At 45.1% G+C, this 71668-nt stretch overlaps 5 protein-coding genes across 5 annotated transcripts; 4 read left to right on the top strand and 1 right to left on the bottom strand.

The window, feature by feature from the left end:
• The first annotated feature begins 28225 nt into the window (after nucleotides 1-28225).
• Nucleotides 28226-29164, top strand: LOC146341519 (olfactory receptor 6N1-like). The gene has a single exon (XM_084807510.1). The coding sequence runs from the start codon at nucleotides 28226-28228 to the stop codon at nucleotides 29162-29164; it is 939 nt and encodes a 312-aa protein (XP_084663636.1).
• A 10589-nt stretch (nucleotides 29165-39753) lies between these two features.
• On the top strand, nucleotides 39754-40692 carry LOC146341518 (olfactory receptor 6N1-like). Its single transcript, XM_084807509.1, has one exon. It carries the CDS (start codon nucleotides 39754-39756, stop codon nucleotides 40690-40692), a length of 939 nt encoding a protein of 312 aa, XP_084663635.1.
• Nucleotides 40693-44522: 3830 nt separating this feature from the next.
• On the bottom strand, nucleotides 44523-45461 carry LOC146341517 (olfactory receptor 11L1-like). Its single transcript, XM_084807508.1, has one exon. It carries the CDS (start codon nucleotides 45459-45461, stop codon nucleotides 44523-44525), a length of 939 nt encoding a protein of 312 aa, XP_084663634.1.
• A 10977-nt stretch (nucleotides 45462-56438) lies between these two features.
• LOC146341516 (olfactory receptor 5V1-like) lies at nucleotides 56439-57377 on the top strand. Its single transcript, XM_084807507.1, has one exon. It carries the CDS (start codon nucleotides 56439-56441, stop codon nucleotides 57375-57377), a length of 939 nt encoding a protein of 312 aa, XP_084663633.1.
• A 13307-nt stretch (nucleotides 57378-70684) lies between these two features.
• On the top strand, nucleotides 70685-71620 carry LOC146341515 (olfactory receptor 5V1-like). Its single transcript, XM_084807506.1, has one exon. It carries the CDS (start codon nucleotides 70685-70687, stop codon nucleotides 71618-71620), a length of 936 nt encoding a protein of 311 aa, XP_084663632.1.
• The last annotated feature ends 48 nt before the right edge of the window (nucleotides 71621-71668 follow it).

The following is a 71668-nucleotide window of genomic DNA, read 5'->3' as shown; positions in this document are numbered from 1 at the left end:
GGATCGGGACTCCCAGATCATGACTGCCTTGAAGTACTAGACCTAGACACCAAAGGCCGACCGGACCTTGAGGATGAACCAATAGAGGGAGCCAGAGATCTGTTTGTAGATGGATCTAGCTATATGCTGGATGGAAGGCGCTACACAGGAGCGGCCGTCGTTACTCAAGATGAGAGTGGGCGCAAGGAAAGGCTGCCTCCTCATTTCTCCGCCCAATCCGCTGAACTAGTAGCCCTGACAAGAGCCTTGCAAGCCAGCAAGGGAAAGTGAGTAAATATTTATACCGATAGCAAAAATGCCTTCGCCGTTGTGCATGCTCATGGGCAACTGTGGAAAGAGAGGGGATTCCTTACAGCAAACGGATCTCCAGTGGCTAATGGTGGCCTAATAGTGGATCTTCTGGATGCCCTCCAGCTACCCTCACAAGTAGCTGTTGTCCACGTCCGAGCCCATGAGAAAGAAAAAGAGGAAAAATGGAGACAGGGAAACCAGAAGGCAGATGAGGCCGCAAAAAGAGCAGCCAGAGAGGGAATCCAAGGAACATTCCTCATTCTACCCAAAAGAAAAGAGCGCCCCATATACTCCCCTGCTGAGTTACAGATGGCACAAGAACACGGAATAAGTCCCTGCGATGACGGATGGATCAAGATGACAGATGGAAGACTGCTTCTTCCACAGGTCCTGCAGAGGGTTGTTCTAGAGCAAGTTCACCATTCTCTTGGACACCCTGGAGCATCAGCCATGATCGACTATTGCAAGAGGCTGTTTGTCTCCCCTGGCTTAACTGTATGCGCCCATCGACTAGCCGCAACCTGTGAAGTCTGCCAGAAAACCAACCCTCCCAGGGCACCCCCTCCTCCAAAAGGAGGGCGACCATGGGCCTACTATCCTTTCCAGAGGGCGCAGATTGATTTTGCTGAGATGCCACCATGTAGGGGTTACAGGTATTTGCTTGTAATAGTATGTCAAATGACGGGGTGGGTAGAGGCATTTCCATGTAGGAACTGCCAAGCTAAAACTGTTGTTGCTAATTTATTACAGGAGGTAGCGCTCCGGTTCTCCCTGCCCAAAGTTATAGAGTCTGATCAGGGCTCACATTTCACCTCAGTTATTACACGGGGGCTGGCACAAGCTCTGGGAGTAGAGTGGCATTTACATTGCCCCTGGAGGCCCCAGGCAAGTGGACAAGTTGAAAGAATCAATCGGAGCCTCAAGGAGACTATAACCAAACTCCAACGAGGGGTGAAGCTCACTTGGGTTGAGGCTCTGCCAATAGCTTTAACGAAGCTTCAAAGGATGCCAAGAAAGGACATAAAATTGTCCCCCTTCGAACTGATGTTTGGGTTCCCGCCTCGGGTACACTGCGGAAGGAGGGAGGAAGTCAAGTGGGAGGTGGGTGATCAGATGCTAAGGGATCAGTTGACTTCTCTACAGTCTGTTCTTTCACAGCTATGAGCTTATTCCGTTCCGTTTCAGAGACTGCCGTTAGATGCACCTATCCATCTCTTCCAGACGGGAGACGAGGTGTTGCTGAAAAAGTGGAATAAAGAAGCTTTAAAGGAAGGGTGGGAGGGGCCTTATTTGGTGGGACCAACCAGCCACTCGTGTGTAAAGCTTGTGGGTTCTAGTAAATGGACACATTGCAGCCAGATAAAGCCATCTAAGTGACCCTTGCTTCCTTCTGTCACCTGGAAAGAACAGGAGGACACGGGCAACGGTCCTTTGCTCCCTGGCACCCCTCCGGAAGCTGCCAGGGACACAGGTGAAGAAGCCATCCAGGAGCCACAATCGCCTGTAATATACAAGTCACAACATCTGGGAAAAGCTCGGGTTCGAATTACAAAAAACTGGTAATATGAAGCAAGTATTGTGGGTGGTGTTGGTAATGTTAGTTAAAGAAATATTAATGTGGATGGTGATACCTCAAGGACTTGGGCTTGACAGCTTTAAGATAAAACCCCGAAATGTCACACCAACACCCCTCAAACCACTTCTGGTACAGATCCCTGAGAAAGAGAGGAGTCCCTGGAGAACCAGATTAGGAATCCCAATAACAGAGGAAACTGATAATGTGTGGTTAGAGTGGATAAAGTATACAGCCAAGTCCTTAAATAAGTCTGACTGTTTTGTTTGTGCCACAGGAAGTTCAGTAGCAAAGGTGCTGCCCTTTCCACTGGGGTGGGACACTCCTTCCCTCCTCACCTGGGTGATCCGTTTGTTACAACACCCTGATGCATGGGGAGAGGAGGAATGCCAAACCCTCAATAAATTATACTCCCCACTCAAATTAAAGGATCGCGTCAGACCTTCCATAGTCTTCTTGCAAAGAAGAAACCATACCGGATGCATACACCAAAACCTTGCAGACACAGAGGGGCATATAGGGAACCTGACGAGTAAAGTAAATGTGTTAATTCCACCCATTTTAGGAATAATTCCCTTTCAATCCCATGAGCTGATCTCTGGTGTTATTATGGTGGTCTAGAGTTGTATGAGGTATTGCCCTCCAATTGGTCCGGAGCTTGTGGGTTAGTTCAGTTGGCAGTCCCCTTTTCAATTGCATACCATCCAGCAGAGAAGACTGGCCAACCCCGGCAGAAACGATCAGTAACCCCTTTTGATGATCAAATATATATTGACTCCATAGGAGTACCAAGGGGAGTGCCAGACGAGTTCAAAGGAAGAAATCAAATTGCTGCAGGATTTGAATCTACCCTGTTTTGGTGGGTGACCATTAACAAAAATGTAGATTGGATCAATTATGTTTATTATAATCAACAGAGGTTTATAAACTATACTCGAGATGCTGTAAAAGGATTGGCTGAGCAGCTAGATGCCACCAGCCAAATGGCTTGGGAAAATCGGCGTGTTCTTGATATGATGTTAGCAGAAAAAGGAGGGGTTTGTGTCATGCTAGGTGGATGGTCTTGCACCTTCATCCCTAACAACACTGCCCCAGATGGCACGGTAACAAGGGCTTTGCAGGGCCTCACTGCCTTGTCTGAAGAATTAGCCGATAATTCAGGGATTAACAACCCCGTGACTGCCTGGTTAGAGAGATGGTTTGGAAAATGGAAACACCTAGCAGCCTCAATCCTTATTTTGCTTGTAGTGATGATAGGAGTTTTAGTGTTATTTGGTTGTTGCATTATCCCCAGTGCTAGAGGCTTATCCCAGCGGTTAATTGAAACCGCTCTGTCAAAACAGATGCTCTTGCTTTATTGTGCTGATGAAGAAACTCCGTTTTAAATGCTTTAAGACGTGAATAAAGACTTAAAGGAGGGAATTGTTAGAAAAAAAGGAGACTCCATAACCGTTGGCGTCTCAAGTTACGTAAGAGCCCGAGTGGCAGGAAAATATAGGCGGAGCAAAAAGGGAATCATACTGATGCGCTCATGACTAACAGCTTGGTAAGCTGATAGTGACTGTTTATTGGCTATTGACTTAGTGAGCCGATGTACTAACTGTTTCATTGGTTACTGGTAAGAACAATAGAAGCGATATGATATAAAGGGCTTTTGCACACGTGTCTCAGGGTCCAGACTGCTCTGCACCCGTTTTGCAAAACGTTCAATAAAATAGTGTTGGATCCACTGCTGCCTGCCTGGCATCCTTTTCTTCTAAACCGAAAGCAAGGACTTTTTATCTAACAAAGCCAAGCCAAAAAAAAAAAAAACAGCATACGCAAATGGCAGCAGCTACAGCAGCCACCATTTGCGTTCCCTATGTTTCGCCATTTTAGTCCACTTAAATATTTATGTAGGCTATTACAGCGAAAAAAAGGGGGAACACAAATAGGGTAGTGGGCGCTATTTGCATTCCTTTTTTCCCACCATTTTAGCCTACGTAAATATTTATGTAAGCTAAAACGGCAAAAAATAGGGAACGCAAATGGCAGCTGCCGTAGCCGCCGCCATTTGTGTACGCTGGTGTGTGTTTTTTTGCCTAGCCGTGATAGGCTACGTAAATACTTACATAGCCTATCAAGGCTGCCTGGCTGGATGCAAATGGTGGCCACTACAGCGGCCGCCATTTGCATCTACAGCAGCCTGTCCACGGCCGGAACTCTGCCTGCGGAGCGGAGCTGGCCGGGCAGGATTCCAGAGTGGAGGACCGGATCACCTCCCCCCCGTCGAGGATTCCAGGGGAAGGGACGGAGCGCCGTGAACACAATCTGCAAAAAGGTAAGCTGACAGGATGGAACTCAGAAACAGAAACACACCCTCTTCCCAGAAGTGGTGGGTGGAGGTGATAGGCCTGCTTCTCACAGGAAATGAAATCTATCTCTGCTCAAGCAGAATGAGATCAAAACATTTTCAAGGTGAAAGCTGTATTGCAGGCCTATATGAAAAAAAAGCTTCTTAATTAACTATTAAGCTGCCAGTTAAGCCAAATTACACAGGTCTTCTACCAGCATGTAGGAACTCTATGAAGTCCACTTTTTTGCTCACTAACGAGCTCACTACAGGATCATTTGTAGCTTATTCACTCATGAGAGAAAAGTTTTCTGCTTGCATGAGGTTTCAAAATATGAAATATAAAAATGCAGGGGGTTCTTCTTAGCATCTTATCTTAGCCCTCTGTGTTGAATGTTTACCCCTAGGGTTGGGGTGGGGGATGTCTTCCAGTCCTCTGTTGTCCTTTGTCATTTACTTAGGGATGTACAAAAATTCTGCCACAGATGTTGGGGAGGCGGAATGCCAATGCATTCGGCCCCCTGAAATAGGTGGCGATACGGCCCCCCCGCCCCCCCCCAGGGACGAGACTTACCTTGGGCGGATCTTCCTGGCGGCGGAGGTTCCGGCGGCGGCTCCGGCAGCAGTGCGGCGGCGGCGGCAGCTGCAGTGGCTGGTCTTCCAACAGGCTGCCGCCACCGCCATTTCCAGTTTTAAAAACAAAACAAAACAAAAAAACGTGATAGGCTACGTAAAGATTTATGTAGCCTATCATGGCTAGGTTTTTCAAAAAAACCGTGATAGGCTACGTAAATGTTTACATAGCCTATCATGGCTGACTTAAAAAACAACAACAACAACACGCGTGTATGCAAATGGCGGTGGCCATGGCCGCCGCCATTTGCGTTCCTTATTTTGACACATCTTAGTCTACGTAAACATTTACGTAGATTAAGACAGCGAAAATAAGGGGAACGCAAATAGCGTAGAGTCTATTTGCGAGTGTTTTTTTTATGTCAGCTGTGATAGGCTACGTAAATCATCACGTAGCCTATCACGGGTGACTTAAAAAAAAAAAAAGTGCGTACGGATAATGGCGGCCCCCATAGGGAGCCGCCATTCCCGTTCCTTATTTGGTCGCTGTAGTCTACCTAAATCTTTACGTAGACTACAGCAACCAAATAAGGAACGCGAATGGTGGCTCCCTATGGGGGCCGCCATTTGCGTACGCGCTTTTTTTTTTTTAAAGTCACCCATGATAGGCTACGTGACGATTAACGTAGCCTATCACGGCTGACTTTGCAGATCTAGCCGTGATAGGCTACGTTAATCGTCACGTAGCCTATCACGGGGGCATTTTTTTTTAACTTTTGAGTTCGTGGCCAGGCGAGGCGAGGCGCCTCCTCCCCGGCCTGAATTTCGGCCGGGCGAGGCGGGAAGCCTCCCCCCTGGCCTGAATTTCGGCCGGGCGAGGCGGGAAGCCTCCCCCCCCCAGCCTGAACTTCGTGGGGGGAGCAGCGAAGTGCCTTCCCCCCACCGCGAACAAGCTTCAAGGACAGGTAAGTGACTTTCGTCCACCCCTACGGAAGACTGGCCCCGCCGCCACCGAAATGCCAGTGAACTGCCGCTGGGACCCACCGCCACGAGGGACATTCACCACAGTAAGTCCCATCCGGGGGGGGCAAGGGGGTGTCAGAGAATTTCTCCACCAATTTCGGGCCCACGAATGCGTTGGCATTCAGCCTTCCGGAGATTCGTGGAGAAATTCTCCAACATCCCTATTAAACATTGAGATAAAAACTGGGACTCTGTTTTTAACCTCCAGTGAGTAAGGGCCAGGCACAGGTTATTCTAAAACGATCTGATAGCTGGATACAAAAAGGAAAACAGACTATGGAAGGACAGGACTCTCCAGTGGCGGTGACCTGCTAGGTGTGTGCAATGTTTGTTTTCTTGCCTAAGAACAACATGGCCTACACATGCAACAAGTGCAAGCTGATCACACTGCTGGAAGAAAAAAGTAAGGGGACTGGAAAGGCAAGTGCTGACGCTTCAGGGAATAAGAGAACACGAAGAGTTTTTGGACAGAAAGGTGGAACTACAGCAGCAAAGTGAAGTACAGGAGCTAGAAGAGCAATAGTAAGCTAAAGCAGAAGAGGGAAATGCTTAGGCCAGGAAAAATGAAGTAGAGGATACTCCATGGAAAAGGATGACAGGAGCAGAACTACAAGCCACTTTGCACCAGTGGAGGCAGTGGAACTAGGGAACCATTTCCAGGTACTTGAGGATGAGACTGGAGGATAGCCTGCAAAGGAAAAATTACAGGGGAACCTGCATGAGAGCGAGCAAGAGGCTGAAGGTCAGTCAAGCAGAGGCGATGAAACCTAGGGAAGTCAGAGAATTCCGCCACGGATCTCAGGGAGGCCAAATGGCAGCACATTCACCCCCCCGAAATCGGTGGCAGAATGGCCCACCACCCCCCTGCCACCCCCCGGGATGGGACTTACCTTGGGCGGATCTTCCTGGCGGCGGCGGCTCCGGAGGCAGCTCTGGCAGCAGTTTGGCGGCGGCGGCTGCGGCGGCCGGTCTTCTGACTGGCTGCCGCCGCCGCCGCCATTTCCAGCTAAAAAAACCAAAAAAAAAAAAAAAACGTGATAGGCTACGTAAAGATTTACGTAGCCTATCATGGCTAGATTTTAAAAAAACACCGTGATAGGCTACGTAAATGTTTACGTAGCCTATCACGGCTGACTTTAAAAAAAAAACAAAAAAAACGCGCGTACGCAAATGGCAGCGGCCATGACCGCCGCCATTTGCGTTCCTTATTTTGGCACATCTTAGTCTACATAAACTTTTACGTAGACTAATACGGCGAAAATAAGGGGAACGCAAATAGTGTAGCGTCTATGCTATTTGCGTTCCCCTTATTTTCGCCGCCTTAGTCTACATAAATGTTTACGTAGACTAAGACGTGCCAAAATAAAGAACGAAATGGCGGCAGCCATGGCCGCTGCCATTTGCGTATGCGCGTGTTTTTGTTTGTTTTTTAAATCAGCCGTGATAGGCTACATAAACATTTATGTAGCCTATCACAGCTGACTGCAGGGACGCAAACAGCGGCGGCTATAGCCGCCGCCGTTTGCATCCCTGCTAGCCAGCGGCCGGATGTCCGGCTGCTGGTGGAGCCGGCCGGCGGCTCCACAGAATCGCTGCGGAGCACAGCCGGCCGGCCAGGATTCTGGGGGGGAGGAACAGAGCGCCTCCCCCCCCGGCCAGGATTCCGGGGGGAGGGACGGAACACCTCACCCCCAGCATCAATATAATCCGCGAAAGTCACTTTCATACATCCCTAAGAAACCCAGGCCTACAACAAGAAGAAGAGGAGAGGAGTAGTAGTGGGAGACTCCTTGCTGTGTGGGATAGAAACCCAAGTATGTTGCAAAGACCCGTGGACTCACCAAGTATGCTGTCTCCCGGGAGGACGGATTAGATATGTGACTGAAGGGTTGCCTGCACTCCTAAAACCCATTGAGAGGTATGCCTTTCTTCTTATCCATGTGGGAACAAATGATACCACCAAGCAGAGCTATGAAGAAATCACATCAGTAGGGATGTCAGAGAAATCCACTGTGGATTCAAATGAGGACGGATTCTTTGGAATCCGGCCTCAGGAATCTGCAGCGGATTGGGACCACTTACCTCTGCTCCAGGAGGACTGGAGGCGGAACGGCACTCAGCTGCTTCTTCCAGCCAGAGCTGTTCGCCTCCTCCCTGTCCCTGCAGATTGTCTTTAAAAAAAATGTCTTAAAAAAAAAGGCGATCGGGAGGATGTGCCCACAGACTTATACGCAAAATAGAGTGGTGAATCTTGCATATAAGCCTATGGACACATAGACTTATATGCAAGATTCATGACTTTATTTGCGTATAAGTATATGGGCACATCCTCCTGATCGCCATTTAAAACAAAATATATATATATATTTTTTAAAGGCAATCGGCAGGGACAGGGAGGAGGCAAATGGCTGTGGCTGGCAGGAGGGAAGGTCCCCTGGCCCCAAGCCAGTTCCCCCCCTGAAATCCAAGTGGAGCAGAACCACTCTGGAGGATTCCGGGAGGAAGGAATGGATCACCCCCCCACCCACAGATTCCCCACCGGAACAGACAGTGGGGAATCCATACACCCCCTACGCATCAGACTTTGAAGCTTTGGGAAGGAAACTCAAGAACTTTGGGGCCTGGATGGTTTTCTCATCCATCCTTCCAGTAGTCAGAAGAGAGATAGAAAGGGAAAGAAAAATACTCTTAGGTAGAATAGGCAGGTAGCACAGAATTGCAGGGATGGCATCAGGAAGGCTAAAGCTGAGAATGAGCTGAGGTTTGTAGAGGATGCTAAAAGCAACAAAAAAGCTTTCTTCAGCTACGTGCATAGCAAAAGACAGAGGAAAGAAATGGTGGTTCAGCTATTAAATAAGGATGGCAAAATGATAACAGATGACAAAAAAAAAGGCAGAAGTGCTCAATTCCTACTTTGGCTCAGTCTTCTCTCAAAAGAGGGTCTACGACCCCCCTGGCAAAGGCGAAGTACAGGCTGAAGGGGCAGGATTGCAGCTTGAGATTGATAGGCATATGGTCAGTGAACACCTAATTACTTTGCATGAGTTCAAATCTCCAGGGCCAGATGAACTGCATCCCAGAGTAATAAAGGAACTGGCAGAAGAACTCTCAGAACCACTGTCTATAATCTTTGAGAAATCATGGAGGACGAGTGAAGTGCCAGATGACTGGAGGAGGGCTAACGTTGTCCCTATCTTCAGAAAGGGTAAAAAGGAGGAACCTGGGAACTACAGACCAGTCGGTCTGACATCAATCAATCCATGGGAAAATTCTGGAGCAGATCATAAAGCAATCCATCTGTAAGCATGTAGAAAACAATGCAGTGATTACTCAAAGCCAACATGGATTTGTCAAGAACAAATACTGCCAGATGAATCTGATCTCATTTTTTGATCAAGTAACCTCCCTTGTGGACTGTGGGAATGCTGTGGACATAATATAGCTCAACTTCAGCTAAGCTTTTGACAAAGTGCCTCATGATATCCTGAAGAGCAAACTAGCTCGAAGTAGATGAAACAACCATCAGGTGGATCCACTGTTGGCTACAGAATCAGACCCAAATAGTGCTTATGAATGGGATCTGCTCAAACTGGGGAGAGGTAATGAGCAGGGTACCACAGGGCTCAGTCCTGGGCCCAGTGCTCTTCAACATTGTTATTAATGACTTGGAGGAGGTGGTGCAGGGAATGCTGATGAACCCAATGCTGATGGGTTGGACTCGATGGTCTTGTAGGCCCTTTCCAACTCTACTATTCTATAATTCTATGATTCCATGATTAAATATTTTAGAAAATAAGTATGTGAAGTTCAAAAATCCAGGCAGAAGGGGGGACCTCATTATACTGTTATTATCATGATTATGATTTAATAGCTTAGCTCTGGAACTCAGCTTGCTTCAAAGTTTGTAAGATTCCAAGGAAGAACTTCTGGAGAAGGCATTTAAGGCTAATCCAAAGTGTGAATGCAACATTGAATCTGAAGAGATACCATCTGTCTGTTAGACATGGTGCAACACTTCTGTGAAAAAGCTAACTCAAAGACCCTCCAAGTTCTGGCAAGGGATGGGTGAAAATTTTGTTTTAGTTTGGTTTCGGTAACAAGTTACCAAAATGTGCCAAGTTCTCCATATGCAGGGCTAAAAGAACGGGGTGTGTGTGTTAAATTAATGTGGGAGAAACTGAAACTAATAGATTCATCCATCCAGCCCCAGGGTTTTGGACGTTTTAATTTTAAAAGACTAGTTATGGATTATGGTTTCCCCAAATCTGCCCAGCCCTAGTTCTGGCCAACCCATGGATATGTAAAGGGGATCGCCGTTCTTAGACTGCAGTAGAATTGTGAATGCAAAAGAACAAAAGAAATCACACAATCCAACCACATATATCTGTAGGAGGTGTGGAGGAGGAGCAGCAGACATCGACTTTACAACTCTGCTGGTGGGTCCTTCGTCTGCACCAATCAGATCAGCACCAGACACCAGGAGTTCTATACAGTCTCTGGGATCTGTGGGCGTTACATGTATGGTTTGCCAATGAACGCATTCCACAGTAGGTCAGTTGCAAGGATCAACAGATACAATGGCATGGTGCAGGGTGGAAGACAAATGGCTTGAGAGTGGCAGTCCTGCCACATAGAGGGTAATATAGGGATGGAAGCCCCTGGGATATCATCCTCCACAAGTAATGCTAGGGCAGCACCTGTGCCCTTAGCTGACAGATGGTATCAGCTGGTAGATAAATTTAGAGATGCATGGACATCTGGATATTCAACTCAGAAATAGCTGAGCTTTTTGTCCAAGTACACACACAAATATTGTTGTTCAGTCGTTAAGTCGTGTCTGACTCTTCGTGACCCCATGGACCATAGCACGCGAGGCCTTCCTGTCCTCCGCTCTCTCCCGGAGTGTGATCAAGTTCATATTCATTGCATCGGTGATGCTATCTAGCCAGCTCATTCTCTGCCGTCCCCTTCTCCTTTTGCCTTCAATCTTTCCCAACATCAGGATCTTTTCCAGTGACTTTTTTCTTCGCATAAGGTGGCCAAAATATTTGAGCTTCAGCTTCAGTATCTGCCCTTCCAATGAACACTCAGGGTTGATTTGCTTTCAGATTGAATGATTTGACTAGTGGGACAACCATAGCTTTGATTATGCGGACCTTTGTCGGCAAGGTGATGTCTCTGCTTCTTACTATGCTGTCTAGGTTTGCCATAGCTTTCCTCCCAAGGAGCAAGCGTCTTTTAATTTCATGGCTACAGTCACTGTTTGTGATGATCTTGGAGCCCAAGAAAATAAAATCTGTCACTGCTTCCATTTCTTCCCCTTCTATATGCCAGGAAGGGATGGGGCCAGATGCCATGATCTTAGTTTTTGTAATGTTGAGTTTCAAACCAGCTTTTGCACTCTCCTCTTTCACCCTCAACAAGAGGCTCTTTAGATCCTCTTCGCTTTCTGCCATTAGGGTGGTATCGTCTGCGTATCTGAGGTTGTTGATAATTCTCCTGGCAATCTTAATTCCGACCTGTGATTCATCCAACCCGGTGTTTCTCATGATGTACTCTGCATATAAGTTAAATAAGCAAGGCAACAATATGCAGCCTTGTCGTACTCCTTTCCGATTTTTGAACCAATCGATTGTTCCATGTCTGTTTCTTACTGTTGCTTCTTGACCCTCGTACAGGTTTCTCAGGAGACAGGTAAGGTGGTCTGGTACTTCCATCTCTTTAAGAATTTGCCACAGTTTGTTGTGATTCACACAATCAAAGGGTTTAGCATAGTCAATGAAGCAGAAATAGATGTTTTTCTAGAATTCTCTTGCTTTCTCCATGATCCAGCGAATGTTGGCGATTTGATCTCTAGTTCCTCTGCCTCTTCGAAACCCAGCTTGTACTTCCGGTCGTTCTCAGTTCACATACTGCTGAAGCCTAGCTTGTAGGATTTCGAGCATCACCTTGCTGGCATGTGAAATGAGCGCAATTGTATGGTAGTTTGAAAACTCTTTGGCATTGCCCTTCTTTGGAATTGGAATGTAAACTGACCTTTTCCAGTCTTGTGGCCACTGTTGAGTGTCCCAAATTTGTTGGCATATTGGGTGCAGCACTTTATTAGCATCATATTTTAGGATTTTAAATAGCTCAGCTGGAATACTGTTATCTCCGCTAGCTTTATTGTTAGTAATGCTTCCTAAGGCCCACTTGACTTCACTCTCTAGGATGTCCGGCTCAAGCTCAGTGACCGCACTATCATAGGGATATCAGAGAATTTCGCCATGAATCTCGGGGAGGCTGAATGACAGTGCATTTGGGCCCCTGAAATCGGTGGTGAAACGGTCTGCCCCCCCGCCCCCCCCAGGATGGGACTTACCTTGGGCGAATCTTCCTGGTGATGGCGGCTCCGGTGGCGGTTCGGTGGCGGCGGCTGTGGCGGCCAGTCTTCCGACCGTCTGCCGCCGCCGCCATTTCCAGTAAAAAAAAAAAGTGATAGGCTACGTAAAGATTTACGTAGCCTATCACAGCTAGATTTTTAAAAAATACAGTGATAGGCTACGTAAATGTTTACGTAGCCTATCACAGCTGCTCTAAAAGAAGAAAAAGAACGCGCATATGCAAATGGCGGCGCCCATGGGCACTGACATTTGTGTTCCTTATTTTGGCACGTCTTAGTCTATGTAAACATTTACATAGACTAAGATGGCGAAAGTAAGGGGAACGCAAATAGCGTAGTGTCTACACTATTTGCCTTCCCCTTATTTTCGCCGTCTTAGTCTATGTTTACGTAGACTAAGACGGCAAAAATAAGGAACGCAAATGGCGGTGCCAATGGGCGCCGCCATTTGCGTACATGCGTTTTTTCTTTTCTTTTAAAGCAGCCGTGATAGGCTACGTAAACATTTACATAGCCTATCATGGCTCACTGCAGGGACGCAAACGGCAGCGGCTACGGCCTCCACCATTTGCGGAGCCAGCCGGCCAGGATTCGGGGGGGGGGAGGGAAGGAGTGCCCCCCCAGGCTAGAATTTTGGGGGGAGGGATAGAGCGCCTCCCCCCTACTGTGAATCAATTCGCGAAAAGGTAAGTGACTTTCGTACATCCCTACCTCAGACAGCCACTTTGCTTTCTTGCATTGCTTTTTCTTTGGGATGGATTGAGTTGCTGCCTCCTGAACAATGTTACAGACCTCCGTCCATAGTTCCTCAGGCACTCTGTCTATCAGGTCTAATCCCTGAAATCTATTCCTCACCTTCACTGTATATTCATAAGGGATATGATTTAGGTCATACCTGAATGGTTTAGTGGTTTTCCCTACGTTCTTCAATTTAAGCCAAAATTTTGCAACAAGAAGCTCATGATCTGAGCCACAGTCAGCTCCAGGTCTTGTTTTTACTAACTGTATAGAGCTTCTCCATCTTTGGCTGCAAAGTACATAATCAATCTGATTTCGATATAGGGATGTCAGAGAATTCTGCCACGGATCCCGGTGAGGCCAAATGCCAGTGCATTCGGCCCCCTGAACTCCGTGGCGGAACGGCCTGCCCCCCCGCCCCCCCGCAGATCCCCCCTGGGACGAGACTTACTTGGGGCGGATCTTCCGGCCAGCGGCGGCTCCAGTGGCAGCTGCAGCAGCTGTGGCTGTGGTGGCTGGTCTTCCGACCGGCTGCTGCCACTGACATTTCCAGGCTTGTAAAAAAAAAAAAAAAAGGACGTGATAGGCTACGTAAAGATTTACGTAGCCTATCATGGCTAGGTTTAAAAACAAAACATTACATGATAGGCTACGTAAATCTTTTCGTAGCCTATCATGGTTGGGTGGGTTTAAAAACAACAACAACCGTGTACGTAAATGGCAGTGGCTACGGCCGCCGCTATTTGCGTTCCTTATTTTTGCCGTCTTAATCTACATAAATATTTACGTAGACTATGACGGCGAAAATAAAGGGGAATGCAAATAGAGTTGTTGTTGTTGTTGTTCAGTCGTTCAGTCGTGTCCGACTCTTCGTGACCCCATGGACCATAGCACGCCAGGCCTTCCTGTCCTGCGCTCTCTCCCGGAGCGTGCTCAAGTTCATATTCATTGCATCCGTGATGCTATCTAGCCATCTCATCCTCTGCCGTCCCCTTCTCCTTTTGCCTTCAGTCTTTCCCAGCATCAGGGTCTTTTCCAGGGAGTTTTCTCTTTGCATTAGGTGGCCAAAATATTGGATCTTCAGCTTCATTATCTGTCCTTCCAATGAGCACTCAGGGTTGATTTCCTTTAGGATGGACTGATTTGACCTCCTTGCAGTCCAGGGGACTCGTAAGAGTCTTCTCCAGCACCACAGTTCGAAAGCATTGATTCTTCGGCGCTCAGCCTTCCTTATAGTCCAGCTCTCACAGCCATACATTACTACTGGGAAAACCATAGCTTTGATTAGACGGACCTTTGTCGGCAAGGTGATGTCTCTGCTTCTTACTATGCTGTCTAGGTTTGCCATAGCTTTCCTCCCAAGGAGCAAGCGTCTTTTAATTTCATGGCTACAGTCACCGTCTGCGGTGATCTTGGAGCCCAAGAAAGTAAAATCTGTCACTGCTTCCATTTCTTCCCCTTCTATATGCCAGGAAGTGATGGGGCCAGATGCCATGATCTTAGTTTTTTTAATGTTGAGTTTCAAACCAGCTTTTGCACTCTCCTCTTTCACCCTCAACAAGAGGGCCCTTTTTGATTCCCCGTTTTAGCTTACGTAAATATTTATGTTTTGTTTGTTTTTTTACCCAGAGCCCTCCACGGCCGCAAATCCGGCGGCGGATGGCTCTGGCCTGGCTGGGCCTGGCCGGCTTTGCTCCGCGGAGCTGCCGTGGAGCACAGATGGCCACGGAGGATTCCGGGGAGGAGGAATGGGGTTCCTCCCCCCCGGCGAGGATTCCGGGGTGATGGACGGAACACCTCCCCCACCACCATCAACATAATCCGCGAAAGGTAAGTGACTTTCATACATCCCTAAATATTGACCATCTGGTGATGTCCATGTGTAGAGTCGCCTCTTGTGCTGTTGGAAAAGAGTGTTTGCTTTGAGCAGCGTGTTCTCTTGACAGAACTTTATTAGCCCTTGTCCTGCTTCATGTTGTACACCAAGGCCATGCTTGCCTGTTATCCCAGTGATTTCTTGACTTCCTACTTTAGCATTCCAATCCTCCATGATGAAGAGGACATTTTTTTTGGTGTTACTTTTAGAAGGTGTTGTAGGTCTTCATAGAACTGATCTACCTCAGCTTCTTCAGCCTCAGTGGTTGGGGCATAGATTTGAATTACTGTGATGTTGAATGGTTTGCCTTGGATTCGTACTGATATCATTCTGTCATTTTTGAAATTGTACCCCAGTACTGCTTTTCCCACCCTTTTATTGACTATGAGTGCTCCATTTCTTCTAAGGGATTCTTGCCCACAGTAGTAGATATAATGGTCACCTAAATTAAATTTGCCTATGCCTGTCCATTTTAGTTCGCTGATTCCCAAGATGTCAATGTTCAATCTTGCCATCTCATGTTTGACCACCTCCAGCTTACCTTGATTCATTGATCTTACATTCCAGGTTATACACAAATATAACGCTCACAAAACCTCAGTGTTGGCCTCACCAACCATTTTAAAAGCTTCAGGGTCTTTAACTACACTGAATTCAAGTCCAGCAGAGACATATTTCCTGCCTTTCCATTGCTCTGCACAGGCAGGCAAATCTAAAAATACTGCAGCTCTGAAAATATCTGGAATGGGGCATAGCCTGTCTCCCTTTGCCTATATGTGGTCACTGAATGCACAGTCTGAATCCCCGAATAGAACTTTTTCTTTTCTTTTCTTTTTTACCACTGAGGAAGTTCATCGGCAAAACACACAGGGCATGCTTTGTGTTGCTGTTTCCCACCTCCCAGCTGAGCAGAGCAGAGCAGAGCAGAGCAAGCTGCTCCAGCTGGTCCAGGGACTACAGAAGCAGGCAAGCTCCCAGAGAGCGAGCGAACAGAGCGAGCGCACAGGGGGAGCAAACAGGAGTTGGCCAGGGGAGTTCGGCAGGGGAGGTCAAGGGGGAGGCCCCTAACATTTTTTTTTATTTTTTTACTAACTTTTTTTCATTTATTTGTCTTGTAACACACACTTCCACACCAGTGGGACTCTGCTTTTAACCTCTATTGAGTAGAGGAGCAGGCACAGGCTAGTCTAGAACAATCACAAAGCTAGACACAAAAAGGGAAAAGAGGCTATGGAAGGACAAGACTCTCCAGTGGTGGTGACCTGCAAGGTGTGTGCAATGTTTGTTTTCTTGCCTGAGAACAACATGGCCTACACCTGCAACAAGTGCAAGTTGATCATGCTGCTGGAGGAAAAAGTAAGTTGACTGGAGCGGCGACTGTCGACCCTCCGGGGAATAAGAGAACACGAAGAGTTCTTGGACAGAATGGGGGAACTACAGCAGCAAAGGGCAGACCAGAAGCTTGAAGAGCAACAGCAAGATGAGGCAGTGGGAAATGCTGAGATGAAGAAAAATGGAATAGAGGATACTCCTTGGAAAACGGTGACAGTTAGGAGAAGAAGAACTAGACGCCACTCTGCATCAGTGGAAGCAGTGGAGCTGTGGAACCGATTCCAGGTACTTGCAGATGAGACTGGAGGACAGCCTGCAGAGGAAGAATCACAGGGGAACCTGCATGAGAGTGAGCAAGAGGCTAAAGGTCAGTCAAACAGAGGCGATGAAACCCAGGCCTACAAGAAGAAGAAGAGAAGAGTGGTAGTAGTGGGAGACTCCTTGCTGCGTGGGATTGAGACCCAAGTATGTCGCGAAGACCCATGGACTCGCCAGGTATGTTGTCTCCCGGGAGGACAGATTAGAGACGTGACTGAAAGGTTGCCTGCACTCATAAAGCCCACTGACAGGTATCCCTTTCTTCTCATCCATGTGGGAACAAATGATACCGCCAAGCGGAGCTACGAAGAGATCACGTCAGACTTTGAAGCTTTGGGAAGGAAACTCAAGAACTTTGGGGCCCAGATAGTTTTCTCATCCATCCTTCCAGTAGTTAGAAGAGGGATAGAAAGGGAACGAAAAATACTCCGGGTGAATGACTGGCTACGAAGGTGGTGCCGACGAGAGAGATTTGGATTCTGGGACAACGGCCTATACTTCCTGGAAGAAGGGCTGTTGGCTAGGGATGGGTTGCTCCTCACAAAGGCTGGGAAGAATGTGTTTGGCCACAGCATGAAGAACTTCATCAGGAGGGCTTTAAACTGAATCCTACGGGGAAGGGAGATGTAATGTTGGGGGTAACGATGGACATAGGTGCATGCACTGCAATGGAGAGAACAGCTCTGATAGCACCCAATAATAGTCTTCAGACACATGTAGGAAGAAAGCCAGACTATGAAGCACATGGTCTTCGATGTCTATATACTAATGCCCAGAGTATGGGAAACAAACAGAACGAACTTGAACTCTTAATACAGGAGGGAAATTATGACTTGATAAGTATAACTGAGACTTGGTGGGATGACTCTCATGACTGGAATACAGCAGTTGAAGGATATAACTTGTTCAAAAAGAACAGGAGGAACAGAAAGGGAGGTGGGGTTGCACTGTATGTGAAAAATACATATCTCTGCACAGAAATACAGGAGGAGGAGCTTGGTAGCCCCATCGAGAGCATCTGGGTTGAAATAAATGGAGCAAAGAATAAAAGGAACCTGGTGGTCGGATTCTACAACCGGCCACCCAATCAAGGAGAAGACAAGGATGAAACTTTTGAAAAGCAAATAGCCAATGTTTTAAGGAAGCATGATGTAGTAGTAATGGGGGACTTCAATTTCCCCGATATTTGTTGGGAGACAAATTCTGCCAAACATGGCCCCTCCAGGAAATTCCTGACTTGTGTGGTGGATAACTTCCTCCTACAGAAAGTAGAGGAAGGAACTAGAGGATCGGCTATCCTTGACTTGATCCTAACCAACAGAGATGACTTAGTGGATAAAGTAGCAGTTACAGGAACTCTGGGGGAAAGCGACCATGTTGTACTTGAGTTCTTGGTTCTAAGGGAAGCAAAAGCCGAGTGTAGTCAAATGCGTACCCTGGATTTTAGGAAAGCTGATTTTCATAAACTCAGAACAATGATCAGTAAGGTCCCATGGCAAGCAACACTAATGAGAAAAGGAGTCCAAGATGGGTGGGAACTTTTAAAAAAGGAAATTCTCAAGGCACAATCACAAACAATTCCAACAAGAAGAAAAGGTGGAAGACAACAGAAGAAGCCAATGTGGCTTCACAAAAAGCTTAGGGATGACCTGAAAACAAAAAAGGACACATATAGGAAGTGGAAAGAAGGCCAAGTAACAAAGGAAGAGTACAGGCAGGTAGCACAGAATTGCAGGGATGGCGTCAGGAAGGCTAAAGCGGAGAACGAGCTGAGGTTAGCGAGGGATGCTAAAAACAACCAAAAGGCTTTCTTCAGCTACGTGCATAGTAAAAGGCAGAGGAAAGAAATGGTTGTTCAGCTATTAAATAAGGATGGCAAAATGATAACAGATGACAAAGAAAAGGCAGAGGTGCTCAATTCCTACTTTGGCTCAGTCTTCTCCCAAAAGAGGGTCTATGACCCACCCTGGCAAAGGCGAAGTACAGGCTGAAGGGGCAGGATTGCAGTTTGAGATCGACAGGCATATGGTCAAGGAACACCTCATTACTTTGAATGAGTTCAAATCTCCAGGGCCAGATGAACTGCATCCTAGAGTCATAAAGGAACTGGCAGAAGAACTCTCAGAACCGCTGTCTATTCTCTTTGAGAAATCATGGAGGACGGGGGAAGTGCCAGATGACTGGAGGAGGGCTAACGTTGTCCCTATCTTCAAAAAGGGTAAAAAGGAGGAACCTGGGAACTACAGACCAGTCAGTCTGACATCAATCCCTGTGAAAATTCTGGAGCAGATCATAAAGCAATCCATCTGGAAGCACCTTGACAACAATGCCGTGATTACTCGAAGCCAACATGGATTTGTCAAAAACAAGTCCTGCCAGACAAATCTGATCTCATTTTTTGATCAAGTCACCTCCCTTGTAGACCGTGGGAATGCTGTAGACATCATATACCTCGACTTCAGCAAAGCTTTCAACAAAGTGCCCCATGATATCCTGATGAGCAAACTAGCTCGAAGTGGGCTAGATGAAACAACGATCCGGTGGATCCACAGTTGGCTGCAGAATCGGACTCAAAGAGTGCTTATCAATGGGACCTTCTCAAGCTGGGGAGAGGTAACGAGTGGGGTACCACAGGGCTCAGTCCTGGGCCCAGTGCTCTTCAACATTTTTATTAATGACTTGGAGGAGGAGGTGCAGGGAATGCTGATCAAATTTGCAGATGACACAAAATTGGGCGGGATAGCTAATACTTTGGAAGACAGAAACAAAATTCAAAGTGATCTGGATAGACTGGAGTGCTGGGCAGAAAACAACAGAATGGCATTTAATAGGGACAAATGCCAAGTTCTGCACCTAGGAAAAAGAAACCAAATGCACAGTTACAAGATGGGGGATACGTGGTTCAACCACACTACGAGCAAGAAGGATCTTGGAATTGTTGTCGATCACAAGCTGAATATGAGCCAACAATGTGATGTGGCTGCAAAAAAGGCAAATGCTATTTTGGGCTGCATTCATAGAAGCATAGCTTCCAAATCCCGGGAAGTACTAGTTCCCCTCTACTCAGCACTGGTTAGGCCTCATCTGGAGTACTGTGTCCAGTTCTGGGCACCACACTTTAAGAAGGATGCAGACAAACTGGAGAGGGTTCAAAGGAGGGCAACAAAGATGATCAGGGGACTGGAAACAAAGCCCTATGAAGAGAGACTGAAAGAACTGGGCATGTTTAGCCTTGAGAAGAGAAGACTGAGGGGAGATATGATAGCACTCTTCAAGTACTTGAAAGGTTGTCACAGAGAAGAAGGCCAGGATCTCTTGATCATCCCAGAGTGCAGGACACGGAATAATGGGCTCAAGTTACAGGAAGCCAGATTCCGGCTGAACATCAGGAAAAACTTCCTGAGTGTCAGAGCAATATGACAATGGAACCAATTACCTGGGGAGGTGGTGGGCTCTCCCACACTGGAGGCCTTCAAGACGAGGCTGGACAGCCATTTGTCTGGGATGCTCTGACTTGGATTCCTGCATTGAGCAGGGGGTTGGACTCAGTGGTCTTGTAGGCCCCTTCCAACCCTACTATTCTATGATTCTATGATTCTATGATTCTATGATTCTCTATTTCTGAGCAACTCTGAAGATCTACTCTCTTTTTTATTATTTTTGAGGGGGAAAGCCATTGGGTTTGCATGGATCTGTTAAAAAAAATAGCATGTAGGTGGGGCAGATGACATCATCCAATCCTGCTGTACTTCCTGCTCAATTATTGCGCCAACATGGATGTATGTCACAAGAACCCAAACTAGGGATGTTGTGAATGCCCAATATGGGGGGTGCAGTCTGACTGACTCCCCCCTGCTCGGCCCCCTGGACTCCTGTTTGTGGACTGCATAGCACTTACCAAACCCATTCGTCAGCTGCCTGCTCCTTTCCTGAGCCACCATTGTTATGCAAAATGGTGTCTCGGATCTTTCTGGAAAACTAATGTTGCATAGACTGTGGCTGTAAAGGGGCCATCTAGGCAACATTACAGTCATAAAGGGGCCATTTACACCTGCAAGGTTGCGTAGATGGCCCCTTTCCGGCCCCAATCTATGAAACATTAGTTTTCTGGAAAGATCTGAGACAGCATTTTGCATAATATTGGAAGCTCAGGGAAGGAGCAGGTGGACCCACAGTGCTTGCTGATCACTTGCTGAGCTGTCTAGGGGCTCATGCAACATAACAATGGGGTGCGGGTAGCGGCAACAGCTCGACAAGCAACTGGCATCCCGGGACAGAGGTGAGCCTGTCCATCCTTAACCCAAACTGATGAGATAAGCAGTAAGTAAATGTCACAGCATCTGTAATAGAAGTTTCACAGCAGTGTTCATGTGGGTGTCCACATCTGAACTGGGTATAAGAATGTATACAGCTTTAAGATTACAATTCCAATCGCATAGTAAAATCCTGAGCATAAATGCACATAGACAAACATTCAGGGCCTAGAGCATGGATGAGAACCTCTGACCCATGGATTGAATTCAGCTCACAGGCTTCCCCATCCAGCTTACAAAGGTCTTCTGTAAGGCCCCTCCCCATCCCTCAAGCCCACCCCTCAGAGAAAGGGCTGAGGGTGGTTGAACATCTCCCAACTGAGCCACAGCCTTGAGTCTGGTTGGGAAAGGCAAGAATGGAGCAAATTTAGCTCCAGACTGAACCTCCAGTGGAGAACTCAACCTGGTAGCTTAGTCCTCCTTGCACCCCCAGAGCTGTCCAGACCCAGACCTAATAAAAAATGCTTCCCTACTCCTGGCGAGATTCAGTTATATTCTACAAACTGCTTTAACCTGAACCAAAAATGTGTCACTTGGAGTTGGAGAGGCCAAGATAATAGAACAAGTGACAGAATTATTCCTCTGGATATTTTCCCATGAATAAATGGTTAATCTCTAGATGATGAATCAGATTAATTATGGCATGTATTTATTCTGCAACCAGAAGTAGGTATTTTGTTGTGATGTGGGTCATGTGACCTCCAGAGAAATCAAAGATTCCCAAAGTAATGAAGTTTCTTCCTTCTAACAACAGTACCAAGCAAACAACAACAACAACAACAACAACAAAACATATTGAATATATTTTCCATGGGTGTCTCATAAATTGGATCCCAGGAGCTAAAGATGGATCTCTATGGAAATCTAAAATATTAAAACAAAATCTACTGAGAGAAAGCACATGATAGATTAGGTGGGAAAACATCATCGACAACGTATTTGACTCTATTGCATTAGGGTGCCAGTGTTAATAGTCACCTTGCAACATTTCTTTAGACTTGTTCAAGATGATCATGATCACACGATACTGATGGATCCTCTAACTATAGACAATCTTTACTTCTTCTGTCTTTCTTCAGTTTGGGAATAATTGTATTTCTTTTATACTTCAGAATTATATCATGTTAATTTTTTTTTTTTTTTACAGGGGTCAGATTTTATTTGTCTTGCACATGCTGCAGATATTTTATATCATTGTTGTTGTTGTTCAGTCGTTCAGTCATGTCCGACTCTTCGTGACCCCATGGACCATAGCACGCCAGGCCTTCCTGTCCTGCGCTCTCTCCCGGAGCGTGCTCAAGTTCATATTCATTGCATTGGTGATGCTATCCAGCCATCTCATCCTCTGCCGTCCCCTTCTCCTTTTGCCTTCAGTCTTTCCCAGCATCAGGGTCTTTTCCAGGGAGTTTTCTCTTCGCATTAGGTGGCCAAAATATTGGAGCTTCAGCTTCATTATCTGTCCTTCCAATGAGCACTCAGGGTTGATTTCCTTTAGGATGGACTGATTTGACCTCCTTGCAGTCCAGGGGACTCGTAAGAGTCTTCTCCAGCACCACAGTTCGAAAGCATCAATTCTTCGGCGCTCAGCCTTCCTTATAGTCCAGCTCTCACAGCCATACATTACTACTGGGAAAACCATAGCTTTGATTAGACGGACCTTTGTCGGCAAGGTGATGTCTCTGCTTCTTACTATGCTGTCTAGGTTTGCCATAGCTTTCCTCCCAAGGAGCAAGCGTCTTTTAATTTCATGGCTACAGTCACCGTCTGCGGTGATCTTGGAGCCCAAGAAAGTAAAACCTGTCACTGCTTCCATTTCTTCCCCTTCTATATGCCAGGAAGTGATAGGGCCAGATGCCATGATCTTCGTTTTTTTAATGTTGAGTTTCAAACCAGCTTTTGCACTCTCCTCTTTCACCCTCAACAAGAGGCTCTTTAGATCCTCTTCGCTTTCTGCCATTAGGGTGGTATCGTCTGCATATTGGAGGTTGTTGATAATTCTCCCGGCAATCTTAATTCCGACCTCTGATTCATCCAACCCGGCATTTCTCATGATGTACTCTGCATATAAGTTAAATAAGCAGGGTGACAATATGCAGCCTTGTCGTACTCCTTTCCCAATTTTGAACCAATCGGTTGTTCCATCTCTGGTTCTTACTGTTGCTTCTTGACCCTCGTACAGGTTTCTCAGGAGACAGGTTAGGTGGTCTGGTACTCCCATCACTTTAAGAATTTGCCACAGTTTGTTGTGATCCACACAATCAAAGGCTTTAGCGTAGTCAATGAAGCAGAAATAGACGTTTTTCTGGAATTCTCTTGCTTTCTCCATGATGCAGCGAATGTTGGCGATTTGATCTCCAGTTCCTCTGCCTCTTCGAAGCCCAGCTTGTACTTCCGGTAGTTCTCGGTTCGCATACTGCTGAAGCCTAGCTTGTAGGATTTTGAGCATCACCTTGCTGGCATGCGAAATGAGCGCAATTGTGCGGTAGTTTGAACACTCCTTGGCGTTGCCCTTCTTTGGAATTGGAATGTAAACTGACCTTTTCCAGTCTTGTGGCCACTGTTGAGTGTTCCAGATTTGTTGGCATATTGAATGCAGCACTTTAACAGCATCATCTTTGAGGATTTTAAATAGCTCGGCTGGAATACTGTCATCTCCGCTAGCCTTGTTGTTACTAATGCTTCCTAAGGCCCACTTGACTTCACTCTCTAAGATGTCCGGCTCAAGTTCAGTGACCGCACTATCATGGCTATCAGGGACATTCAGATCTTTCCTGTATAGTTCTTCTGTGTATTCTTGCCACCTCTTCTTAATCTCATCTGCTTCTGTTAGGTCCCTGCCTTCTTTGTCCTTTATCATGCCCGTCTTTGCACAAAACGTTCCCTTGAGATCTCCAATTTTCTTGAAGAGATCTCTAGTCTTTCCCATTCTGTTGTTTTCCTCGATTTCTTTGCATTGTTCATTTAAGAAGGCCTTCTTGTCTCTCCTTGCTATTCTCTGGAACTCTGCATTCAATTGGGTATATCTTCCCCTTTCTCCCTTGCTTTTCGCTTCCCTTCTTTCGTGAGCTACTTGTAAAGCCTCATCAGACAGCCACTTGGCTTTCTTGCATTTCTTTTTCTTTGGGACGGATTTCATTGCTGCCTCCTGAACAATGTGACGGACCTCCATCCATAGTTCCTCAGGCACTCTGTCTATCAGGTCTAATCCCTGAAATCTATTCCTCACCTCCACTGTATATTCATCAGGGATATGATTTAGGTCATACCTGAAAGGTTTAGTGGTTTACGTTCTTCAATTTAAGCCGAAATTTTGCAAGAAGCAGCTCATGATCTGAGCCACAGTCAGCTCCAGGTCTTGTTTTTACTGACTGTATAGAGCTTCTCCATCTTTGGCTGCAAAGGACATAATCAATCTGATTTCGATATTGACCATCTGGTGACGTCCATGTGTAGAGTCGCCTCTTGTGCTGTTGGAAAAGAGTGTTTGCTATGATCAGCATGTTCTCTTGGCAAAACTCTATTAGCTTTTGTCCTGCTTCATTTTGTACACCAAGGCCATGCCTGCCTGTTATCCCGGTGATTTCTTGACTTTCTACTTTAGCATTCCAATCCCCTATGATGAAGAGGACATCTTTTTTTGGTGTTAGTTCTAGAAGGTGTTGTAGGTCTTCATAGAACCGATCAACCTCAGCTTCTTCGGCCTCAGTGGTTGGGGCATAGACTTGAATTACTGTGATGTTGAATGGTTTGCCTTGGATTCGTACTGAGATCATTCTATCATTTTTAAGATTGTACCCCAGTACTGCTTTTCCCACCCTTTTGTTGACTATGAGTGCTACTCCATTTCTTCTAAGGGATTCTTGCCCACAATAGTAGATATGATGGTCACCTGAATTAAATTCGCCCATGCCTGTCCATTTGAGTTCGCTGATTCCCAAGATGTCGATGTTCAATCTTGCCATCTCATGTTTGACCACCTCCAGCTTACCTTGATTCATTGATCTGACATTCCAGGTTCCTAAACAATATTGTTCTTTACAGCATCGGATTTTCTTTTCACCGCCAGACACATCCACAGCTGAGTGTCCTTTCGGGTTTGGCCCAGCCACTTCACTCTTTCTGGCGCTACTTGGAAATACCCTCTGCTCTTCCCCAGTAGCATATTGGACACCTTCCGACCTGAGGGGCTCATCTTCCGGCGTCATCTCTTTTAGCCTTGTGATACGTTCCATGGGGTTTTCTTGGCAAGAATACTGGAGTGGGTTGCCATTTCCTTCTCCAGTGGACCACATTTTGTCAGAACTCTCTGCCATGACCTGTCCGTCTTGGGTGGCCCTGCACGGCATAGCTTATGGCTTCACTGAGTTACGCAAGCCCCTTCGCCACAACAAGGCAGTGATCCATGAAGGGGTTTTATATCATTGGCAGAAATTAAATGCACCTTCAGATATCTGCACTGGATAGGAGGTGTATGCATACACACAGATTATTCATCTGGCAGCTGAGGAATTCATGTAGATGACCGTCCTAAGGTCCTAATTATTATGATGTTCAAGTAGGTAGGACCTCTCTTGGTATTTTTATCTCTGAGAAATAAACAATGGCAAACTTTGGGGGAAAGTTCAGTTCGCCACACTGAGAAAAACGTAAGATCAGCAACATTGTGTCTCAATGGACCACTTCTCATAATTGCTCACTGCACCAAGGATCCCATGGAGATGTTGCAATATTCATCTATGGAACCTTAAAGCTCCACACTTGCATATCTTTCTGTTTCAGGATAGTGCAATAGGAAAGTGACATTCTCCAAGTCCTCAGCACCACAATTCCAAAAGCACATGATTTTGTTGCTATAGATAGCTGCTGTTGCAAGCACAGGGTCAATGGATGGTCATTTCAAGTCTCAGCTTGAAATACATTCCTGGCTTCATCAAAGAGTAGAACCAACATGGCAGGAGGGTGTGTGATACTGGATGAGTCCCTTTGCACCCTGCTTTCTGTGCATGAAGAGAGCAGGACTGTGGCCCTCACCAACAATTCACTAAGAATGAAAGATATTCATTCATTCATTCATTCATTCATTCATTCAATATTTGCCCTTACTCTGGAAGGATACCTCTTTAATTGTCCTTGGATCAGGGCAGAAAGGATTAAAGTGCATTACACTATGATCCCAATTTGGATTGGTTCCCCTGTGCTTACTTTAGAGTGAAAAAGAAAAGAAAAAAGAGAGAGGTAGCTAAAGACTATGTCTTTAAAGTAATATGTCATTTGGGTGCTTGTTGTCTCCAGTTGACTTCTGTTTTGAATAAGTTACTTCAAATAAATAAGCTTCTAGGAGATTTGCACAAATGAAAAATAAAGGAAGGCAGGGGCCATAGCACAGTGGAAGAGAATATGCTTTTCACCCAGAAGATCCCAGGTTCAGTATCTGTCATCTTCAGCTAAAAGCATCATGCAGCAAGTGAGTAATGTGCTGAGAGCCTAGAGAGCCGTCACCAGTGAGAGCAGACAATGGCCAAGATGGACCAAATTTGATGGTTTGACTGTGGATGTGTGTGATTTGAAACACCATACTTTCATGTGTGGGATGTGTCTTTTACTAGTGTCATCTATCCATAATTAGTGGAGGTTCTGAGTTGGTCAACTGTTCCAATATGGACCACAGAATACTATTCATGGTTGAAATACTACAAAATAGTATTCACTGTGTAATTGGCACATGGGGTCCGGGGTCCTGATAAAGCACTCAGACTGTGCACATCAGCACTTTGACCTTCAATCAATGGTCACAGTGCAGTCCCTTCCATCCTGGAAGCCCACCTAGGAATTGAGCATAACTGTCCCCTGCCTACCATGCTGCTTTCACACATTGCCAGTGAGCCTCCTGCTGTGCTGAGTATGCTACAATACAGCCAGGATGTTTTCATCCAGCTTGAAGCATCTGACATCCTGTTCTTTTCATCGCTACTCTGTGCTGTGGCAACACTTCAAAGTGTAGTCCAGCTTGTCCAGGTATGACAAAATTCAGGCTAGTGAATGTTCTAGTATGATGACAGGGTGGCTATTTGGCTGGCATGAGAGAAATGGGAAATGGGAAGGGGTAGCAGCAGCAGGTTAGTGTGCAAAAACAGCAGGTAAAGCTTTTCACAGCACATAAATAAGCATTAGCACGTGATTTTGTTGCCATGTGCTAGACTCCTAGCATGTGTGTGATGCTAGTCTGCTATGAGTCCCTTCAATATTTGCCCTTACTCTGGAAGAATACCTCTTTAATTGTCCTTGGATCAGGATAACAACGGGGTGGGGGTGGGGGTGGGGTGGGGATTAAAGCACATTACACTATGGTCCCAATTAGGATTGGTTACCCTGTGCTTACTTTAGAGTCAGAAAGAAAAAAAGAGAGAGAGAGGTAGCTGATGACTGTGTCTTTAAAGTAATATGTCATTTGGGTGTTAGAGTCATGGCAAAGGACTTAATACTTTCTTGGACTAATTGCTTGAATTATGAGAAAGTGCATATAAAATGTGTACATTAGTGAAAATAATGTTAAAAATCTATTATATTAGGAAATCTGCTTGTAAAAATGTGAATATTTGCAGGGGGGATTCATGCAAATGTACTAGTAGGAAATATACATAGAAAAAGTGCATGGATTTTCATGTAAAAAAATAATCAACTGTTGGGATGAACCCCATTTAAGATTGGGAAAAAATGAGAAAAAAACCCAAAATTGATGGATTCATCCATTGCTACCTGCAATAAGGTCCTTGAGTTGATCTATATGAAAGGAAGTAAAGAAGTGATGGTAAATAGGGAAAGTCTGTACTTATTTCCACACTGTATATGAGTGCAACATTTTACTTTATCCCACAGGGTGAATGGTAATAAATGATTTTAAATGGAAGGAAATGAAGATGTGAACAGATGGAAACTGCTGAGGTGGGAGTTAAATGAACTCTGTGCTTCTGGTGATGTTCAGTGATACCAGCCTTGGTTCTGTTGTTTGTTTGTTTTTTACTTTCTCCACAGCCTGACACAATAATGCTCGTTAGTAGTAAGGATGTATGGATTGTGTAAAATCTGTTCCATGTGGTTTTTTTTGCAAATTGTCACACACCTTTCGCTCTGCAGCCCACCCATTGACAGAATTTATGTTTGTTTTTTTTAGTTCCTGAATTTACGCAACTGCACATTTGTACAAATGTGCATTTGGGCAAATGATCTGCAAGTGGGCGGAATCCGCCTGACAGGGAACAAGCTGGTCTGCTGTGGAATCCACCGGTTGCTGGATCCATCAAAAACCGAACTCATTTGGTTCAGTTGTGGATTTCTCTGACATAACTAGTTAGTAGCAATACAGTAATGTTATCCTGCCTTGACAGACACATAGCCAATGATTAATTGACCAGATCTTTTCTACTCGCACAACTCATTTTCTCTCTTTTTACTGTATGTCTTAAAGGATAAAGGAATGACCTCAGACAACCAAACTTCTGTGAATGAGTTCATCCTCCTTGGCTTCTCTAACCCCCCAGGATTCCAGATTTTTCACCTTGCACTCTTCCTATTGGCCTACATCTTGACCATAAGTGGGAACATCACCATCATCACCATTGTCCAGCTCCACCAGCAGCTCCAAACTCCCATGTATTCATTCCTCAGCCACTTGTCCTTGTTGGAAATAGGACACATGACCAACACCATCCCCAAAATGTTGGCTGACTTCTTAAAGGAGAAAAAGGTTATCAGCACTGTGGGTTGCTTCACGCAACTTTACTTCAACCTCTTCCTGGGTCTCACGGAAAACTTCCTTTTGGTACTCATGGCTTATGACCGCTACCTAACCATCTGTAACCCGCTGAACTATGCCATTATAATGAACACTAGAGTTTTTAGATCCTTGATATTTGGGTGTTGGGTTGGAGGGTTGATTGCTCCCTTTCCCCCAACCATGGTTCTTTCTAGGCTGAATTTCTGTGGGCCCAATATCATCAACCATTTCTTCTGTGATCTAGCCCCAGTGCTGATTCTTCCATGTGGAGAAAAATCATTCATTGAATTTTTCTTCTTCATTTCAATTTCATCAATGGTTCTGGGTTGCTTTTTTATGATAACGGTGTCTTACGTCAATATCATTGTAACTATATTGAAGATGCCATCCACTGCAGGAAGGCATAAAGCAGTCTCCACTTGCAGTGCCCATCTTAGTGTAGTATTAATATATTATGGCTCAGTCATCTACATGTATGTGAGGCCTTCAGTGAGGGACATCCATGATTCAGACAAAGTAGTGTCTGTCTTCTACTGTGTGGTGACCCCATTTCTGAACCCTTTCATCTACAGCCTGAGGAATTCCAAGGTCCATGAAGCATTCAAAAGCATAATAGTAAAGAGGAGAGTTTTCTGTTAGTTTCCATGTAGCCTCCAAACTCAATGTATAATGGAATAAAAAGCAGAGTTTGTGATGTGTATGTCAGTCTGTCTTATTAAAACTGTGGGATTTCTTTAACCATAAATCCAGTGTTTTAGGGCTAAGCCATCCAAGTTCAACCCACCTGACTCCAAATTGATTGAGTTGCTTGAGTGCAAGTTTTTCTTTCACGAAAGCTTAACTAATGAGGGAACAGGAACTTGTGGAATGCTGAAAATCAGAAAGCCTGCTCTGTGAGAAATGGAAGTTTGGTTTTGCTGGGTTAGTATAACCATCAAATGGCTGGGTTACTATAACCACAGGCAGGATCTAGTTAGGAAAGAATTTATTTATCTATTTCATTTCTATAGCCAAAGCTCTCTGGGCAGTTCACAACAATTAAAACCAAAGAGCACACAGTAAAACAATATATAAAACATTAAATCACAATATAACTATACAACCAGAATAAAACCTAGCAGCAATGCAGAGATTTAAAATACAGATTTAAAACAGCAAAGCTAAAAGTCTAGAAAGCTAACATGCTAAAATGCCTGGGGAAATTAAAAAATAATTTTCACCTGGCCCAGGAGGGAATACAATGTAGGTACCCGGTAAACTTCACTAGGGAGTTCATTCCACAGCCAGGGTGCCACAGCAGAAAAGGCCCTCTTCCTGGTAGGCACCCGCCTCACTTCCTTTGACAGGGGCTCCTGGAGAAGGGCTGCTGAGGATGATCTTAGGTTCCAGGAAGTCACATATGGGAAGAGGCAATCCTTCTGATAACCTGGCCCCAAGCCATTAAGGGCTTTGAATGTTAATACCAGCACTTTGAATCGGGCCCGGAAATGGACTGGCAGCCAGTGCAGCTGGAAAACTACTGGCGTAATATGAGTTTGCAGGCCAGTCCCTGTTAACAATCTTGCTGCCCTATTTTGGATCAGCTGAAGTTTCTGGACTGTTGTCAAAGGCAGCCCCACGTATAACGCATTGCAGTAATCCAGATGAGAAGTTACCAGAGCATGGATAACTGTAGCTAGGCTACCTCTGTCCAGATAAGGGCACAGCTGATATAACAGCCTAAGGTGATAAAAAGTGCTCCATGCCACTGTGTTGACCTGTGCCTCAAGTGACAGTTCTGAATAATTAAGGGCTGGGAAGCAGAAGGGGCAAAGATGGCCTGGAAAATCAGAAAACATCACTTATAGAAGTTAGGGACATGATTGGATGGGATTTATTAATTCATCCCATTAAAATTCAAATCATCCATTCATGTGCAAAACAACAATTGAGTAATTAATGGTTGTAATATATAAAAACAAAAGATTAAACACTCTAATAAAGTATGATATCTAATTCCCATGGAATCTTTTCACAAGACTGTACCACTTTAAATTTCATGTAGAGTGTTCTTTGTTAAAAATTTAATCCAACAAGAGGATTATGTTCTAATTAAACTTACACATATTAACTTACACATACACGTAGTCTCAGTTAGTAGTTGCACTACATTCCAACTGAAATGTTGTTGAGACTGTGGTGAGAAGGAGGAAATATAGCCAGAGTGACAAAGGCCTTTAGCTCAGTCATAGTTCACAAATTATTCAAGGAAAAGTTCTGAGATTCAATCCCTTAAGGGAACTTGGGTAGCAAGGTGGGTGAAGTCCTTTGCCTGAGACCTTGTAGGGCCACTGCCAATCAGACTACTGGACCAGATGAACTAATGGTCTACCTTGGGTGGAGTGTGTGTGGTTCTCCAGATGTTGGTGGACTGCTACTTCCATCAGCTCTCACCAGCATTGCCCATGGTGAGGGCTGTTGGGAGTTGCATTCCACCAACATCTGGAGGGCCATGCATTCCCCATCCCAGGTCTAACTAAAAATAAGTCTGTTTCCATAGACAGAACTACCCAAGTTCCCTTAAGGGATTGAATCTCAGAACTTTTCCTTGAATAATTTGTGAACTATGACTGAGCTAAAGGCCTTTGTCACTCTGGCTATATTTCCTCCTTCTCACCACAGTCTCAACAACATTTCAGTTGGAATGTAGTAGTACAGCTACTAACTGAGACTACGTATACCTTTAATCCCACTTACTAGAGAGGAAGCCCCATTGAATAGAATGAGGCTTACTTCTTATTAAACCTCTATAGGATTGCATTGCTCATCTGAATCTAAGCTGTTGTATTGCAAATTTGGATCTAAGCTATTAGTTTTGTGATGCTTTGGCTATTGAGTGGTATAGAAATGCAATACATAAATGCAATGAATGAATGGATGAATGAATGAATGAATACATATGCTGAATAACAGAATCATAGAGTGGTATATAGAGACCTATAGAATCATAGGTCATTTAGTCCAACATTCTGGTCAAAGCAGGAGATAGATTGTTAGAGCATTCCCAACAAATGGCTGTCAAACTTCTGTCTGAAGTATTGCTCTTCCATTAATTTCAGCCCAAGGGGTTTTTTGTCCATTTGCAGGGACCATGAGAAGAGGGCCAAAGTACATCATTCCTGAATATTCGGGAAAGAGGAAAAAATGTGAAATGGGGGGGAGGCATGATGTAGTTTTGTTTTGTTTTTGTTTTAAGAAGTCATGACTCTTAGGCACTCTGCAGACAGCCTCACCAGCATCTCACTGTTGTGGAGTATCTTTGGAACCACACTGAGGCACAGATACCTGCAGAGTGCCTGATAGTGGCTGACTGTTTTTTGTTTGTTTTGTTTTTTTTAAGTTAAAATGACTGCAATTTCAAGTACCAAACCAAACAAGCAAACACAACCATTATGTGAATTACATATAGATTTTCATGGGTGTCTCATAAATTGGATCCCATGAGCCAATGGCAGATCTCTATGGAAATCTAAAACATTAACAAACAAATCTGCTAAAAGAAAACACATCATAGATTTAGATGAAAAAAAAACCCACCATCAACAGTGTTTCTGACTATATTACATTAGAATGTCAGTATAAATAGTCACCTCACAACATTGCTTTCGAATTGTTCCAGAAATTCATCAAGCAATACTGGTGGATTCTCTAAGTACAGACAAGTTTTACTTCTGCTGTCTTTCTTCAGATTGTGAATCCCTGTATTCATTTTATACTACACTACTCTATAAGGTTTAATATTTTTTTTAGACCAATTCCAATTTTGTTTTGCATGTGGCAAGCATTTTCTATTGGCAGAAATGAAATGCACCTTCAAATACCTTTAATAGTTTGGGATGGGAGTGCACGTCTGCACTTAGACTATTCAGCTTGAATCTGAGGAAGTTGTACAGATGACCCTTCTGTGATGCTAACTGATAGAACATCCAGTAGGTAAGATTATTCTTGGTGTTTTTTGAAATCTTAAATCAGGAAGGAAATGATGACCAACTTGGGAAAAACAAATCAGTTTGCCACACTGAGAAATAGAAGATCAACAAAACTGTGTCACAGTGTGCCATTTCTTGGGATTGCTCACAGCAAATGTTTGTGACAATAATCTATGGAACGTAAACAGTCCACACTTGCAGAAAGTACTTGCAGAACACTCTGTTTCAGAGGAGGGCAATAGAAAGGCCACACTTTCTGTGTCCTCAGCACCATTTAGACTGTGCGCATTCTTCCCAGCTTCTGTTATGAATTTGTTACTTTAAGTACCTGCACAAAAGCCTCTAGGAGTTTTGCTCAAATGAATACAAAACAGAGTTGACAGCACAGTCGTAGAACATATGGTTTGCATGAAACAGATCCCAGGTTCATTAGATGTAATCTTCAGTTAAAAGCAATTGAGACTCGTGTGGCGCAGAGTGGTAGGTGGCAGTATTGCAACCGAAACTCTCCCCACGACCTGAGTTTAGGGATGTCAGAGAATTTCACCACGAATCTCGGGAAGGCCGAATGCCAGCATATTCGGCCCCCCGAAATTGGTGGTGAAACGGTCTGCCCCCCTGCCTGCCCCCCGGGACGGGACTTACCTTGTGCGAATGTCCCTGGTGGCGGCAGCTCCGGCGGCAGTTCAGCGGCGGTTCGGTGGTGGCGGCGGCTCCGGCGGCCGGCCGGTCTTCCGACCGGCTGCTGCCGCCGCCATTTCCAGTAAAAGAAAAAAGTGATAGGCTATGTAAACATTTACGTAGCCTATCACAGCTAGATTTTAAAAAAAATACCATGATAGGCTACGTAAATGTTTACGTAGCCTATCACGGCTGAGTGAAGAAAAAAAAAACCCTGCACGTACGCAAATGGCGGCGCCCATGGGCGCTGCCATTTGCGTTCCTCATTTTGGCACGTGTAGTCTACATAAACATTTATGTAGACTACAGCGAAAATAAGGGGAATGCAAATAGAGTTCCCCTTATTTTCGCCGTAGTCTACGTAAATGTTTACGTAGACTACACGTGCCAAAATAAGGAACGCAAATTTGTGTACGCTCGGTGTTTTTTTTTTCACTCAGCCATGATAGGCTACGTAAACATTTACCTAGCCTATCACGGCTGACTGCAGGGATGCAAACAGCGGCGGCTATGGCCGCCGCCATTTGCAGTCCCGGCAGAACAGGATTTGCGGCGGGAGGGACGGGGCACCTCCTCCCCGGCCAGAATTTAAGGGGGGAGGGACAGCGCGCCTCCCCCCCAGCCAGAATTTCAGGGGGGAGGGACGGGACGCCTCTCCCCCAGCCAGAATTTTGGGGGGAGGGACGGAGCGCCTCCCCCCCCCGCGAATCAACTTTCGTCAAAGGTAAGGGACTTTCGTACATCCCTACCTGAGTTCGATCCCAGCGGAAGCCGGGTCTCGGGTAGCCGGCTCAGGTCAATTCAGCCCTCCATCCTTCCGAGGTCAGTAAAATGAGTACTCAGCTTGCTGGGGGAAAGGTAGTCACGACCGGGGGAGGCACTGGCAAACCACCCCGCTATAGTCTGCCATGAAAATGCCAGCGCAAGCGGCATCCTTCTAGGGGTCAGTAATGACCCGGTGCTTGCACAGGAGGAACCTTTCCTTTTCAGTTAAAAGCATCGTGTAGCAAGCAAGTAACATCCAAGCCACTCTAGAGAGCCTCTGCCAGTAAGTGTATAGAATATTGGACAAGGTGGACCTATGGGCTGACCTGGTATAAGGCAGCTTCTTATGTTACTATAGAAATGCCGCCATGATGTTCCTATTGAAACAGTGTTTAATTTCTTAACAGATAGGTGTTGGAGCTCAGAGATACCTAGATAGCAGTGGAGGCTGGTGGGTCCAATTTTGGTCGGCTTATAATTCCATTCTGGGTTTTAGTCAAAACCAGCCAGAACTCTAAAGGAGATATCCAAGACACTGAACCCTATCCCCAAAATCATTTTAGCATCTTGGTTAGCTTCTTTAGAGATCTGTCTGGTTCTGACAAAAACCCAGAATGGCACTATTGCCCCACCAATATTGGAGCCACCAGCCTCCACTATTAGATAGGTACTGGTTCTCAGGCCTCATCATCAGACTGAGAAATTTTGTCTCATACTTCCCAGATTGTGGGTAAAGCTGTGGGAGATCAGTGGTGGGAATAGTGCATGCCCAGAGGGTGCTTTCTTCCCCTTTGACATTAGTTCCAAGGGAAAGTATTGGTTTTTACTCAAGTCAAGGCAAGACCAAAGGGCAAGACAGGGGCAGGGGAGCCCCTTTTCCAGGAACCCCTGCCAAGGGGAGTAAGGTGGGTGGCTACTAGGAAGAGGGCCTATTCTGCTGTGGCATCCCAGCTGTGGAATGGGCTCCCTAGAGAAGTTCACCTGGCACCTACATTGATTGTACTCCTTTCGGCACCAGGTGAAAACCTTGTTATTTTCTAGAGCTGTGCACAAATGGCCTCTCAAAATTCTCCAGTCTATTTGTGGGCAGATAAATTGTGGGGACAATTTCACCGAATTTCTCCTAGGTGAGGAGAAATTCTCCAACAATTTCTCTCAGATAGGGTTTGGTATTGGCGGAGGTTGTAGCACAGGTTCTTTCTTTTTTTCCCTTCAGGGTTTTTGGTTTATTTCACTGCTTCTGTAAGCGGCAGCAGCATCAACTGTGTTGAGGCTTAAACTTTTCTGAGGCAGAATTTTGAATTTCTTTTGGTGGTATTTTTGTGCTTACCTAATCACTGCGAGGTGGTCAAGGGTGCTGTGTGTGTTTTCTATCTCTATTGCACATCTTTCCATTGCTCTGCAGCCTTCCAGGCCACCTGCACTTCTTGAACTGAAAAAGCCCCATGGGAGGAATTGCCTCATGAAGTCTTCCTCATGATGGCTTTAACAGAAGTGCGGGAAGCCAAGGAGTCTAAAGGCTGCCACAGAGATGACTGCACAATGACAGACAGGACACTCATGCACACCACTCAGCCACCTCACAAGGAAGGTAAGCACAAAACCCCCAAACCCAACCCATGAGAATTTCCCCCCAAATTTCTCCTCCTTTGAATTTCTTTTCAAAAGCAATTTCTTTTCCGTCAAATTGAATGAGAATGGTAAAAAAAAAAAAAAAAAGTGGGAGAAATTGTCCCAGCATTTTAGCAATCTAGTCTTTTAGCTCTGCTGTTTTAAATCTGTAGTTTAAATCTCTGCATTGCTGCTAGGTTTTATTCTGGTTGTACTTTTCTACTGTAGTTTTAAATTTTCATATTTTCTATTGTTTTATGCTGTATGTTGTGGTTTAATTTTTTGTGAACTGCCCAGAGAACTTCAGCTACTGGGTGGTATAGAAATGAAATAAATAAATATGACCATAATCCAAAGTGATTGATACTGCAGAATTAGTATTTCTATACCATAACAGGGTCCGGCTGAAGACTCAGATGTCAGACATGGCCAGGATGCCATTAAAGAACAGTCAACTGTCATTTCTTGAATTTATTATAATAGTTCCACACTTACTATATTATCTTTAATGTAAAAATATTATAATATGAAAGATTCAAAGTGCTGGTGTTAACATTCAAAGCCCTTAACGGCTTGGGGCCAGGTTACCTGAAGGATCACCTCCTCCCAGATGTGCCTGCCCGGACCTTAAGATCATCATCAGCGGCCCTTCTCCGTGAGCCCCTGCCAAAGGAAGTGAGACGGGTGGCTACTAGGAGGAGGGCTTTTTCTGCTGTGGCACCCCGGCTCTGGAATGAGCTCCCTAGTGAGGTTCGCCTGGCGCCTACATTGTACTCCTTTCGGCGCCAGGTGAAGACCTTTTTATTTTCCCAGGCATTTTAGCTTTCTAAATTTTTATCTTTGCTGTTTTAAATCTGTATTTTATTTTTTAAACTCCTGTACTGCTGCTAGGTTTTATTGTAGTTGTATTGTTATATTGTGGTTTTAATGTTCTATATATTTTAAATTGTTTTTTTGTGTGTTGTTTGGTTTTAGTTTTTGTGAACCGCCCAGAGAGCTTCGGCTATTGGGCGGTATAGAAATGAAATAAATGAAATGAAATGAAATAAATAAATAAATAAATAAATAAATTTACTATTTCAGTTTTTTGCTTCAGGCACCAAAATACATTAGGCTGGCTCTGTGGTAATTCTAATGGGACTGGCTAAAGATGTGTTCAGGATTAATCCTAACTCTAATCCTAAACCTAACCCTAGCCCTATCCCGTGAAAAACCACAGATGCAAATGGTGTAGCGCACGCCATTTGCGGCTGTAAAGCCCTTAGTTTAAGCTAAATGCAGCCATTTACGGCTGCATTTAGCTTAATCTAAGAGCTTTATGGTCGCAAATGGCATAGCAGACGCCATTTGCGTCTGGAGCGAGCCCTCAGCCAGCGACATGGCATGGCAATGGTGGCTGTATCTCTGGCAGTATGGAGCCAGCCGACAGCTCCTCAGAATCGCTGCAAGGAGGATCTGGCCCCGGACAGTTCTGGAGGGAGGCAGAGGTGAGTTGTGCCATTCCACCACGGACTCTGGAGGCTGGATTATTTAGAATCCGGCCTCATTGGGGTCCGAGGCGGAACTCTCCACCATCCCTAGGCATGAGCATCTGGTTGGGGCTCAAAGCCTGGCAAGAAGTTGCCAGTTTGCCACCCCAGACACCAGCTCGCAGACCTGAGCTCTTGCCTGACTTGCATTGTACTGAGTCAGGCAAGAGCTCAGGTGCCCACTCCCTCATCAAGGAGAAGGGAAGAAAGCAGCACCTCTCCTCCTTCCCCCATCCTTGCTACAGTGGCAGTGGTGTGGGAAAGGCTGGTCATTTTCTGTAAGTTTTCCTGGCCTTACGGAAAACGACCAGCTTGTCCCTTGCTGCAGCCACTGCAGCAGGTGGGGGTGGAGGGAAGAAGGAGACACTTATCCTCTTCTCCCCCATCCCCCACCTGCTGGAGGCCAGGACAAGAGGCTGGGGGCTGGCCACCCAGGCCCTTTTTCCCACACCATCTCTTGACAGCTGGTGCAAGGAAGAAAGGTGATGGCAGCACCCCAGTGCTCTCACTCAGACCTCCTCTAGAGAAGGCCAGGGAGAGCATGTGGGGGCTGGACATCATCAACCTTCTTCCCTGCGCTGGCTGTCAAGGACCGTTGTGGGGAAAGAGGGTGATGGCGGCACCCCAGCACTCTCTTCCTGGCCTCCTCTAGAGAAGGCCAGGGAGACAGGCTGGGGAGTGGCTGGGCCAAAGCCCTCCTTCCCTGCATCGGCCCTTAACAGCCAGCATGAGGAAGAGGGGCAGCTCGCACAGCTCGTGGACAGGCAGGGTGAGCAAGGAAGCTCACCGAGCAGACCCGGGCTGCACAAGGTGTGCAGGTGGGCGGCAGCTCATCAAGCTCCCCAATCCCAGGTAGAGATGGCCTCATCCATCCCTACCAGAACCTTGAATTCTGACTGGAAGCATATTGGCAGCCAGTGTGATTCCTTGTGTCATATGATTTTTATGTGATGTTCCGGTCAGCAGTCAAGCTGCTGCATTTTGCATTAGCTGCAACTAGCTGGCATAATTGGCATATGGGGCACATGATAAAACACTCAAAATGTCCATGCTACCATTTCGACTTTCCATCCTTGGTGCCTCAGTGTGGTTCCTTTAGTACCAACAGCTTGGAGGTGCTGAGCATAACTGTCCCCTGCTCGCCATGCTGCCTTCACACCACGACGACCAAGAACCACTGCTGTCTTGAACATGGTGCAATACAGCCAGACTGTTTATGTCAAGCTTGGATCATCCGGCAATCTGTTCTTCTCATGGCTACTGTGTGGCAATCCTACTCAGTTGTTTCAGCAGCTTGGTGTGCATAAAGCAGTAGGTGAAGCTTTTCGCAGCATGGAGATAGGTTTCTGGAGAAATTAAAACACGACTTTCTAATTCACACAAGGCCTGATTTATTCCTTGAAAGCACAGCTGTGGGCCAACACTCATTCAGGAATGAGGGCGGGGGCCTCAAACAAGCCTTCAGTTTTTTATTGGTAACAGAAAGCAGTAAAACAAGGATATATTTCTATATAAGGCAATCAACAGGTAGGTTTCCATTAAAGGTAATCAACACAGTCCTACTTTTGCAACAAGCTTGAGTGACCATGTCATTCTTTCTCTGTATGCGCATCAGCAACAGCTAGCTCAACAACAAAAGAAAGCAAGGTGTCGGTGTGCTCGTCCTTGTGTTATGTACACAGTTCAACACAGACTCCATTTTAGATTTCTCTCACAAGCTTTACCGCTCAGTTATGTCTGCAGATCCAACTGCTGTTAAAAACAAATGCCCAGGGGCTGGTAAAAAGAAGACGTTGGAAACATTACAAGAATTTCAGCTAGAATTAAATCAATGTCCATATTGCCGAGTGCAACAGATATGGTAGCAGAGGAAGAGATGCTGGATTCCCCCGCCCCCCACAACCTGATTTCTATGCATGAAGATTATGGTCCTATCCTATCATGCAAAATCACTGAGGATGAGATGTATCAATGAAAGCTTGGACACTCACTGTCAGGGGTGGAAGAAAGCAGATATTGATGCTTAGGGATTTTTATTATATTTAGTGGCATATAAATATCACAAATCCTCCTCTCTCATTGCTAAATGGTGTCCAACTGGAGCAGCTTATTTTCTCCCATAGAAGTGAATTGCAATGATTCATTTATATGGGAAAAAGTAAAGGGGGCAACATCATGGTGAGCGTTAAGCTCACATCCTGCCCCTGGTTGTCTCCTATGATAGCTATTATGAATCAAATTTGCCCCTGCATAGCCCCACAGGGGTTCTTTCCCCCCCCCTTTTTAAATCTCTCTAGAGGGTGACACAATATACATGCATAAATGAGACACAAATATACACACGTGTTTGTGTGGGTGCCATGTTCTATGTAACTGCTTTAAGGGCGCAATCATATACCTGTTTAGATAGAAAAAGTCCCACAACTCCCAGCATTCCCCAGCCAGCCTTGCATGTTTTTTTTTTCTGTCTAAACATTTAGGATTGTGCTCTAAATATGGCATGTTAAAATCCAAACTACCTTGCGAGTCTGAGCATCGTACTACAGATTATTGTCATTGCAGCAATAGTTGCTTATCAGATGATATGCATTTGCTGATTATTATTAACAATATGTACTTTTTTTTCCACTTTGAAGGAGAAATGATTAAACAAAGCAGATTAAAAGATAAAAGAATGACCTCAGACAACCAAACTTCTGTGAATGAGTTCATCCTCCTTGGCTTCTCTAACCCCCCAGGACTCCAGATTTTTCTCCTTGCACTCTTCCTGTTGGCCTACATCTTGACCATAAGTGGGAACATCACCATCATCACCATTGTCCAGCTCCACCAGCAGCTCCAAACTCCCATGTACTTATTCCTCAGCCACTTGTCCTTGTTGGAAATAGGACACATGACCAACACCATCCCCAAAATGTTGGTTGACTTCTTAAAGGAGAAAAAGGTTATCAGCACTGTGGGTTGCTTCACGCAACTTTACTTCAACCTCTTCCTGGGTCTCACAGAAAACTTCCTCTTGGTACTCATGGCTTATGACCGCTACCTAGCCATCTGTAACCCGCTGAACTATGCCATTATAATGAACACTAGAGTTTGTAGATCCTTGATATTTGGGTGTTGGGTTGGAGGGTTGATTGCTCCCTTTCCCCCAACCATGGTTCTTTCTAGGCTGAATTTCTGTGGGCCCAATATCATCAACCATTTCTTCTGTGATCTAGCCCCAGTGCTGATTCTCCCATGTGGAGAAAAATCATTCATTCAGTTCTCCTTCTTCATGTTCACTTCTTCCATGGTTCTGGGTAGCTTTCTCTTGATAACAGTGTCTTACATCAATATCATTGTAACTATATTGAAGATGCCATCCACTGCAGGAAGGCATAAAGCATTCTCCACTTGCAGTGCCCATCTTAGTGTAGTATTAATATATTATGGCTCAGTCATCTACATGTATGTGAGGCCTTCAGTGAGGGACATCCATGATTCAGACAAAGTAGTGTCTGTCTTCTACTGTGTGGTGACCCCATTTCTGAACCCTTGCATCTATAGCCTGAGGAATGCTAAGGTCCATGAAGCACTCAAAAACATAATAGAGAAGAGGAGAGCTTTCTATTAGCTTCCAAACACAAGGGATTGAATCCAAGATCATCCTTCGGTTGATGGAAGGACTCACTTCATGGTAGTTGCTTCCACCCAGTTTGGGGGGATCTGTCTTCTGCCCTGCACTACAGTTCACCCCATTCCACAATGTCTTCTGAACCTCTGTGTAGCATTTTCAGAAAGGTGGAGAGGTGGTTGGAAGGATGAGGGGTTGGGGAGTCTGCTTCTACTAGCACAGTAGCACAAGCCTAAATCTGAATCCAAACCATTGTATAATGCAATAAAAAGCCATGTTTATCACGTGTGTGTGTGTGTGTGTGTGTGTGTGTGACTAAAATTCCATGGTTTCTTCAGTCATAAATCTAGTAATTTTGTTTTATTTGGGACTAAAAACTGGAGGTTGCCATCCATCCAGCTGCTATCCATCCCACTCCTAACTGGCTGAGTTGCTGTAGTTCATATTTTCCTGACAAAAAGTGGTAATTAATGAGGGGGAAGCTAGTTCTGGGGTGCTGAAACTCGGATTAGTTGCTCTCTGCAAATTCAGTTTAGGATAACTAACTGCTGGGGACTGTATGTCCAAAGATGCCAAGGACAGCAGGAGTTCTTAGAACTCAGAGACGTGATGGGATGTAATTTGTGCATTCATTCAATTATTCATTCACTCAGTTCTGTTCCACATTTTCTTGTGCATAGCAACATTCAAATAATAACCATGAGAAATAAACTTATAAAGTTGGATCCATATTAGTTATGATTGTAGAACCACTGAAATAAATGGCACACATTAGTCATGACTGATTTAAGTCCCATTGATTTGAATGGGTCAACTCTTAAGTACAACTAAACCTGGATCCAAAGTATAACATTTAATAACTGAATGCAATGCAAATACATCTAATCCCTGCAGAATTGTTGTTGCTGTTGTTGTTTTCATATGATTACATTCCTTTAGATTTCATGTGGGTTGATGCTTATTTGTAAGTAACCCAAACCCAATCTGACAAGCTAATATGTAAGTGAGGAGATTATAATCTAATTAAGATGTAAGATATGAAAGTGCCTTATGCTGAGTCAGACCAAAACCAACAACAATCCAGTAGACTGCTCCAGACTAATTTAGTTGCACCTAGTTCCAGCTGTTCAGAGGACTTAACTCATCGATTTGAGTAGGACATAAGTGCCATTGACTTCGACTGTGATCCTAAGCATGTAGTAACCCTCACCGAACACAGTGAGACTTACATCTGAATAAATGTGTATAGGATATATAGTGCATATCTGGATCCAATTGATTAGGCTGAATATCCAGCCTTAGTTATGCTTAAATCAATGGGACAAATCTGTTAAGAACACCTTACATTCCATTAATTTCAATGGATCTACTTTAAGCATGGTTAAGTCTGGATCCAATCCACTGCATGCAGATTGAATGTTGAAGAAATGTTTTGTCTGCCACCCATACCCTCATGAAAGAATAGGGTTCCCCTTCATTGTTAAACTCATTAATTGTGGTTTTCTTACACATTAATATTATGTTAATATATCCATATGTCCTATGTATTAGCGATGCCACTTAATTTAATTTAAAAACAAACTTCAAACCAATATCGTGGCTTTCTCCTGTGACAAAAACATTTAAACATTTAAAGGATTTCAACGGAAACCAACCAAGTCGATATCTAAGAAAAGATTGGCAAAAAAAGATTATGCAGGAATTCACACAAAGCAAAATTCGGAGCAATGGCGGAGGTCCCTTTTTAGGTGAAACGTCTTAGACATTTGATAATAACCCATAATGTTTTCAATACATCTAGACATTTCTCAAGGATGGTACATACATCCGTCCTTTATATGCCAGGATTGCAGAACAAGCGCGGAGGGGGGGTATGTGTCTTCCTTGCGTTGCAAAATTCAGAAATTAATACTTGCATAAGTTAATGAGAAGAAGTGAGTAATGGGTGAAGTGACCCCATCATTATAAATTATTTGAGCTATGAATCCAACATTATAAAATCAGATGAAAGTTATCTATGAAAGTTGTCCGAGGTTTTTAATCCATTCTATTCTTTATTTTGTTTACTGTCCTTAAAGGTAAAAGAAACTCCAGGACGCTAGGAAGTGTGGCTCTTGTTACATACTTGGGTCCAGCAGGCAGCTGGAAACAAGGTTATATGATCATGTAGCACCATTTCCAGGAACAATACCAAATCTGTTTTGAAAATGTGTGGCAGGTAGGGATGGCGGAGAGTTCTGCCACAGATTCCAGTGAGGCTGAATGCACTGGCATTCGGCCCCCCAGAATCCGTGGTGGAATGGCCCCCTGCCCCCCTGCCCACCCCGCGGAACCCCCCAGGACGGCACTTACCTGGAGCGGATGGGGTGGATGCAGCGGCGGATGCGGCAGCGGTGGCGGCGGCGGTGGCACGGCAGTGGCAGTGGAAGGTGCGGCGGTGGCAGGGGCGACGGAAGGTGCGGGGGAGGCGTTGGAGGCAGCGGGGGTGGTGGCGGAAGGTGTGGTGGGGGCCAGCGGAGGAAGGGGCAGCAGCAGCAGAAGGGGCGGCGGATGGTGCGACGGCGGGGGCAGCAGTTGCGGTGGTGGCGGGGGTGGGGGCTGGTCTCCTGGCCGGCCGTGGCTGGGCACAATGTACGCAAATGGCGGCGGCTACAATGGCAGCCATTTCCGTTCACTATTTTTAGCCGTTCTAGCCTACATAAATATTTATGTAGGCTAGAACGGTGAAAAATAGCAAACGCAAATGGCAGCCGCCATAGCCACCGCCATTTGCATATGCATTTTTTTTTTACTTTACCATGATAGGCTACGTAAATATTTACGTAGCCTATCACGGTTAAGTACAGGGATGCAAATGGTGGCAGCTACAGCTGCCACCTTTTGTGTCCCTGCTGCCCAGCAGCCAGATGTCCGGCTGTGGGTGGAGCCAGCCGGCGGCTCTGCAGAATCCCTGCAGAGCGGAGCCAGCCGGGCAGGATTCCAGGGGGAGGGATGGAGTGCCTCCCCCCCTGTCGAGGATTCCGGGGGGAGGGACGGAGTGCCTCCCCCCCACTGTGAAGCAGATCCGCGAAATGGTAAGTGATTTTCGTACATCCCTAGTGGCAGGCAGGACCAGTGTTTCCTAGCCTCTCAAAAAGGGTTTTACCTTTAAAGAATGTTTTTAAAATAAATAAAATGGTTAAGGCATTATGCTCTAAAAAACGTTTGGACCTCTGCCCCTCCACCACATGAACTACATGGGGCAGGCCCAGGGAAAAAAAAAATCAGAATCAGGCTTGGCTTGAATCATGAACATATTGAACTTTGATGGATCGAAGCTAGGGCTCATTATTCATTCTAGAATTCATTCATACCAGATTTGACTTACAAACTGACTAATTCTGAGAGGCAGCGTGGTGTAGTGGCAAGAATGTTGGACTGGGAGCTGGTAGATCCAGATTCTAGTCCCCACTCAGCCATGGAAGCTCACTGGGTGACTTTGGGCCAGTCACAGGCTCTCAGCCCAACCTACCTCACAGGGTTGTTGTTGTGAGGATAAAATGGAGATGAGGAGGATTATGTACATTGCCTTGAGTTCCTTGGAGGAAAAAGGGTGGGGTAAAAATGCAATAAAATCAATCAATCAATCAATCAATCTAGGTTTTGGTGGTGTAACTACAGGAAATATATATGAACCATATGCTAGCAGTTACACTGTAAGCTGGTGGCATCTTTGTTTTACTATCCTTAGTAAATTGTAAGTAAATTGACTTAAGTACTAGATGAAAATGCAGTGCAAAAGCCAAGTAAATGAACTCAGTTAAAATCAATGGAAATTTCCTTTTGCTGCTTTATAAACTGTGCAAGGTACGGTTCCTGTTGACCAGTTTCTGCAAGGCCTCCTTGAAATCTTTGTTCCTCAAGCTGTATATGATGGGGTTGAGAAGTGGTGTTACCACAGTGTAGAAGATGGAGACTACCTTATTCAGCTCTGAGGAAAGGCTAGCACTGGGTCGGACATACATGGAGATCATGGTGCCATAATATATTACCACCACCGCCAAGTGTGAGCCACAGGTGGAGAAGGTCTTTTTCCTTCCAGAAGCAGAGGGGATTTTCAGGATAGTCAAGATGATGAATGCATAAGACACCAAGGTAAGCAGGAAGCAAGTGAAAAGGACCAATATAGAGAGCACAAAGATGCTCATTTCAGTGACCCAAGTGTTGGAACAGGAGAGCTTCAGCAAAGGTGGGATGTCACAAAAGAAGTGACTGACTTGATTGGATCTGCAGAAACTTAGTCTGGAGATCAGCAAAGATGGCAACAACCCTGTGAAGAGACCAGTCACCCAAGATCCTATCGACAAGCGAGTGCAGAACAGAGTGTTCATGGCTACTGTGTAATGCAGTGGGTCACAGATTGCCAGGTACCGATCATATGCCATCACAGACAGCAGGAAACACTCTGTTGCCCCAAAGAAGACAAAGAAGTAGAGCTGGGTCATGCACCCATTGAAGGAGATAGTCTTGCTCTCTATGAGGAGGCTGCTGAGCATCTTGGGCACAATGGTGGTGGTATACCAGATCTCTAGGAAGGAGAGATTTTGCAGGAAAGAGTACATCGGAGAATGAAGACATGGCTCCAGCTTGACCACTGCAATGATGACCACATTGCCTGTTATTGTGAGGATGTAGATAAGTAAGAACATAATGAAGAGTAGGGTCTGCCACCCTGGAAGGCTTTGGAACCCCAGAAGATGGAAATCAGATATGGTGCTGTGGTTAGCCATTTGCTGCATTGATTTTGAGATCTCCTGCAGGTATAACTGAGTCACAAAATCTACCATGAATGAAAATTCAGGCTACTTGAACTCTTTTCTAGAAAGAAAGACAGTAGCAGTAAATAGAAATATTCATTTGCATCCCATGCCAATACAGATACAATAAGAACACATTTTTAAACAAACAGGAATGGTAACATATGGAAATAAGAAGAACCCTGCTGCATCCAATCAAGGGTCCATCTAGTCCATCATTCCATTTCCAACTGTGACCAGTCAGACATCCCTCAGAAGCTCTCAGGCAGGGCATCAAGGCAATAGATCTTCCTTGTTACTTATCCCCAGCATATGCTATTCAAGTATATAATACCTCTTGGGTTGGATGTTCCATTTAGCTATAAGGATAATTGCATTTGGTAAACCTTTGTTCCATGACTTTGTCTAATCATGTCTTGAAGCCACCTAAACTAATGGCTATAACCACATCTGGAGGTGGTTAATTTCATGATTACAAGCACAACAAGGTTCTGTCCTAGGCTCTGTGCTATTCAACATATTTATCCATGACTTGGATGAGGCACCGAGGGGATGCTCATCAAATGTTCAGACAACACGAAGCTAGGGGTGTGGTAGCTAACACCACAGAAGACAGAACCAACATTCAAAATGATCTTGACAGGCTGGAGCCTCAAGCCAAAACTAACAAGATGAAATTCAACCAAAATGAATGTGAAGTCCTACATTTAGGTATAGAAAACATCTTCTAAGACACCAGTTTAGTATGGGGGAGACCTGGCTTGGCAGCAATATGTGTTAAAAGGATCTAGGTATCTTACTTGACCACAAGCTAAACATGTGCCAGCAATGTGCTGTAGCTGTTTAAAAAGCAAATGCTTTTTAATATGAGCATAATGTCTGGACCACAAACTGGGGTGTATCCAAAAGAAAGCAACCAGGATGGTGGGAAGTCTGGAAAACAAGTTCTATGAGGAATGGTTGAAAGAGCTGGACATATTTAACTGAGAGAAGATTAAGGGGAGACATAGTAGCCATATTCAAATACCAGTAGGGCTGTCATGCAGAAGATAGAGCAGACTTGTTCTCTGGCAGAACTAGAATCAATGGGTGTAAATTGCAGGAAGCAAATTTCAGCTAAACATTAAGAGAAATGCCCTAATAGTAAAAGCTGTTCAACAGTGGAAGAGACGAGGGATGGAAGAATAAAGTGAGGCTTTAGCTCATTGAGGTTCTCTGAGTTCCACCTTGAAGCGCCATCCTCCTCATTCACATTCCGGACTGCAAACTTTTTCATTTGTTTGCTTTAATAGAAAAAGTGTGTACTTGGGTGTAGGGATGGTTGAACTCACCTGCTGTCTGTCACCAGACCCGTTCTCCTCCCATTACCCATCCCTATTATGGGAAAAAAAAAGGGAATTCAAATAGCGTAGTGGCCGCCATTTGCGTTCCTTTTTTTTTTTTCCATAATAGCCTACGTAAATATTTACGTAGGCTAAAACGGCCAAAAAAAAAAAAAAGGGAACACAAATGGCGGCCACCATAGCCACCACCATTTGCATCCGCTGTTTGTTTGGGTTTTTTGCCATGATAGGCTACATAAATATTTACGTAGCCTATCACAGCAAAATACAGGGGGCAAATGGCGGCAGCTATGGCAGCCGCCATTTGCGTCCCTGCAGGCTGCCCAGCGGCCAGATGTCCGGCTACGGGTGGGAGGCTCTGCGGAATCTCCGCAGAGCGGAGCTGGCTGGAGAGAATTTCGGGGGGAGGGACGGAGCACCTCCTCCCCATCATGAATGTCACCCTTCAAAAAGGTAAGTGACTTTCGTACATCCCTTCCTCATGGTCCCCTCCCACCCCTGGTGGTGCCACCAGAGTCTGCCAATGGTGGTCACCCACTTCTCCCTGCAATGCCCCCCCGTCACAGCCAGGCAAGCCAGATGCGGGGTAGGGCATTTCTCTCAAAATTACTTAGACATTTCACCTGAGCAGAATCCCCCATGTTTCACTTTGCACATAATTTGAGGTGAAATCCTTGTGACAGTGTTAAGACAGATAAGATGAGATGTTTAGTTCAATCCATCTCAAAGCCTTAGAGTAGGGTACATATTAAAAATCCCCAGCTCATATTATGGTATAATACCCATATTCACACTAGAGCTGCTATGTGGAATGGGGAAAGACTCCTTCAAACATTCAGATTTATCAAAATATAAATCAAAATGTCAACATCTAAATTTTGTTTTTGTTTTTCTCTCAACAGAAAGATTTCACCAAGCCCTGTAGCTGTGTGTGGCATGTGGGGGTGGAGACAGGATTTCCATCCCGATTATGGCTTGGGAGGGAAGGGATAAACCAACCCTCCCCATGCATTGTGATCAGGATAACAATCCCCCCACCGCACCTCCAATTAATTAAGGAAAAATGGAAAGCACAGATACACACAACACATAGAGCATAATGTATAGTTTTGCCTATAGATCCAAGTATTTGTAGCAAATAACTCACCAATGAAACCATCATCAGTTTCTTCTAAAGAGGAGGGGGAAACAATGAGCTTAATGTCAGAATGGTTTCATCTCATTTCAAAGATTGATCTGAATCTTCACCTCATTTGAAACCATACCTTTGGATTAAGAGTCCAGAGCTACAGAGAAAACAAGGTGGAGTTTGGTTGGCCTACTGCTGCTTCTGAGGATCCTGTGTTTCTGGAGATAAAACAGAGTAGCAGTGACATTCAAGCCTTGGATAGCACCCCAGGGATATTGTCCCCACAGCATGTGAGAAATTCTCCAGGTGCCCACAGTAAAAATAAGACCCCAGCTGTTGACCATTAATGAAGAAGACATCCCCAAAGCACCTAACAAGATGAACAAAAAACCAAAACAAAGTATTAATGGTAAGGGCAGAAATCTAAATTGCAAAAAGTGCAAGGTAGAATTGCTATCACTATCTTGTGACCAGATAACGTATTAAAGGATGTAAGCCTCAAGACAAGTCACATCTCCAGTACCTTATGTTTTAGAAATGTTTTAGACCATCTGCTTCTCAGTTCCTGCATCAATAGCATGCGATCTCCTGAAGCATTCTCCAGCTTTCTGTGGCATTTGCCCTGATGTGTGGATTATATTTTTATTCCTGGGAGAAGGCTGATGTAGTGGCTTTCCATCTGAACATCTCCAAAGAGTGCCAGAACTACATAAACCCTATGTGGGTGATTATGGGTGATATGCAATTTCAATTCTGTGAGGGGGACCATGGTGACTGGCCCCACCTCCTCTGTTGTGTCCCCACTGGAGAGGGATTGCCTGAGACATGGAGCCTGCTCTGTATGTACAGTGTATAGGCCTTCCACAAGGTGCAGAACCTGTGCAATGGTGGGGTTAGATTTTGAGGGAAAACAATACATGTAGAACAGCTTCCATGCTTCACACCTTCTCCCACCAATACATGGAGGGTGGAAGGGAGAGGTGATGAGGATGTAACATTTTGATGAATTCTTATAAAAAAGAAGAACTGAAAAAGAATTCTCACACATCCCTAGTCAATATCCACCTAACTTCAGATGGTCAGGGGATCCAGCTGAGAGCCTCAGATGATGGACAAAGTGTTTAAGAACATAAAAACAAAAGAGCCATGCTGGATCAGATTGAGGTCCATCTAATCCAGCATTCTGTTCATGCAGTGGCCAACCAGCTGCCTGTAGAAAACCCACAAATAGGACATGAGCCCAACAGCATCTGCCCAAACTTGTTCCCCAACTACTGGTGTACATAGGCATACTGCCCCTGATACTGTAAGTAGCACATAGCCATCAAGACTAGTAGCCATTGATAGCCTCCTCCTCCATGAATTTGTCCAATCCCCTTTTAAAGCCATCCAAATTGGTGGCCATCATTACATCCTCTAGTTCGGAATTCCATAGTTTAACTATGCACCATGTGAAGAAGTACATCCTATTATCTGTCCTGAATCTCCCACCAGTAACTTCATGGGATGTCCCTGGGTTCTAGTATGAGAGAGGGAGAAACATGTCTCCCTATTCACCTGGTTTGTGTGTGTGTTTTGTTTGAGGGGTCTTGTATGATAGAAAGCATCCATTGACCCTTATGGTTCTATCAAGTTGGAGAACTTGCTCTTTTGTTTATTAAGCCAATTTTAAAACAGATTAATTGGCTCCTAGCTGGTTACCACGGCCAAGGGAAAGTGCAGCCATCTAAGCCACCTGTGCCCAGGATATTTTAAGAAGTGCTGCTCCCATCCCTTCTGAACTGCTGCTAATTGTACCTTGAGGTCTTCTGTGGATGTCTTGCTCTGGGGCCCATTGCCAGCTGCAATATGGTAGAGGGCTACCTGGGACAGGTCTCTTTTGCCAGACATCAAAATTGTGGAACTCGCACTCCAAGCTTTCTGTGTTGGCATCAGTGGAGGCTGGTGGCTCCAATTTCGGTGGAGCTGTGTCAATCCATTCTGGGTTCCAGTAGAACCAGCCAGAATGCTAAAGGAGCTATTACATGTTCTGAGCCCTATCCCCCAACATAGTAAGTAGTAAAGGAGGGGGGTTCACATCAAACTCTAAAACCATGCGCCATTTGCGAAGGTGACAGCTGTGCCGCCCCCCATTGAGACAGGAAGTCCCACCCTAGCCAGAAGCCCCACGTATGTGATCAGCTGACACAGCCATGTGACCTTCAAGGTCACCTGACAGGGGTCATGTGACCCCTCTACGAACTCGCCATGCCACCGTGGACCCATAGGAATTGGTTTTAGAGCCCTAGGGGGCACAGGCACAGAAATGGCTAGGGCGGGACTTCCCATCTCAATGGAGGGCAGCACAACTGTCAACTTCGCAAATGGGGCATGGTTTTAGAGTTTGATGCGAACCCGCCTCCTTTACTACTATAGTATCAGCACCTTGGATAGCTCCTTTACAGTTCTGGCTGGTTCTAACTGAAACCCAGAATGGAATCACACAGCCCCACCAAAATCAGACCCACCAGCCTCCAATGGTTGAAATTCAGATGAAAAAAAGAGTTGGCTGTGCTTTTCCAGATAAGCTCTGGGATCCTCTGAGCATGTAGGGATGCTCTGTTAGTACCTACTTCTGATTTTTTTTCTGTGATGTTATGCTTTAATCGTTGCTTCAATAGGCATTGGATTTTAAAATTTGAGCCAATTTGGATATGTTTTTTGTATATATATATTTAGTCCCAATATGCATAGGATATTCTAATAGCCAGAAGAGGGCAGTGAACAATACATTAAAATATTCTTCAGAAAACATGATAAAATCCAGCCTCTCTGCCTTTACAGTCCCACTGTGATCTCTGTGAAAAAACAGCACATCCAAAGGCTTGGTTTGGGGGGTGAAAGAGATACAGTGCTGACAGGGGAGAGGCAGCCTTGATAAGCCCATGTTTAGGGTTTTTTTTGTCCTACGTTTGCACTGTGTGGTGTTTCTTTGGAAAATAAACATCCCAAGCACTGGTGGGTCCCCACACATGCACCTCCCAAAAAATCAACATATCCTAATATCCGTATAGCAACAATTTATCCCCCAATGGTACCCATACATACATGTCTTTAGTACTATAGATCAATAACTACTACCAAGAAACAATAGCATTGCCCACCTGAGTTTTCCAAATAGGGGCAACAGGGTTTTAGATCTTGACATGCCCTGGAATTGGCATTACAGATGCTGAGAACAGTGCAGTCCCTTTGAAAATCAGGAATCCTACTAACTGCCAAACACAAGATATGGTTCAGACCCTGATTGTGCAATTAGAAAAAAAAAATAGTCCAATTTGGCTTGAATCGGTCCGGAGGCCATCCACATCAACTCGGGTCCAAATCCAAATCTTGATTCAGAAATCTAAATCTTCATGCCTCCCATTGAGTATAATCGGAAATCAACACACTTTTTTTCTGTTTTGTCAGTTTGGATAAAATTTACAGGCATAGGACAGTATCCTATGGAGACTGCCTGCAAGCAGCTAGCACCATCGATTCTGTTACGCAAGTGGCACCCACTGCTTGAACAATGGAAATACAGTGCTTCCAGGGGCGACCCAAAATGAGCGGAAACACTCATTTCTGCAACCGGGGAGGTTGGTGGATATTGCATAAAAGACCTGTGTTTCTGCTCATTTCAGGGCTTGGCCCAAAACTGCTAAGAACTTCTCCACATGAGATTAAAATCCTGCACCATTACTGGGGCTTCTGCTTCTGGATTCCTTGCAGGATTAAGATAGCCTCCTTTACACGTGGTTGTTTCTGTTCTATTTTCTTTCTTTCTTTCTTTCTTTCTTTCTTTCTTTCTTTCTTTCTTGGCAAGTTCTATATATTTCATTGTACAGCCACTAGATGGCGCTGTGATAAAGCAGGATTCTGGAAATTCATTGGAAATTTATCATGCTTCAAAGCATGATAAAATTTCTTATCATGTTATCCCAGGTGAGAATTACACTGCTATAATGGCAAGAAAGCACAGGAGGGCCCTGGAGGTTGACAGCGTCATATAAGGGACCTGCAATAACCTGTGAGTGACCAATCACAAGTGCACAATAAAAGCCTCATGTAGAAATGCCTGAAATCTCCATTGCACAAGTGGTAAATATCTCTTGTGCAACAGAATCAGCAGGGCTAGCTGCTAATACAACAGAAGTGGCAGTGAGCCCCACTCACAGATGGTTAGGGTTGGATACTGCCCACTCAAGCCGTTTATGTATGAGCAGATTAGATCTGCAAAATTTCAGACAAAAAGTAAGATGTGTATCCTGGAGACTTGCTTGAGAAGTAAGTTATAATTGTAAGCAGGAGGTATAGAGCAGAGATAGGGTTTGTTTGTTTGTAGTTTTGATTCTCTGGATTTCTTCTGTATGTGTACTGCTATTTTTCTATGAATAAAGGATTGTGTGTTTTTTCTAATTTCATGGAGCTGTGCATGAGTTCTCTCAGCAATAGCCCAGGAAGAAGAATTTCTCCCTCCCCCCCACCCCTATGGTGGCCCTCTCGAAGACTACTACTGCCATTAATTCTTAAGAACTGTAAACAGAAGGTGTCCTCCCAGAGCAGGGAAAGAATGAGGTCCTGCTGTTACCTTGTGGCGGTGGAGGAATAATAACAAGCCCTGCTGTCACAAGGTTGTAAATAGTGATTTGGCTCCAACTATAGTTACTGTGCTTAGTGCTTTATCAGGGTTTCCAGTTACAGTAGCTCAGCAAACACATCCAGAGCCCCTTTCAGATCTTGGTGTGATGGTCTAACTGATAGTTGGGTGCAGAGGACCACTGAGGGTGGGGCTTCCATGCACACCCATGTCCCCCTGCCCATGTTTTACCTACATATGAGGAAATGAATGTCTGCATAGGGCTATATTCTTCCACAGTCCCCAGTGCCTTCACAGAATTTTTGATCAGATTTGATTTCAATGGAAGTGACAAAGGCAGGGCATTCATTATATCTATGCTAGTGGGATTTGTTTCCTGGCTTTCTCTCCCTGGTAATATTTTTTTTCTAGCCACCCCCCCCCCACAAACATACACACACAGAGAAACACACAGATGTAGACACCTATACACTGGGGAGGCCCAGCCAACATACTTACAAATGTATAAAAGCACCATTGCTTGAAAAAAATATAAACCATCTCACCTTCTTTACTGCAAAGAAACACTTCAAACAGAAGGTTTTAGGTAAGAACTCTCTTCTCAACTTGGGTACTAAAGATATAGACTCAGTTCATAGAACTGTAATTTCTAGTCTTATAGTTGTCTAAGCTTTAGAGAAATTCCATGGAGTGCAAACAATATTTTTTAATGCCCAACTGATTCCAAAAAAGTTACAAATATGCTGTTCTTCCTAAGGAGAAATGGTTCAACACTTGAACTGAATTGACATGTAAACATTCTACTCAGAGTTATCATTTATACAATTGTTGCTGTCTCCAGGCTTTCTAAAGGGTTTGCGTCATAGTCTGACATAATTAAAACCAAGCAGAAAGGATGATACCTTATGGAGATATTTAGGTTATACTTTTGACAGGGACATTAAAATTAGGGATGGCAGAGAATTCCGCCACAGAATCCAGTGAGAATCTTTAGAATCCGCCCCCCCGGAGCCCATGGTGGAACGGAACAATCCTCCCCACCACCCCGCGAAATCTCACTGGGATAGAACCTACCTACTTGAGGCACAAGTGAACTCAGTGGCACGGAGCACTTTTTATCAGCTTAGGCTGGTATACCAACTACGCCCTTATCTGGACAGAGATAGCCCAGCTACAGTTATCCATGCTCTGATAACTTCTCATCTGGATTACTGCAATGCGTTCTACGTGGGGCTGCCTTTGAAAACAGTCCGGAAACTTCAGCTGGTCCAAAATAGCGCAGCAAGATTGTTAACAGGGACTGGCCTGCGAGCTCATATTACGCCAGTACTTTTCCAGCTGCACTGGCTGCCAGTCCATTTCCGGGCCCAATTCAAAGTGCTGGTGTTAACATTCAAAGCCCTTAACGGCTTGGGGCCAGGTTGCCTGAAGGATCGCCTCCTCCCATATGTGCCTGCCCGGACCTTAAGATCATCATCAGCAGCCCTTCTCCGTGAGCCCCTGCCAAAGGAAGTGAGGCGGGTGGCTACTAGGAAGAGGGCTTTTTCTGCTGTGGCACCCCGGCTCTGGAATGAGCTCCCTAGTGAGGTTCGCCTGGCGCCTACATTGTATTCCTTTCGGCGCCAGGTGAAGACCTTTTTATTTTCCCAGGCATTTTAGCATTTTAGCTTTCTAAATTTTTATCTTTGCTGTTTTAAATCTGTATTTTAAACTCCTGCACTGCTGCTAGGTTTTATTGTGGTTGTATTGTTATATTGTGGTTTTAATGTTCTGTATATTTTAAATTGTTTTATTGTGTGTTGCTTGGATTTAATTTTTGTGAACTGCCCAGAGAGCTTCGGCTATTGGGCGGTATAGAAATAAATAAATAAATAAATAAAGTTTGTCGGCTGTCCGCGGGTGCGAATGGCGGCCCCAGTCTGCAGCCGCCATTTCCCTCGCTCCGTTAGCCATGATAGGCTATGTAAGTATGTATGTAGCCTATCATGGCAAAGAGCAGGGACACAAATAGCGTCCGCTATGCCATTTGCGACCCTGCGTTGCCATGATAGATTACTTATATATTTACGTAGCCTATCACGGCAAAAAGCAGGGACGCAAATGGCATAGCAGCCGCCATTTGCGTCCCTGCTTTTTGCCATGATAGGCTATGTAAATATATATGTAACCTATCACGGCAACGCAGGGACGCAAATGGCAGCCACTATGGCAGCTGCCATTTGCGGACGCGGCCCAGCAGCGAATGGAGGTCCGGCTGCAGGCGGCCCTGGCCGGCGGCTCTGCGGACTTGCCGCAGAACGGAGCCAGCCAGGGAGGATTCCTGGGGGAGGGACAGATCGCCTCCCCCCACCATAGATCCCTGGAACGGAGCTAGGTAAGTGATCCGCCCACCCCTAATTAAAACCAGATAAATTGCCTGGTCACATAAAGAGGTACTGCTCGTCTTAAAAGCATGTTCCCTTAGGGTCAACCTACACATTGGGTGAAGCAATAATTTTTAGAAGTGTGTACTTACACTTTACATAGCCTTAGGCTGAAATCCCATGCCCACTTAAATGGGAGCAACTCTCATGGAATTTATTGGGATTTACTTCTGAGTAGGCAAGTATAGGATTGTGCTGTTAGTAAAGTTTTCTCTGTATTCATAATGAGAAAAGCTTCATAATGTGAAAAGATGTGAAATTTACGTAATGTGAAATTTACATAGCTCTAGCAAGAGCTTAGAGTTGTTCCCCCATACCAGTCTTCCCCCAACCTGGTGCTCCCCAGATGTTTGGACTACAACTCCCAGAATTCCTAACCATAGGCCATCCTGGCTGGGGCTGATAGGAGTTGAAGTCCAAAATATCTGGAAGGCACCAAGTTGAGGAAGGCTGCTTTACATAGTGTGTGGACTGAGTTACTGTTCACAGCGGGGGGGGGGGTAGAGATATTTGAGGAATTTGATCTTTGTGAATTCTGATATGAACTGACCTGATCCACACCTCTTGAACTAAAGCATATTCTGAGGGAAAATACATTTAGGAACATGTATTTGATAGAAAATATGCTTAAAACAATATTTAAATACATATTCAAATGCAGATTTCCATCCAGATTTTAATTCCACTATTTTAGATTGACGCAGAAATAGGATGGGATGGGCTTATGAGTGAATAGAAGACATGCAGAAATGACACAGGCCCAGAACAGAATCATTTCTCCATTTCAAGGTGAAAGGGCTGATGTTCCAGCTCCTTTCACTTGAGACTGTGCTGACTTTCAGTTGCACAGGATAACCATCATGTAAAGCACAGATTTACATTTTCTGAAGTAGGCAAGATCTTGAGCAATAATTGACTTCATTGTTTCCAGGCAGTGCCTTCAAGTATGCCATTTTTTGCTTCAGGATGCAAAATGGGGGAATATTTGTTACAACCCTACCACATTAATCTTTGTTCAGCTCATTATTAGTCCCACGGCAACAGGGATATGATGAAGATGTGATTTCGGTCAAGCCAGTTGATGAGAAGACCAGAACTGGCATTGTTTTTGTTTTCAGAGTTGCCTGATATTTTCACGTTTTTGTATTTCCCTTCCCTCCTCAATAAGATAAGTATTTTGCGCTACCGCATCATCCATCCAGTCCAACTGGCTATGTAATTTGGTAAAACGTGAAAAGAATGAAGGGACAATCTATGTTATTATATAGATGTTGAAACATGAAACAACAACTTGAAGCTACTTAGCAGGAGTATGCCTTTAATGCTTTTTCAATGCTCAGTGGTTTGTGCCACTGCTGCTCCTTTGTCCATTTATTTTTAACTAATTATGTATTTTAGTTTGCAGAGAAAAAATAAATCTGTGAAGCCAATAAAATGGATGTCAGTAATGAAACCGCTCCATCAGAATTCATCCTTCTGGCAATTTCAAACCTTAATGAATGGCGTTTCCTCCTCCTTGCATTTATGGGTGTCACCTATCTCTTTACGCTGATGGGGAATCTTCTGATCATCTTCCTGATCACCTTGGAACCAAGCCTTCAAATCCCCATGTATTTCTTCCTGTGCAACCTTTCCCTCTTGGACATCTGCCAGACTACAACCACCATTCCTCAGATAATAGCACACCTGATTTCAGGAAGAAATGACATCTCATATAAAAGATGCAAGATGCAACTCTTTTTCTTTCTTTCTTTCATTGGCACTGAGACACTCCTGTTGGCTGCCATGGCTTATGATCGCTATGTTGCTATCTGCAACCCTCTTCGCTATCATGTGGTCATGAATCAGAAAATATGCACCCGGCTTGTTTCAGCATCTTGGCTCACAAGTTCACTCAATGCTACTCTGCACACTCTTTTCACATTCAGACTGTCCCTTTGTGGTGTCAATGAGATCAACTACTTCTTCTGTGACATCCCTCCTCTTCTAGCTATCTCTTGTGGGGACATCTCCAGTAGTATTATTGCAATAATGGCCGTTAGCCCTATAATGGGCTTTGGACCAGCCATGTGCATCATCATTTCCTACATTCACATCATCTGGAGGATTCTGAAAATGAACTCCTCAGAAGGGATGAGGAAAACGTTTTCTACCTGTGCCTCTCATCTCACTGTCGTCTTGCTCTTCTTTGGCAGCTGCATTTTTATATACATCATCAGGCCCATCTCCAACCATTCACCCCACAATGATATAATGATTGCCCTTTTTAACAATATCCTCTCCCCTATGTTAAACCCACTGATCTACACCCTCAGGAACAAAGATGTAAAGGAGGTCCTGCAAAAGGTCATGATGAAGAAATTGTCATCTTGAAAAAGGAAATCAGGAAATCCTTGTTTTTACTCTCTAACAGTGCTAGAAAATGGGATCTGTGGTTCAAAATGTTGTAGTTATGGTCAAAAGTTTTACTCTGCTGATGTTGAAAAAGCTGAGGGGTATACCAAATATTTGTTATGCACTGTGGTACCCAAACTATATTCTCTGGCTTATGATATTTTAATATTGGACCTACCATTTCTGCTCACAGTACTTTCTAAAACTCCAAGCACAGGGACAGTGTACATATAGAAATACATTAAAAAAGTCCATTCTAGGGGTGACCTGTCAAAGCTAAGAAGGATACTTAGCCTTTGCTAAGTCTTCTATTACTACTTTAATTTATTCCTGTGTTATTAATTGCTACCAAGAGAATCGCTATCCTGATTATTATGAAATGAGATTTTATGAAACACTCGTTCTGCTTGTTCCCTTATAAAGTTGCTTGGGATATAAAACTTAATGGTCCCCAAATTTCTTAGTGTTATTTTCTCATTTCACTCTGGTATTGTACAGGAAGAAGCATAATGATTCCTTATAACTGTAAACCTGCTAGGTAAGCATTTTCACTGGTTTGTTTCCATGTGCAAAGTATTTCTGTTTGGTAAATGCAAGTGAAAATGCCCGGGCATGGTGTCTGACCCATATGTGAATAAAAGGGGCAACTCTCTGGAGTTCAAGCTCATTGGGGCAAATAGCAGCTTCAGGCTCAGTGCTAGCAGATGATTCTTTCTCTTCTGGGAAGTCAGAGTAGCCCTTCACCATGAATCTTGACAGCTGCAACTGTGTCTTTGCCAGTTTGCAACTGGACTGTTTTGAGCCTGGTGACTTGGGCTTCACATGCTTAGAAACTGGCTGCAGTTTTGCTCAAGTGAGTAGTACTTGAGTAGTACTTGATCCCCCAGGAAATGTGCTGCTGCTTGGGATTCTTCTCCTCAACTCCATCAGCTCTCATTGACACTTTTTTTTGTTTTCTCACTTTCCTCCTGCACAACTTTAAAAAGGATGTGTTACCTAATTTGCTTATCTTAGATATGTGTATAAACATGGTGTGCATGTTTTACAAGTCACACATTCAGTTCACTTTTGATTAGGATTTATCAATGTTGCACTTCCCAAATGCAGTCTGTGGTTGAAGTCCATATATTTCCAAGCTGGCAATGTGATTCATGGAGCCCCCAAAATGTGTTCAACGGCATGCATACATTTGAAAAATGTGCATGAAGAAATGCATACTTTTGAAAAATGCACACAAATGCACTTTGATCAATGGGGTAAAAATGTGTACATTTCAAAGATGTGCAGAATTGATGAGTACATGATTTGGACAGCCATCTGTCAGGGATGCTCTGACTTAGATTCCTGCAATGAACAAGGGGTTGGATTGATGGCCTTGTAAGCTCCTTCCAAACCTACTCTTCTATGACTCTCTTCTATGAAATTCACATGGAAATACATACAGGTTTTCAGGTGAAAAGAAAGAATGTGCATGAAAAAATGTGCATACAAATACATGCTTTTGAAAAATGCACGCAATAGGGATGTACGAAAGTCACTTACCTTTTACGAAATTTGATTTGCGGTGGGGGGAAGACGCTCCGTCCCTCCCCGGGAAATTCTGGCTGGGGGGGAGGCGCTCCATCCCTCCCCCCGAAATTCTGGCTGAGGGGGAGGTGCCCCGTCCCTCCCCCCGAAATTCTAGCTGGGGGGGGAGGCGCCCCATCCCTCCCACCGCAAATCCTGCCGGCTGGGTCTGCAAATGGCCATCCCTGCAGTCAGCCGTGATAGGCTACGTAAATGTTTACGTAGCCTATCACGGCTGAGTAAAAAAAACACAAAAAACCACAAATGGCGTTCCCCTTATTTTCGCCGTAGTCTACGTAAATGTTTATGTAGAGTACATGTGCCAAAATAAGGAAATGCAAATGGCAGTGCCCATGGGCACTGCCATTTGCGTATGCACGTGTTTTTTTTTTAACTCAGCACTGATAGGCTACGTAAACATTAACGTAGCCTATCACGGTATTTTTTAAAAATCTAGCCGTGATAGGCTACGTAAAGCCTATCACTTTTTTTGTTTGTTTCTTTTGAAATTGGAAATGGTGGTGGCGGCAGCCAGTCGGAAGACCGGACGCCGCAGCCGCCGCCGCCAAACCGCTGCCAAACCACCGCCGAACCGCCGCCGGAGCCGCCGCCACCAGGGAGATTTGCCCAAGGTAAGTCCCTTCCCGGGGGGGTGGAGGGGCAGACCGTTTCACCACTGATTTTGGGGGGCCGAATGCACTGGCATTCGGCCTCCCTGAGATTCGTGGCAAAATTCTCTGACATCCCGAACACAAATATGCTTTCACCAATGGGGTAAGAATATGTACATTTCAAAGATGTGTAGAATTGATGAGTACATTTGTACAAATACACATGGGAAAACATACAGGCTGTTAGGTGAAAAGAAATAAACAAAGCTCACAATCTGATATGGACTCGAGTTCGAACGTACTTCAAGATAGAATTTGCAGAACTTCAGCAAACTCAGGTTTTGCTGATTCACATAACTGAAGGTGGAGTCTACCATTGTAGAAAGTCCTCTGAAAACAGGCAGGGTGCTTAAAGATACCTTTCCTTGGGTGGAAGGCCTGTTCCTGTAGACTGTTGAACTGGGGCATGTTGAACCTCCTAGTCTGGGCAGCAACAGGAAAAAAAATGTGTCCTTTAAAAATGAAGCTTGAGATGGACAGATGCCTAAAGCAGGGCACAGACTGAAACAGCTAAGCTGAGACTAATGTGTGGGTAAACTTAGGCAGTGGGAGAGAGACAAAACCACAAACCCATAGTGAGAGCCCTTCTTTATCAGCGGTTGTCTGAGACTAAGCAAGACTTTGGAGTTTTTGTAGCCATGACAGATTAGCTACAATTCTGGCAGCTGAACAGAAAGAATATGAGAGTCCCAGTGCCACATGGCGAGAGCAGCTGGGAAATGCTCTCAAGCCATGGCTGGCACCAATCCAAGTAACTGGCTCACTTTGCACCACAAAAACCTGAGGTTTTATACAGTTTAAAAACAAAGCATTTTGACTCTATTTTTGCATGACAAAACCACAACAGATGCACAAAAACCCCTAAATGTTGAGAATGGCAGCTTTTGCATGTGAATGAAAGACTAGGGTTGTATGAAAGTCACTTACCTTTTCAAAGGGTGACATTCGCGGTGGGGGGAGGCGCTCCGTCCCTCCCCCTGAAATTCTGTTCAGCCAGCTCCGCTCCGTGGAGATTCAGTGGAGCCACCGGCAAGGGCCGCCTGCAGCTGGACATCCGGCCGCTGGGCAACCTGCAGGGATGCAAATGGTGGCTGCCGGAGCCGATGCCATTTGCATCCCTGTATTTTGCTGTGATGAGCTACATAAATATTTACGTAGCCTATCACGGCAAAAAAAACACACACAAAAACAGCGGACACAAATGGCGGCGGAAATGCGTCCCCTTTTTTTGCTATTTTAGCCTAAGAAAATATTTACGTAGGCTATTACGGCAAAAAGAAAAAAAGGAACGCAAATGGCGTAGTGGCTGCCATTTGCATTCCCCTTTCCCCCCACTGTTTTAGCCTACGTAAATATTTACGTAGGCTATTACGGTGAAAAAAAAGGGAACGGAAATGGCGGCCACTACGCCATTTGCGTTCCCTTCTCTTTTTTTGCTGTAATAGCCTATGTAAAAATTTACATAGGCTAAAACGGCAAAAAAAAAAAGGGAACGCAAATGGCGGGCGCCATAGCCACCACCATTTGCATCCGCTGTTTGTTTGTATTTTTTGCCATGATAGGCTACATTAATACTTACGTAGCCTATCACGGCCTCCTTAGGGACGCAAATGGCTTCCCTGCATTAGCCGTGATAGGCTACGTAATTATTTATGTAGCCTATCACGGCTATAATGAAGAAGTGAATGGCGGCTGCAGATGCGGCCACCATTTGCAAGTCAGTGCTGCATTTCGCGCGCCTTTCATGGGGTGGGGGAGCAGGGGGCTTCGTTCCGCCACAGATTTCAGTGGGCTGAATGCACTGGCATTCAGCCTCACCGAGATCTTTGGCGGAATTCTCTGACATCTAGAGGTGTACGAAACCCCGCTTACCTGGCTCTGCCGGGTTCCGCTGGGGGGCGGAGGCACTCTGTCCCTCCCCCTGGAATCCTGGCCGGCCGGCTCCACTCTGTGGGGATTCTGCAGAGCCGCGGGCTGGCTCTGCCAGCAGCCGGACATCCGGCCGCTGGCTAGCAGGGATGCAAATGGCGGCTGCCGTAGCTGACGCCATTTGCATCCCTGTATTCAGCCGTGATAGGCTGCGTAAAGACTTACGTAGCTTATCACGTCTGGGTAAAAAAACAACAACACATACACAAATGGCGGCAGCTACAGCTGCCGCCATTTGCGTTCCTTATTTTTGGCCGTCTTAGTCTACGTAAATATTTACGTAGACTATGACGGTGAAAATAAGGGGGAACGCAAATAGCGTAGCAGGCACTATTTGCGTTCCCCTTTATTTTCTCTGTCTTAGTCTACATAAATATTTATGTAGACTAAGACAGCCAAAAATAAGGAACTCAAATGGTGGCGGCCGTAGCCACCACCATTTGTGTACGTGTTTTGTTTTGTTTTTAAACCCAGACATGATAGGCTATGTAAGTCTTTACGTAGCCTATCACGAATGGGGAAGAAAAAACAAAACAGACTGCAAATGGTGGCGGCAGCAGCCATTCGGAAGACCACCTGCCGCCGCTGTCCAGAACATCCGCCCCAGGTAAGTCTCGTCCCGGGGGGATCTGCGGGGGGCGGGGGGTGGCAGGCCGGTCTGCCACGGAGTTCGGGGGGCTGAATGCACTGGCATTCAGCCTCACTGAGATCCATGTTGGAATTCTCTGACATCCCTACGAAAGACTGAATTATGGTTCATGTTGGAGCCATCCAAATTACAAAAGGGAAGCATGGAGTGTTAATGGGTACTCTGTCCAACGGATGGGGTTTCATGATGGCAATACTTGTAAAACCTTCTTTCAGCCCATTCGGGTTCTTCACTGACACCTGAAGGGTATCTCCTGGCTATTGTGAGGCAGAAAACACTTCAGAAGTCTTTATTCACATATGTTATTAATTTCACATCCTTCCTAGTAAGAGGTAGGGATGTACGAAAGATTCTTACCTTTCCGCAGATTATGCTGATGCTGGGGGGGAGGCGTTCCATCCCTCCCCCTAGAATCCTGGCCGGGGGGGGAGGTGCTCCATTCCTCCCCCTCCCCCGGAATCCTGGCCAGCCAGCTCCACTTCGCAGGGATTCTGCAGAGCCGCCGGCCGGCTACGCCAGCAGCCGGACATCCGGCCGTGGGCTAGCAGGGACGCAAATGGCGGCGGCCGTAGCTGCCGCTGTTTGCGTCCCTGCAGTCAGCTGTGATAGGCTACGTAAATCTTTACATAGCCTATCATGGCTGATTAAAAAAAATACACACGTACGTACGCAAATGGCGGTGCCCATAGTCGCCGCCACTTGCATTCCTTATTTTGGCACGTCTTAGTCTACGTAAACATTTACGTAGACTAAGATGGTGAAAATAAGGGGAACACAAATAGCATAGATGCTACGCTATTTGCATTGCCCTTGTTTTCGCTGTCTTAGTCTACGTAAATGTTTACGTAGACTAAGACGTGCCAAAATAAGGAAATACGCGCGTTTTTTTGTTGTTTTTTTAAAAATCTTGCCGTGATAGGCTACGTAAATCTTTATGTAGCGTATCACGTTTTTGTTTGTTTGTTTGTTTTTATCTGGAAATGGCGGCGGCGGCAGCGGGTCGGAAGACCCGCCGAACTGCTGCCGCCACCGCCGAACCGCCGCAGCCGCCGCCAGAGCCACCGCCGCCAGGAAGATCCACCTAAGGTAAGTCCCGTCCCGGGGGGGCGGGGGCCGTTCTGCCACCAATTTTGGGGGGCCGAATGCGCTGGCATTCGCCCTCCCCAAGATCCGTAGCGGAACTTTCGTACATCCCTAGTAAGAGGTCCCTGGATACTATGCTGTTTCAGTTGTTAAGGTAATAACTAGGGGTGTACAAAACCCCCTTACCTTTGGTCCGTGGGAGTCTGCAGGGGGGGGGAGGTGATCTGTTCCTCCCCCCCTCAGAATCCTCACCAGCCCTGGCTGGCTCCACTCCGTGGTGAGTCCACGGAGCTGCCAGCCAACTCTGACCGCTGGGACGCAAATGACATTACAGGTTTACATAGCCTATTACTGCAAATAACAGGGACGCACATGGCATAGCGGGTGCCATTTGTCTTCCTGTTCTTTGCAATAATAGGCTACATAAAGATTTACGTAGCCTATTACAGCAAAGAACAGGGACACAAATGGCGTAGTGGCTGTCATTTGCATCCCTGCTCTTTGCCATGATAGGCTACGTAAATATTTATGTAGCCAAACACGGGCATGTATGCAAATGGTGGCCGCTACAACAGCCACCATTTCATTCCCCAGCCCAGCTGCAGAAGGAAGACAATGACCGGACCTAGAGTAGCCACTGCCACCAGGTAAGGTCCATCCCAGGGGGATTTCGGGTGTGAGGGGGTAGTCCGTTCTATCACGGACTCCAGGGGGGCAGATTCTAAAGAATCCAGCCTCACTGGGGTCTGTGGCAGATTTCTCCGCCTTCCCTAGTAACAACTAGCCTTGCCCTTTGGAACCTGATCAGGGGTTAATGAGTAATCTTCTTTGCTCATGTCTGGCCTTACAAAACTAACAACACTGCTATGTCTACAGGTAATTGCCCACGGTTGCCAATGCTGGTTGGAGGGACTGGGGTACAAGGACTGCTCTCTAGCCAAGCCATCTACTAACAGATTGTGTCTTAGGTTGTTGGCTATCTGGTTTCTTTACTCTTGCTGGTACTCTTACACACACACACGTATTCCATCTCTCACTCACAGCCATTATTTTCAAGCAAGACCTCATGCTTCTCCAGACATGTATTCCATAAAGTCTGCACAGAAAAGGCATCCATTTTCCCATGGCTTAAACATGGTGGAGTAATTGTTGAACATTTATTCTGCTAAAGTGACAAGATTTCCCCCCTTTAAAACACCCTTATTGCCAAAGCCAAGGCAATCTCATTCTGAAACACCCAGCATTTCTTCAGCTTGGAGCTCTCCTTCTTCAAGAGTGAGCTCAGGAGCCTGTTGCATATGTATTATTTATTTTATTTGTGGCATTTACAGTATATACATCTGAATATCATAACATCTCTCAGTGGTTCAGAATAGTAAAATACAATATCAAAAACACAACATTAAAACACAGCATTAAAATGCAGCATTAAAACACTTCCAACTAAAGTAAAAATCAAGGAGCAGTAAAATGGAGCAGCATAATTGATTTACTTACAGCCCTGGGAAAGCCTGGGTTAACAAGTGTGTTTTCAGGAGGTGTCTGAAAGATATCATGTTTTCTGCCTCCCAAACTACATGAGGGAGGGTTTTCCAGATGGTGGGTGCCGCTACCTGCCATCTGGGTATTTCACGGTGACATTCCATTCATTTTGGAATGACCAGCAAGGCCTCCTCTGCTGACATTAAAGGTCACCTTGGTGGGTATAAGGGAAGGCAGTCTGCCAGGTATCCCAGTCCAAGTTGTTTAGGACTTTGAATAACAATAACATAACATGTCCTCTGTCATGTTTTCTAGTGCTTCTGGTGACTCAAAGTTCCCAAGAGTTTATAATTATAAACCTCCAGAATTCAATCTCTGAAACAGGAAGGGAGGAGAAATGTTTGACTTGAACTCCAGCCAATGATGACTGCTCACAACAATCCTGTGTGCTCATTCATGCAAATTCTGTTGGTGAGAACAATTATGGCCAAGACAGATTGGCTGCCCACATTCTCCACCAAGTTCATCTAAAATTCAGGACATCCTTGCTCAGGACATGTGTCTCTGAACATGTCAGCAGACTACTTCTCTGTGTTCAGGTAATAAGCCCTTTTTGAATGTGAATGACTGGGTGAGTTTAGCTAAAGGTGTGTTAAGGGAAATAATTCCCTCTGCCAATACTGGCTTTGTTGTGACAAAGGACAAGCTGTTGGGCTCCTTCACACAGAGTTTCTATCCTGCTATTGAGATTGCTCACTCATGGAAGTTTGAGGGTCCTTTTCATGATGTTGCCAACCTCCAGGGCACATCCAGAGGTGTTTCCTGGTTATTCCATCTCAAAAAGATCAGGAAATAATGAACTATTTATTTTAAGTTGGATTGTTATGCAATTAAAAAAGCCACTAGATGGTGCTGTTTCATTAAGTTCTATGGGAGCTTGAAAATTAAAAAAAGCTTCCCCCCTCAGCAATCACATGGATGCTGTCTGGGAGCCGACTGTAAACACAGAAAGGCTCCACAAAGGGAGGACTGCATGTTTTTACTTTAATGTAATGGCAGCTGTTGTCTGTTTGGCAGAGCTGGACCAGAAAATATTACTCTAACCAAAGCAAAAGGGAGCTGGGTGTGCTTACATGGGACCATTTTGTCAGAGGACTGGAGTGGCCATGCAAGATGCTCAAAGGAGAAACAGAGATGAGGGGCGAGATTTTAAGGGGAAAAAATGTTTTATTGAGAAAATATGACAAGAAAATCAAATGGCTGACTATTGAAGGAAACCCAGGAGGGGAGAGAGAAAGATAAGAAGGGTCTGAGGGTGTGGTTGTGGCAGGATTGCACAACATAACTTTGATGTTGGAGGAGAGGAAGCCAGAATTCATAGTAGAAAAAACAGAGAACAAGAGTTAAAGAACATTATTACCAATTCTTCCTTATTTTCTACCTAAATAACTTAGAGGGATCATGATCCAAGGGTGTAGGGAAAGACACCCAGTCAGGGACTCAGAAACTTCAAAGAGTGGGTCAGGGAAGGAGGGCCATTGGAAGGACAACAAAAGTCATAATAGATTTCTGTGAATAGGGAACCTTACTCAGGTCAGGCAGGGATTCAGGAGGAGAGAAGGAACGCTGGAGATTCCAGGGAAAATGAACTCTGGGGAATTCTGGCGTGTGATGAGAATTTCCAGGTGTCCACAAAAGAAATGGTGGATTAGCAAAAGAGATGCCTCCAGACATATAATGTAAGGAGGGACCTGAAATCTCTGTTTTTTTCACAATGCAGTGCAGTGCAGCAAGGCTCAATTAAGCTGGAAATGTAGCATAGTTAGCACTAAAGCTTAAAGAAATGAGGAATGCCCACTGGAAAGAATGGGGGTGGCATGCAGGCCTATGGTGTTCTCCCAGTTGACTAACCATGCTTTTGTAATTGGCAGTATTAACGTATACACTGGACCAGTCAGTACATACAAACACGCACGCACGCACACACGCACAAGCACGCACACACACAGATCTGCTACGTTTGCAATAGGGAAAACTAGGATTTTGAAAAGGTGTAAGTAAACCACTGAACTCTGACCCTGATTCCCTATCTCTGCAGTTTGATGGGGGTCAGGATACGGTTTAGGATCACAATTAATGTATCTCTGAGTATTAAAGGTAAAAAAGGTAAAGGTGTCCCCAACCAGTCGTGTCCGACTCTAAGGTGCGGTGCTCATCCCCGTTTCTAAGACGAAGAGCCAGCGCTGTCCGAAGATGCTTTCGTGGTCATGTGGCCGGCATGACTGAATACCGAAGTGCACGGAACGCTGTTACCTTTCCCGCCGAGGCGGTACCTATTTATCTACTTGCAATTTCTTGCTTTTGAACTTCTAGGTTGGCAGAAGCTGGAACTGAAGACGGGAGCTCACTCCATCACGCAGCACTCAGGTCTCGAACTGCTGACCTGCCGACCTTCCAGTCTGCAGTTCAGCGTCTTAACCACTAAGCCACCACGGCCCCATCTCTGGGTATTAGGGCAAAACAAAACAGGACAAGTGAAAACCTGCATGTAGAAGGCTTAGCCTGGAAATGAAGTTCTAAAAACATATTCCATAGATATATTCTTCCAGGCTTTTGAGTGCCTTCATGGTACATTTATCAGATTTCCTTTCAATGGCAAGTAATGAACACGTCATCCATTATATTTATGCTACCAGGATTTGTGACCTGGCTTTCTCTCATTTGCACTCTCTTTTTCTCCCTAGCTGCATGCATGTGCACCCACACAGAACACATGGACGTACACACCCGTACACTAGGGAATGCCCAGCTCTATAAGAGGAGAGGACTGTGAAGAATGTATGAGACTGAATGAAGATCAAGCACTTCTCATCCCTTTGGTTGACTGCAATGAAGTGTCTCCTACAAAAGATTTTAGGTAAGAACTCTTTCTCCGTACTTGGATTCCATAGATTTAAACTCAGTTTCTGAAGGATGTTAATTTCAATGCCTTACAGTTGTCTAAGCCCTAGAGAAATTCCACTAACTGCAAACATTATTTGCACTTGAATGGACATGAAAATAACACTTCACTCAGATCGAGTGTTCATGAAAATCCTGCTGTCTCTAAGTTTGGCTATGATGAAGCCCAGAAGTCTGAAACCATCAGAACCAAGTAGAGATGGTGGCACATTTCGGAAGTTTTTGTTTATAATTTAGTTTGTTTATCATTTTGATAGGCACCAGGACAGTGCAAGATACTTTGCTGTCCATGGTGAAAGACAAGATTTCCCTCCACCCGAAATTCCATGCACAACAGCCAGCAGACCAGGAGTTACTTCAATACTGGCAAATGGGGCAGTATCCTCCACTATTTCTGAGGGCAGCAAGCTAATGTAGGGGCCTACAGGGCAGGCTGCGTGGAACACCCAGCCATGTTTTACAATGCCTCATTGACACCTCTGCCCCCCTGGTATTTGCTGTCTGAAGTGTGTGCCCCACTATGCCTAAATGTAGTGCAAGCTCTGTTGTTGTTGTTGTTGTTGTTGTTGTTCAGTCGTTCAGTCGTGTCTGACTTTTCGTGACCCCATGGACCATAGCACGCCAGGCCTTCCTGTCCTGCGCTCTCTCCCGGAGCGTACTCAAGTTCATATTCATTGCATCGGTGATGCTATCTAGCCATCTCATCCTCTGCCGTCCCCTTCTCCTTTTGCCTTCAATCTTTCCCAGCATCAGGGTCTTTTCCAGGGAGTTTTCTCTTCGCATTAGGTGGCCAAAATATTGGAGCTTCAGCTTCAGTATCTGTCCTTCCAATGAGCACTCAGGGTTGATTTCCTTTAGGATGGACTGATTTGACCTCCTTGCAGTCCAGGGGACTCGTAAGAGTCTTCTCCAGCACCACAGTTCGAAAGCATCAATTCTTCGGTGCTCAGCCTTCCTTATAGTCCAGCTCTCACAGCCATACGTTACTACTGGGAAAACCATAGCTTTGATTAGACGGACCTTTGTCGGCAAGGTGATGTCTCTGCTTCTTATTATACTGTCTAGGTTTGCCATAGCTTTCCTCCGAAGGAGCAAGCATCTTTTAATTTCATGGCTACAGTCACTGTCTGCAGTGATCTTGGAGCCCAAGAAAGTAAAATCTGTCACAGCTTCCATTTCTTCCCCTTCTATATGCCAGGAAGTGATGGGGCCAGATGCCACGATCTTAGTTTTTTTAATGTTGAGTTTCAAACCAGCTTTTGTACTCTCCTCTTTCACCCTCAACAAGAGGCTCTTTAGATCCTCTTCGATTTCTGCCATTAGGGTGGTAAAATAAGCAGGGTGACAATATGCAGCCTTGTCATACTCCTTTCCCAATTTTGAACCAACCGGTTGTTCCATGTCTGGTTCTTACTGTTGCTTCTTGAACCTCGTACAGGTTTCTCAGGAGACAGGTAAGGTGGTCTGGTACTTCCATCACTTTAAGAATTTGCCACAGTTTTTTTGTGATCCACACAATCAAAGGCTTTAGCGTAGTCAATGAAGTAGAAATAGACATTTTTCTGGAATTCTCTTGCTTTCTCCATGATGCAGCGAATGTTGGCAATTTGATCTCTAGTTCCTCTGCCTCTTCTAAACCCAGCTTGTACTTCCGGTAGTTCTCGGTTCGCATACTGCTGAAGCCTAGCTTGTAGGATTTTGAGCATCACCTTGCTGGCATGTGAAATGAGCACAATTGTGCGGTAGTTTGAACACTCTTTGGCGTTGCCCTTCTTTGGAATTGGAATGTAAACTGACCTTTTCCAGTCTTGCGGCCACTGTTGAGTGTTCCAAATTTGTTGGCATATTGAGTGCAGCACTTTAACAGCATCATCTTTTAAGACTTTAAATAGCTCAGCTGGAATACTGTCATCTCCGCTAGCTTTGTTGTTAGTAATGCTTCCTAAAGCCCACTTGACTTCACTCTCGAGGATGTCCGGCTCAAGTTCAGTGACCGCACTGTCATGGCTATCAGGGACATTAAGATCTTTCCTGTATAGTTCTTCTGTGTATTCTGTTGGGGTCAATAAAATCAGAAGCTTAAAGGTTCACCTAAAGAGGCACTGGTATAATTTAAAAAAATATGCCTTCCTAGGGTGCACTCAATATTTTTGATTGAGTCCAGGGACAGCCAATGATATTTTTCTGGCTGTGGTGAAGGACAACATCCCACTGCCAAAAGAATAAAGAAACCATGGACTGTGGCCAGCCAGACCAGCACCTGAATCTTCCTTTAACACTGGCAAATGGGACAGTGTCCTCCACTATATCTGAGGGCACCGGGCTAACTTAGGGGCACAGGGCAGGCTGTGCTTCACACACAGGTCTGACCTCAAACAGCTTACTGTCGCTCCCCCCCTGCCCCCCCAGCATCTGCTTCCTGAGGTGACTGCCTCAGTCTGACTTATGGGGCCCTGATGGGGTCATTAAAACCACAGTGCATGCATGTTCACCTAAAAAGGCACTGCTCTTACTAAAACATCCTCTCCAGGGTCAAAATAAACATTACATGAAGTGTAACTTTTTAACAGCATGCTTAGCTCTGGGTGATTTTTGTTTGCCTATTTTTAAAAACATTTTTGTGTGTGGACCCAATCCAGCTCAAGTCCTCGCTGCACAGGACAGAGGGTTTCACCGATTTCTCCCTGCCTGAAAAAGTCCCCCTCCCTGTCCCCTGCTGCTTTTTTGTCCCCGGTCTATTTGCAGTAAACCAACATTAAAGGAAATTGTCACTGAGGTGAGGTGGGGTTTTTCAGCTAAAAAAGGCACAAAGACTAAAGGATTAAAAAACACTGCCCTCATTCCATGGTCCAGATCTTCCGTTAAGGCCCAGCATGGCTGCTTTTTCTAAATTTTTTAAATGTATTTTGGTCTACAGAGAAAAATACATCTGTGAAGGCAATAAGATGGATGTCAGTAATGAAACCGCTCCATCAGAATTCATCCTTCTGGCATTTTCAGACCTTAGTGAATGGCATTTCCTTCTCCTTGGATTCATGTTCCTCACCTATCTCTTTACACTGATGGGGAATCTTCTGATCATCTTCCTGATCTCCTTGGAACCAAGCCTTCAAACCCCCATGTACTTCTTCCTGGGCAACCTTTCCCTCCTGGACATCTGCCAGAGTACAACCACCATTCCTCAGATAATAGTGTACCTGATCTCTGGAAGAAATGCCATCTCTTATGAAAGATGCAAGATGCAGCTCTTTTTCTTCCTGCTATTCATTGGAACTGAGTTACTCCTGCTGGCTGCCATGGCTTATGATCACTACAGCGCCATCTGCAACCCACTCCGCTACTACGTGGTCATGAATCCAAAAATCTGTGTCCAGCTGGTGTCAGCTTCTTGGTTCACAAGTTCAGTCAATGCCACTGTTCACATGCTGTTCACATTCCACCTGTCTTTTTGTGGTGTCAATGAGATCAACTACTTCTTCTGTGACATTCCTCCTCTAGTAGCTATTTCCTGTGGGGACATCTCCAGTAGTATTATTGCAATCGTGGCTGCTAGTCCTGTAATGGGCTTTGGGCCAGCCATGTGCATCATCATTTCCTACACTCACATCATCTGGAGGATTCTGAAAATGAACTCCTCGGCTGGGATGAGGAAAGCCTTTTCTACCTGTGCTTCTCATTTCACTGTCGTCTTCCTCTTTTATGGCAGCTGCCTTTTTACATATGTTCGACCCATCTCCAGCCATTCACTCAATAATGACAGGATGATTGCCTTATTTAACAACATTATCTCGCCTCTGTTAAACCCAGTGATCTATACCCTCAGGAACAAAGATGTGAAAAAGGCACTGAGAAGGATCATGGTGAAGAAATTGTCATTATGAAATAGACAGTAAATAATATAGATGACAAGAAATCCTTGTTTTTACTCT

The sequence above is a fragment of the Heloderma suspectum genome, chromosome 6 (assembly GCF_057233095.1).
Source record: "Heloderma suspectum isolate Gila_16-S chromosome 6, 16-S_ref, whole genome shotgun sequence".
Taxonomy (NCBI): domain Eukaryota; kingdom Metazoa; phylum Chordata; class Lepidosauria; order Squamata; family Helodermatidae; genus Heloderma; species Heloderma suspectum.
Note: the sequence above shows the minus strand (reverse complement) of the source record. Positions and strands in the feature narration are given on the sequence as shown.

Excerpts from the sequence above, each read along its gene's own strand:
- LOC146341519 (XM_084807510.1), top strand. The coding sequence starts at position 28,226 with ATGACCTCAGACAACCAAACTTCTGTGAATGAGTTCATCCTCCTTGGC.
- LOC146341518 (XM_084807509.1), top strand. The coding sequence starts at position 39,754 with ATGACCTCAGACAACCAAACTTCTGTGAATGAGTTCATCCTCCTTGGC.
- LOC146341517 (XM_084807508.1), bottom strand. The coding sequence starts at position 45,461 with ATGGCTAACCACAGCACCATATCTGATTTCCATCTTCTGGGGTTCCAA.
- LOC146341516 (XM_084807507.1), top strand. The coding sequence starts at position 56,439 with ATGGATGTCAGTAATGAAACCGCTCCATCAGAATTCATCCTTCTGGCA.
- LOC146341515 (XM_084807506.1), top strand. The coding sequence starts at position 70,685 with ATGGATGTCAGTAATGAAACCGCTCCATCAGAATTCATCCTTCTGGCA.